A 61,343-nucleotide genomic window follows, 5' to 3' on the forward strand; every position below is an offset into this window, starting at 1 on the left:
TCTCACTTAGATTATTTGAATGGCTTCCTCTTTGGTCACTCTGCCTCAAGTCTCTACCCACTTTAGTTTGCCTTCTACAATGCTGCCAAAGTGATTTTTTTTAAAGCACAGATACCATCACATCACCATCCAACTCCAGCTGCTTCCTATCATGTATCAAATAGAAATTCCTATGTTTAGCTTTGCAAGCACTTTACAATTTGGCTCCAACCCTTATTGTATTGTTCCCCCTCCCAAACTGGCCTTTTCTTCATTCCCATAGAGGACAAACCAAATTCTGTCTCTGAGTCTTTGTACTCAAACCTGGGATGCACACCTACTCATATCCATCTTACAGAATCCCTCTCTTCCACTAAAAAGCAGTACAAGCACAACCTTATTAGAGAAACCTATTATGTTCTTCTCCACTATTAGAGCCTTCCCTCTTCACATAACTGCTTTGTAATTTTTCTCTTTATATTTACATTGTATATATTTCTGTTTCCTTATTTTCTCCTTCAGCAGGTTGGGAGTTGTCCTAGTGAGATGGAATTGTTTTATTTGTATCCTTAACATAAAGCCTAACAACATATAGTGGGTGCTTAATAAATACTTGTTGATTTACTAAAATCACTTTGCTAGAAAAACTGTAGTCATAATCATAGACTTAGAGCTGAAAAGGTCTTTAGAGAATTTCCTTATTTTAAAAGATAAGGCTCTAGAAAGATGACACAGCTGAGATTTGAACCAGCTTCTGATTTTTAAATCAGTACTCATTTTAGGACACCACATTCCATCAATACAAACAAATATAGTATCACTGAACTCTTCCCCAACCCTTAGCCCAGCTGTTCTGGATGAGTAACGATGAGCACAGTTGTGAGATGACTGTCATCAAGATGTGATAAGGGACAAGAAAAGGGCCATCATGTTTGGGGCTCAAACTTAGCTCCCCAGAGGGCACTCAATTTTTAAGGTAATGGTAGAAGTTGAAGCATCATAATAGGCTATCACAATCCACATGAGGTCTAAGAAGGTAATTAGTCCTATAAAAGACCTCCAATCCAGAGTTATGAAAGCACATCTTAATGATTTGCCCACTTGCACCAAGATAAAAATCTGGAGTTGGTGTAAACAGGTTCTACTGGTCCAAGGTGGATGTAAGAAGTACTGCATACTGAGTAAAATTCTGACTTCTTTGGTGATCATTTAATGTCTTCCACATTCTTGTACCAACTTCCCTTTTCAGCTTTTATTTCATGCTATTCCCTTCCACATATTCTGTGCTCCAATATACCTGGACTATTTGTCCATCCCCTGTAAACATCCTATTCTTTCTTAAAAAAAAACAAACAAACAAACAGATCTTTGTTTTTTTTTTTTACATCCCTAAAGTTTTTCCTAGTATTTTTACTTTTCCTTAGAGAGCCATTCCATCTAACAATTAACACTTATTTTATATATAAAATTTTATATTTTGTATAATGTTTTTAAAGGAAAAAATAAAGCAAGCATTCTAACTTTTGAAATTTCACATGGTTCTTCATGCTTTTCCTTATTCTTGAAATGTTGTCCTGTCCCCAAACTCAATTCAAATGCCACTCTCCTCAGGAAGCCTACCCTGATTTTCCCAGTTGAAAATTCCTGCCATGGATTTTGCATACTAATTTGCTTACACATCTCTTCTATACAAATATTATTATATAATTTGTGTATGTATCATACACATACATACTTACCTGATTGTTAGCTCCTTTAGGGAAGCAACCCCCCATCCTTTACCTAAATGAAGTATCTTTCCTAGAATCAGCATTCTTATCATGGTGGATATTCGATAGATATTTGTGGAAATAAAATTGTTCTTAAATTTCTTCAAGGTCCTATTCAAGAACTCCCTTCTTTGATGACAAAAGATCACTGTAGTTTTCTTTTTATGAATTCCTGGATTTGCTGTATGTCTCTCTCACCTTTGCATTGGAGTCGGGCGCTTGGAGAGGAATAGAGGATTGTCTTGTCAGGGTTGAACATCTGGAAATACTTTAAAAATACATTGTGGATTCCTAATTTTTTTAAAGAAGATATATTCAAGTCCTGGGGCACAGAGCCTGTCTGTTTTCTCTTAGGTTTTACCTGTTCCTTCTTTCTCCATCCAAAGTTCATCTTAATTAGGTCTCATTTGGAAGGGCTGCCTAAACTTAAATTTTCTATGGGTATTTATTGTATCACAGGCAAAAAGAGATAACAGGTAGAGATAAACAAAAAGGAAAAGTTACATCAAGTTTCCAACTTTGATCCCATCTTGGAATCTGGGGAGAGGGGATGCCAGAGAGGGGAAGGAAGTATAAATATGTATATTGCATCTTTGTTAGGGTTTTTCAAGGTGGTGGGGGGGTTTTTTTTTGTGGGTCTGTTTTATTTTAATTTTTATTACTGCTAACTCCAAGGGTAAACTAACAACAAAGGAAAGTTACAAAGATTTAAAAATCAGAGTACATACTCCTTATATTCAGTAAGGAGGCAACAGGAGCTAAACAATGATCCAGCTATTTCTTTTGTTTCTGTCCCACTTCTATCCAATCAAGACTGTGAATATGGTATTCATAAGTTTCCCCCTTGACTGACTCATGTTCATAGGGCCAAAAACAAAACAAAACAAAACAAAAAAACAAACCAAACCATAACATTGCATTGATGAACTCTGAACTTAGCTAGCCTGGTCTTTTGTTCCCAGGCCTGAGCAAAACTTCCTAAACTTGCATTCTGCTGACATAGCCTTTGAGATCCCAGTCAGCTTCATCCCCACAGCCTCAAATGGATGGGTCAGAAAGCTTAATGCACTAAGGAACCTTTTTCACATACCTTGTCTGAAATAAATTTTAAGCTCCTATGGGGTAAGAACCTGAATGTACATCAGTTAGTCAACAGGCATTTATTTCCTAGAATTTTAAAATCTCAAAATTATAAGGTTCTATTCCAATCTACACTTGAACAGGAATGTCCTTCATAATATTGGGGTGGGATGCTCATCCAGCCTGCAAAAAACCCCTCCAACAATAAAAAGGGTTGAGTTCAAGCTTCTACTAATTCTTAAGTTTCCCTCCTTCTTCCCCTCTCCTCCCCCACTTTTTCTTCCTGGGCCAAGTATTCAATATACTTTCCTAAACTTAGCAGAATCAAATTAAAATGAATTTGTTTCATGAACTTTTCAGGTCATCGATTTGCAAGGAGGTGATTTTGTGCCGAGCCAAATAAATATTCAATAAACATTTGAACTGAATTATTTGAATACTTTTTAAAAAGTATTCAACAAACATTTCTTGAACCTAATGATATCAAATTAAAATGAACATGTTTCATGCGCCTTTCAGATCATGGATTTGCAACGAAATGATGTTGTGAATCAATAAACACTTGTTGAACTGAATACCTTTTGAAAGTATGCAATGAATTCTTGCTGATCTTAATGGAATAAATTAAAATATGCTTCATGCATCTCTTAGGTCTTGGATATGCAATGAGGTGAAAATTGGAAGCAAAGCAAGGGTGCTAGATTTGGGGTGGAAGGACCTAGATTCGAATTGCAGTCTCAGTTTTTTCATCTGAAAAATGGGAGGGTATGAAGCAGCTGGGCGGGACAGTAAATAGAGAGCTGGCCCTGGAGTCGGCGGGTCCCGAGTTCGAATCCAAACTCGGACCCTCAGGAGCGGTACGATCTTAAGCCCCTCACTATGACTCGTTTGCCTCAGTTTCCTCATTTGTAAAAGCAGTTGGAGAAGGAAATGGCAGCGTCTTTGCCAAGAAGATCCTCAATGGGGTCACGACGAGGGGGCAGCCTTGACTGAAAACGGGACGGGAGAGCGGGCGGCGTCGGAGCGGGGAAGAACTACCAACAGCTACTTGTTGCTGAGGTTTATCACCTCTTAGTGGGAGCGGGGGAGAATGAGGACGTCTCCGCAAAGATCCCTGGCCCCGGCTCGCGGAGGGGCAACGGGAGGCCGGCCTGCGGCGGAGACCGGGTTCCAGAGAAGGCGGTTGGGCGGGAATCCAGTCCACGCCACTCCGCGGGCTCGTGGGGACGTGGCGCTTTTCAGCCAATAGGAGCTACGTGCCCATCGGGCCAATGGCCGCCCGAGGAGGCCGGGCGTCGGAGGCGGGCTCTCCGAGGATTGGTCCTGAGGGAGCCGGCAGCGCGGACGAGGGCGGTGCGTGCGGCCACTTCCGGTTGGGTGGTGCGTGCGCGCGTGAAGCGAACCTGTCCGAGTGAGGCGGCGGCGGCGGCGGCTTTGGCTGTCCCGGTAACGGACAGTCTCCCGGAGACGCTTCCCTTCCCGCAGCCTTGCTCGCCCCTGTCGGCGTGGTAAGTGTGCCCCGTCCCCCTGCAGCCCTGGGGCGCTCGCCGGGGCCCGGGGCCCAGGAGTTCCGACGCCGCCTCGGCTGCCTGGGACCCCCTCAGCTCGGTGGGCCGCCTCCCTGCCGAGAGGTGCCCGGAAGCAGCGGCGCGGGTCATTGTGGCGGAGGTGGAGGCAAGGAAGGGGCCGGGGCACTTTGCTGGTTGGCAAAGCCGCCCGGCACCCGGTTAGCCGGAGACCCGGCTCCCCGCCGCCGTCCGAGGGAGGACGGGAGGCGCAAGTCAGTGACCCTAGAGCCGACTCCTTCCAAACACGTACGGCCCCGGAACGGGGCACTCCTCGGTGGTTGGGGATGCCCGGGTCTGGCTCGGCTCTCGGGCTCGGCACGCACCGCGAGCACCCGGCGAGCCTTGCAAGGAGCGGCCGCCGCTGATGCCGGCCTGTAGCTCTGCCGGCCTTCCCTGGATCCCGATCGTCTGTCCGCAGCGGGGAGAGACCTTGGAGAGCAGGCCAGGCCGTCCCGGCTCCTTCGTAAAACTAAAAGTTCAGCGGCGGAACTGGAAAAGTGTTTAAAAACGTAAAGATTTAAAGTTTAAGGCGTGCGGGGTATTGTAGAAAACCCTCTGGAGGTGGGAGTCGGGAAAGAGCTGACCTTGAAACTAGCTTCTGACGGTAATTGCAAACTGAGTTAGGATCCCAAGATCATAGAGCTTTAGGGCTGAAAGGAACCGAAGGGATTCCCTCCCCCGCCCCCCCCCCTTTCCCTTTCTCAGAAAAGCGAACGGAATTCCCTTAAGGAAGGACAACTTGTCCAAGGTAACTACGTAATCCTAAGTCCTTTGTAAAATTGGGATGTATAAGTATACATAAGTGTGTATATGTATCTGTGTAAGTATATAAATCCCAATAAACTGGGATGTGTCAATATGTAACGTAATAAATTGGCATGTATAAATATATGCTACAATAAATTGATTTGTTTACCTAAGTATATAAAACATAAGCAAAATACATTGGCATGTATAAATATATGTGCTACAATGAATTGATTTGTTTACCTAAGTATATAAAACATAAGCAAAATACATTGGCATGTATAAATATATGTGCTAACAATGAATTGATTTGTTTACCTAAGTATATAAAACATAAGCAAAATACATTGGCATGTATAAATATATGTGCTACAATGAATTGATTTGTTTACCTAAGTATATAAAACATAAGCAAAATACATTGGCATGTATAAATATATGTGCTACAATGAATTGATTTGTTTACCTAAGTATATAAAACATAAGCAAAATACATTGGCATGTATAAATATATGTGCTACAATGAATTGATTTGTTTACCCAAGTATGAAAGTGACATGTAAGTATATAAAACATAAGCAAAATAAATTGAGATATATAAGTAGTAATACAGGTATTACTATCTGTATAACCTACTCCACTGGGTTGGTTTGAGACTCAAATAAGATGACATTGTAAAAGGATTCCTTCCCCCCCCCCCTCCAGTTTTATTGACTTAAGAAAACTTTGCCCCACCCAAGGAATCTCTCCCTCTAATGTATTGTAACTGCTTTTCAGTCTATATCCATAGAGAATTGCCTAGGATTGAGTAATTTGCTGAGTTAGGAAATAAGTATCTAAAGCTGGACCTGAACCCATTTTTTATAGTTTGTTTCTTTCTCTGGAGTCCCCAACTCCCGCCCCCCCCCCCAAAAAAAAAAAAAAAAGTTAAAACAGTGAAATCAACATTCTGCCCAAAATCTTTTGCTGAATACCAGTGACCTTCATTAGGATTTTTCTAAGGTTCTTAAATAGTGATAATGATACAGTAAAGAAACTAAAAACACATTTGCATCAAATTTTTCAAAGAAGTGTTTTTTTTTTGCATGTTTTTTGAGAATGCGTACATAGTCTACTAAAACAGATTTCTTAAGCAATTTTGAATAATAACCCTGATGCTTTTTTATTCATCCATTAATAATTGCTTATTGAGAGCATAATATACAGAATGTTATAAATGATAACTTGCTGCTGGCCAGTTTGCAGTGAGTTTTCCGTACAACAATCCAATGAAGTAGGTAGTCCAAATATTTCTCCTATTTGGTGGGGAAACTCCATGAATGGAGGTATACACCTTTTATTTATTTTTTTAGCCTGAGAAAGTTGCCTGTGGTCACAGAAAGTCTAGTCCCTAAACATAATCCTTTTACTATTTCACCACTTCTTGTGGTAAGAATTGGTAGAGATAGAGCCAGGAGAAAGGAAGGGGAAGAGGAGTCAATGAAAATGTTTTCCAGGCTTTAAACTTTGGAGAGTATTCTTGCACCTAGCTTAGTGCTGTATGTTCATGTGAACACATAAAAATAAATAGTAGTGATGGTTGGGAAACATATGTTCTTCACTGCACAGCTGAAACAACATATTGACCTGTTTGTTGTTGGATCCTAGCCAAGTCAAAGGAAGGTGCTGTAAGGATATGCAGCAGTAAATGACATGTAGTTCTTGGTCTTTGTATGCAATCTATTATAGGAGATAAGATATGTACATATAAACATAACCACACTCCACGGTAGTAGGTAATCTTAAAAAGTGGTATCGACAGTTATAGGTTCTATAAGAGTTTAGAGACTAGGGGGATTTTGAATTAAAATGATCACAGCGAGCTTCATGATCAGCTTAGTATTTAAAAGATACCAGTCAGGTTCTTAAAATTCTGTTGACAAATATTTGTCATTTGGAATTATAGTATGGAGAATTAAATGTCAGTTTCCAGAGTCACAAGAATTTTTTGAACCCAAGTTATTGTTTCTACCTCTTGCTAATTAATATTTTATTTAGCTGATGCAGAAAAAAATTTCTAGAATTTTTTTTTATGTGATTTTTATATTGCTTATTTCAAAGCATCATACTAATGATTTCAGAGTCATAGATTCAGTCACTGTCCGGCCTATTTTATTAACTTTTTACTGTTTTGTTAATATGTTTTATACTTTTAGATCCAATTTGCTATTTATGTATGTCCTTGATCAGAAAGAGTGAAAGTGGCTAATGGGTTATTAACTTTTTTGTGTTAAATGGAACCTTTTGACAGTGATAAAACCTATGATTCACTTCTTAGAATGTTTTAAAATGCATATGTAGACTATAAAGGAAGCTAATTATATTGAAATAGTCAACAAAATATTTTTAAAAACTTAAGGACCCTAGATTTTAGAATCCCTGAAATAGATGAGTAACACTGCTGTTGGATCAGAGGCATCTTTTTTTTTTGTCCCCGAAAAAGCATTTATTAAGCACTTAGTTTGTGTAGAACACAGTGTTAAACACTGGGAATGCAAATAGAAAAACAATCTCTACTCTCAAGGGATTAATTCTAATAGAAGATAACACAGGGGAAGTTTCAGCTGTAGGGCAGATGAAAAGTCATAGTATTCCTTAGAATACAATGGCAAGGCAGACGGCAATGTGTCTTCTTTAGTGTCATTTCTATTAATTATATCAAATCTGTATCTGCTCTATTCAGGACCCTTGGGTTTACAGATGGTGACAGAAATAGGAGATTTCTTCACCTGGATAAGGGCTGCTTGGTAAGGCTGGGAGTATGGCCACTATTTGTTCTTAACATCAACACTGAGGTGATAAGATGAAATGAGACCCTTGGAAGTCATTAAATGTTGAACACAAATTTGTTTTGACACACACACAGCAAAGATATGCAACAAAAGTATTCTTGTACTTCCCCACTCCATGTTGACTGGAGGAAGGTTAGGAAGAAAATAAATTTTAAGTATCAATTAAGTATCTACCTTGTTTCTGACTCTATGATAAGCACGATACAAATATCACATCATTTCATCCTCAACACCCTTGCAAAGTAAGTGCTATTTATCCCTGCTTCTGAAAGGAAGCTGTAGTTACAGAAGGGATAAATCATATGGGCCAATTGAGATCTGTAGTCACTTATATTCTTTAGGTAAAATATCCTCATGTTTTGGGTGAAAAGAAAAAAATCTGTCAGGGAAATACTGAACGTTACAAAGTGCTGCCACACTGCCTAGATATGAGAAGTAGTTGTTATTGAGTTGGTTAGCAATGGTTTGACTTAAAATTAGCATCTTGTTGCTTTGGCTAAGATAATTTACCTGCTCTGGCAGAAAGTATTTGATTGTTGGTTGGTGTTGATAATGGTAGTTGCTCCCCTAGATGATGACTGAAAGGGCCAACCTTGTTAAGGGGGGGGGGGGGGGGGGGATGATGGATTATCATAAAAGTGCCTTTTAAATGAAAATCTTGTATTTTAGATAAGGGGATGAATTTGACATATCATTTATCTTGGGCTTAGTTTAGAAAAGTTACTGGAATCCACTTATTCATTTATTTGGCTTGAAGTGACTACTTTTATTCAATAAGACCCTTTTACTAAATATGGAAATCTTTTCCCTTCCCAATCTAGCTCAGGAAGGAGGTGTTTTGTCACTACATCACTTCCATGAGTTATCACTGAACATTAGAATCAGAATAATTGTTCATCAAAGTTCCTTAGAAAATTCTTGTATCAAAAAGCTATTAAATTGTATATACCTTTTCACCTAACAATATACTAGATCTCTACCTTCAAAGAAATTAAAGAAAAAGAAAGGACTCATATATACATAAAAATATTGTAACTCTTTTTTGAGGTGAAAAAGAATTGAAAACACAGGAGGTATCCATCAATTAGGGGAGTAGCCAAACAAGCTATGTGGTATGTGAGTGTGAGAGAATCCCATTATGCTAAAAGAAATGATGGGTTTCCAAGAATCAAGGAAGACTTTTATGAATTGTTGCAAAGTAAAGTGAGCAGAACATTTAATACAGTAACAATGATATTGTAAAAAATAAACATCCTTGAAAGACACAATTATTAATCGTAATTCTAGAAGATGCATGATGAAACATATTGCCCACTTCAGATAGAGAAGTATCAGTCTCAGGGTGCAGAAGGCTTTTTTTGGAAGGGGGAAGAGGGAGAGAAATTGGATGTTGAAAATAAAATTGAATTTAAAAATAAAATTTTAGTAGTAGTTAGACTGTATTATTGAGGTTTGGGAGTTTTTTTGGGGTAGGTTGATTGTGTTTGACTTGTTACCCCATGAACCATAGCACTCCAAGTCCTACAGTTCTCCACTATCTCTTGAAGTTTGTCCAAGTTCATGTTGTTTCCATGACACTATATCTTTACAGCATTATACTCCTTTTGTCACCACAGCTGAACTTCCTTTAGCCTTTGGCTCAGATGCTTCATTAGTACTGGAGCTACTTGTAGTTGTCCTTCGTTCTTCCTCTGTTGAGTATTGGACATCTGATGAGGAGGGAGGGGTTTCTGCTTTAGTTCATCCTCCTGTGTCATCTCTTTTTTCATATTAATATTGTTCATGGGGTTTTCTTGGCAAATAACTAGAGTGGTTTACTATTTCTTCAGTTACTGGGGTTTGGTCAAATTATCTTCTGACTGACTATACTTCTAAACAGTTGGTCTCATTCTGTCAACAAATAACCTTTTTACCAAAATGACCAGATTAAGTGGGAGTGAAGAGGATAATTTAGATTTTTTTTTTTAAAGGAAAGTGAATTCCTAGAATTTTGTTATCAATAGAACTTCATGTCACAATTCATTAACCTTCTCCACTTAAAAGCTTTGAAACAGTTTGTGGAAATCAAAAAATTAGGCTATTACTAATGTATACTAAAGGAGGCACCTAAATGCCTATGCCGAAGTAGTATATAGCCTGGGATTGGGAAGAGTTATTTTCCCGAGTTCAAAATCTGGTCTCAGACATGTCAATGGTATGACCCAGGGCAAATCATTTAAGCCTGTTAGTCTCAGTTTCCTCATCTGTAAAATGATCTTGAAAAGGAAATGACAAAGCACTCCCAGTGTCTTTGCCAAGGAAAACCTAGATGGTGCCATGAAGAATTGTACAGGACTGAAAAACTACTGAATAACAACTGAATATCATAGAGAAGTATGGCTTTTAGAGAGAGCGGTATAATGAAAATGACTACATTTATCAGCAGAAATCTTGTGTTTACAATCTAGCTTTAAAACTTTATTAGCTTGGACAAGAATGAAGATAATGCCCTATTTATCTTATATGTGGTATTGTGAGGTAAGTGTTTGATAAATATCGCTTACTATATAAATGTGAATTATTATTGTTTGAATTTTCCCACATTTTCTATGTCCTCTTTTATATTTAACATGTTCCTCAGAGTAGAGATACTTTAAATATAGTCTAAGAATTACTGATTCATGGGGTTTTCCTAGTTTCTGGTTCGTGGATTGATATTATTTTTCAAGTGTGACAAATTGCCATACTTTTTTAGTATTCGTCTTAGCATACTTTAAGAAAAGAATTACTTTTTGATATTGTTTTCATTGATAGATTTTCAGGCTGATGAGACATTGTGGGTTAGGGTATGATTCTCTATTTGCTCTGGTGAAGTGATCCATGAATAGGGAGTTTAAAAGAATTTAGATGGGAGTAAAATACTCACATCAGTAAATTTGTAGGAAAATGTCATCATGTGCTAGATATATAAAGGAGATAAGGTCAACTCCTTATAGATTAGACCTTTCATGTGTCTGAGCAAGCAAGCCAAACCTGGGTAACACTTCTTAGTGTTTCTCCCCACTCTCTTAAAGGCAAACTAACTCAGCCTGCATAAAACTGTGAGACCACTTCCAGTTCTTAATCTTATATCCTAAGGATCAGGTTCCCAAAGGTTCTGTGGATAGAATGAGGGTTGGGGTCTAAAATTGGATTGGGGCAGGGGGAGAGGGGGATTACATCTTTATTTTTACTAACCTCTAAATGAAAATTAGTATTTTGTTTACTTTAAAACATTCCAAGAAGGGATCCATAGGCTTCAGACTATCACAAAGGGAGTCCATAATATAAAAAAGTTTTAAAAACTCTTAATCTTAAATTCAGCTCTCTGATTTTACAGATGAGTAAACCTCAAAAGTTAAGTATTTTGCTCTTGATTACATGGGTGATTGTAGAGTAAGGATTTTTTTTTTCTTCAAATTATGGAGAGCTCCAGCTATAGGAGTAAAGAAAAGGTTTTGCAACCTGGCAGTATGTGACACTTTTTTTTTTTTTTTTTTAAAGAAAAGGATGTCTTCTACATAAACGTCCAGAACCAGTCACAGCAATTACTCAATCAAGAAGCATTTATTAAAGAAACTGCAATCTGTAATACTTCTAGGAGTAGATACAAAGTAATATCCTTCTAATTAGACTTCACGAAGAAAGCTGTGGGAAGTCAAGAGGAGCAATGTGACCATCTAAGAGGATCATGAGTATTGTGGAATGAAGGGCAGGGTCTCAGTCAGGCACTTTTTATTATTATGTCATAAGCAGGAAGCTTAGGTATTGGCCAGGGAGGCAATACTTTCTCTCTTCCAGGTTTAGAGCATAAAGGTTTCCATTCTAACAAAGAAAATTAGGGAAGAGAGCAAGATTTCAGGAAGAGGTGTTCTTAGAACAGAGACATTCTGTCACTAGTAAATCCCATTTGAGCTGTTAGTATCTAACAATTTCATATTGTTGCCTAGTCTGTGGATGGTAATTTTTTTTTCCCCTGAGGCAGTGGGGATTAAATGATTTGCCCAGGATCACACAGCTAGGAGTTAAGTGTCTGAGATCAAATTTGAACTAGGGTCCTCCTCACTTCAGGGCTAGTGTTCTATCCACTGCGCCACCTAGCTGCCCGGATAGCAATCTTAATTAAAACTACAAAAGAGCATTTCTTTTTTCCTGTTCCTATGACTTTGTGTTTAACTATTATCGTAACTTCAAAAGAAATCTTTAATACTAGATCTCCTTAGTGTCTGTGTCTGCTTTAGCATGCTTCCTGCATCCAATGCAGGGGTGGTGATGATGATGTAAAGGTGATAAAGAAGGTGTAAAGGTGACGCCTACAAAGGCTTCATATTCCCTACCAAGTTTTGGCCAAGAACTATCCTAGCCTAATATATTTAGCTCCTTTTCCTTTTGGCCTTAAAGAATTCTTTAGATTCTCATTGAGTCACCCCTTTACTGCTTCCTATTTAACACTTCAAGGTTGGGGGGGACAAGCCACTTAACCTCTCTTTGTTTCAGTTTCCTCAATTGTAAAATGGTTACAGTTTATAAAGTGTTTGGCAGGGGTGCCTGGCATATATACATATATTCTTATCTCCCCTTCCTAACTCTTCCAGTATAATAATCTACAAGTGGAATTCTTGCTGGCCAATTGATGCTCTTCCTACTTTAATTTCAGTATTCTGTGAAAATTGGGTTTGAGTCATGATTTCCTTTAAAAATTGCCTTGATTAGTTGGGTTGCTTTGGAAATGATTCTGTTGCCGTATTAGAACAGAGGCCTGAATGTTCTTGTCTTTATTCTCTGTCTCTCTATCTCTGTCTCTCTCTCCGCTTTCCCCTCTCCTTTTCTCTCCTCTTTCCTCTCTCTTTCACACACATATATCCATCCTTGTAGTTCAGAGAATGTTTTATGCATCATCTTACTTGATTCCTATTTTCACCTCATTTATAAATGAAGAACCTGGCAGCAAGTGACACTTGCTAATATAAACAGTCTAAAGTCAAAGTCACTGACAAAACATTCTTGAACATTCTTCTGACTCAATACCCATACCATCAAACTCTTTCCATTCTTTCAGCATTCCCAGTCTCCAGCCTGTGGAACCCTGGGGTGGATTGAGGGAGAAGGTTCCATGTTAATTCCAAGACGTCCTTGATTCCGTGTCATGTATACATATGTATTAATGTTTTTCAAATGTATAAATTGTTTTGATTATGAAAATATGGATTTTTAAATTGCTCAATTCATAATAGCTTTCTGTCATTCTGAATTTTCTTTATGTATGCTAATAGTATAGAGATCAATGAATTTAGGAAGAGATTCTCACTATTTGTGCCCCCTCCTGCCACATTTAAAAGCAGTTCTAGTCATATGCAAAGTTTGCGAACTCTTTGTTTTTATATACATTATAGCTGCCCAAGGTAAGTCATAATTGTTATATTTTGTATTTCACTTTAAAGTTTAGAAAGTGTTTTTTCCTTATAATCCTGGGGACTTGAAGTTGTTATTATTCCCTATTTTATCCATTAGGAAACTGGGACATAGGGATTAATAAACTTGCCAGAAATCAAGTGAAAATCAAGACTGGGATTTGAACTTCTATCCTTTGGTTTAAAGCCTATTCTCTTCTACTGTACTTCACCTCTTGGGCCAGTTTTATTTGATGGTTTCAGTACATTAGTTTACTAGATAAGATACTGATGTACAGAAATGTAGAAAACTGGCTTTATCCATATTTCTGTCTTAGCGAAGAAACATTTTGACAGAGGAACTGCTGGTTACCTAAACAAAATTACAGTAACTTTCTTAGCCACTTGTTTACTTATGAACTCAAAGCAGTTAGGAGCCAGTTTTGTAAATACATTTTATGTGTCTTGAATAATCAAGTATAAACTTCTTATTTGGGGGAGCTTTAGATTATTTTCATTCCACAGTTCCCAAAATGTAATATCTTTAGAACTCATAGCATCAGTTTATATCTTCCTTGTCAGTTTCTCATTTTTAAAAATAGAATAGTAATATTCAGATACCACAACTTATCCACAGTCTATGGACACCTACTTTGTTTCCAATTCTTTGTACCACAAAAAGCATTTCTGACTCAATACTATTTTAAGAGCTAGAAGAGGTCTTTTATATAATGGAGGGAGGAATCATCTAATCCAAACCTCCTTCACCTTATCACTAAAGAAATAGGCCTTAAGAGATTGTGACTTGTTTAGGATCATATAATTAGTGACAGAGTTGAAAGGAAACTAGGCTTCTGCTTTCCTGTTTGGTATGCTTTCCTGTAAATTTGCGCCTTTCCTCTTTGCATTTAGTTTCCATAGAACTTAAAGACATTTTATAATGTGCCATGTGAACTTTCTGACTCCCAGATATTGTAAATTTACTAAAAGCTCACATTTTACAGCAATTTTAAGGTTGACAGCTTTATATAACCATATTCTTAAGTATATAATGGAAATTAGTATCCTCAGTTTATAGATGAAACAGGTACAGAAAAAATTAATTATTTTCAATTTAATTATACTGCTAGTAATTGTCAGAACTAGGACTTGAACTCTCAAGTCTTTTGATTCCTAGTACAGGATTTTACCACATCAGGCTGATATTCTAGAAAGGAAGATAATAATTTATAAATGAGAAAATTGAAGCAAAAATTTGATCTTATAACAACATAGTCATTGGCAGAGTTAGAGCACTGAAACCTTAAATTATCTGACTCTTAAATTCGTTTCTTATTCTGATACATTATGCTATCTCTGAGTCAAAATGACAAACCTCAGATACTGTGAAATGTATTTTGACTAAATGTTAATTCTTAAAAGCTTCCTGCTAGGCCATGTCTAATTATTAAACGTGCCTTAAACATTTATTCCTTGTATAATGCTTGTTGTTTGTAAGAGCTACTAGTATACAATGTTCAATTTCTCATGGACATGTAGTTTAAACATTTAAAAGCTTTGCTGAAATTGAAATCCTTTGCATAAGTAGAATGAGCCCCAACTCTGATCCTAACCCTTAAACCTGCACTTCTGTTGACTTCTGGTTTTCTTTCCTTGTATTATCCACCTTAGGATAGAAGCTTGTTTTCTGGCTATCAGTGAATTTTTGTTTTATTTTTGTATGATCTTGACACTTTCCCTGGGAATTTTCTTTAGTGCTTAATGTAACATAATCTTTCATTCTCAATCTATTCTAAACATATGATTTGGACAAAAGATAAAAGCATAGATGTGTTGATTCTCAAGGGACTTTAATTTTCTCTTAATTATTTGCATCTTCATGTGATTTCTTGTGTAACTAGTTCTGTTATTTTAAAAGTGCCAGTTAATAGAAATGGTATGTTATACTTTAAAGAAATAATTTTCATACCTTTAAAATAAACTACAAATCAGTCTGGGAAAAGACAGTAGGAAGAGTTTTTCTTTACTCCCTCGGTAAAGAATTTTGATCTACCTTGTCCTGTTATTCCTTTAGACACCCCTCTTTGCTTAATGGTGTCCTGTCAGCTCACTCAGAGTGAATCTCTTCCATCTTTGTCTTGAGCATCCATTCTCCAAAGTTTTTTCACGTTGTATTCTCTTTTGATAGTCTAGAAATCTTTAATGAATTAGAGTTGGTTATACCTTATTTCATTCAACTTGGGTTATCTTAACCTGTAAGTTTTACTTCTAGCTTTTCTTCTCCCTTCCTATGATTTTAAATAACATATTTGTCATTTATCCTTTGTTTTTTTTTTTTTTTTTTTTTTGTTTTTTTTTTTTAATTTAATAGCCTTTAATTTACAGGATATATACATGGGTAACTTTACAGCATTAACAATTGCCAAACCTCTTGTTCCAATTTTTCACCTCTTACCCCTCCCTAAGTGGCAGGATGACCAGTAGATGTTAAATATATTAAAATATAACTTAGATACACAATAAGTATACATGACCAAAACATTATTTTGCTGTACAAAAAGAATTAGACTCTGAATTATTGTACAATTAGCTTGTGAAGGAAATCAAAGATGCAGGTGTGCATAAATATAGGGACTGGGAATTCAATGTAATGGTTTTTAGTCATCTCCCAGAGTTCTTTTTCTGGGTATAGTTAGTTCAGTTCATTACTGCTCCATTAGAAATGATTTGGTTGATCTTGTTGCTGAGGATGGCCTGATCCATCAGGACTAGTCATCATCTAGTATTGTTGTTGAAGTATATAATGATCTCCTGGTCCTGCTCATTTCACTTAGCATCAGTTCGTGTAAGTCTCTCCAGACCTTTCTGAAATCATCCTGTTGGTCATTTCTTACAGAACAGTAATATTCCATAATTTTCATATACCACAATTTATTCAGCCATTCTCCAACTGATGGACATCCATTCAGTTTCCAGTTTCTAGCCACTACAAAAAGGGCTGCCACAAACATTCGTGCACATACAGGACCCTTTCCCTTCTTTATAATCTCTTTGGGATATAATCCCAGTAGTAACACTGCTGGATCAAAGGGTATGCACAGTTTGATAACTTTTTGAGCATAGTTCCAAACTACTCTCCAAAATGGTTGGATTCGTTCACAACTCCACCAACAATGAATCAATGTCCCAGTTTTCCCACATCCCTCCAACAATCATCATTATTTTTCCTGTCATCTTAGCCAATCTGACAGGTGTGTAGTGGTATCTTAGAGTTGTCTTAATTTGCATTTCTCTGATTAATAATGACTTGGAGCATCTTTTCATATGTCATTTATCCTTTGAACTACTTTAGGGAAATAGTTTTTTTTTTTTCTGGTTAAAAATAATACTTTGATAAAAGGTAGTGCAGTAGAAGTTTATATATTTAATTTAGAAAACTGGAAGTATTCTCAATGTATTCCCGCAGCAATTCTTAATTTTCTATAAAAGAAGTCAAAGAATAGATGCTTTATTTTGCTGAGGTAATAATGAACAATATTTAAGGGGTAGAAGATGATACAGTAATTACTGGAGTATAAACTTTTTGAGTAAATGAACTGTCCTCTTTAAAATCTTTAAGGTTTATATCTAGCAAGTATTGTATAGGTATAGTAGGTACTTAAATTTTAGTTGAATGGCTAATTCTAGTAGTTGCAATAGAAGTTGATCTGTCCCTTCAAATGAAGCTGTACTTTGGCCCATATACTTTGATGGTTCTTTCTTGTTTGTTTTTTGCAGTTCCAAATTCTCTCCCTTCCACCATCCCTTTCCACAAAGCCATGTGCCTGGAAGAGAAGATGAACAGAACGAAACAAATTATTTTCAACCTGCAGACAGGGTTAGGGTTAACAGATAAAGGAAGCTGTGACAACAGATCTCTAATACTGTAGTACATAGCATGTTAAGTGCTCCTATCCTAATTTTTGAAAATTTAGGATGTAAAATGGCAAGACTAAAGCAATTTACTCAAGTTCATATGATAAAAACAAATAAGCATTCTAGCTAGGAAACCATACTGCTATATGAATTCTCTTTCCTTTCTTTAAGATCTGATCAAATCATGGACCTGCGACAGTTTCTCATGTGCCTATCCCTATGTACAGTCTGTGCCTTGAGCAAGCCCACAGAGAAGAAGGAAAGAGTACACCATGAACCTCAGCTCAGTGACAAACCTCATGATGATGCCCAGAATTTTGACTATGACCATGATGCATTCCTGGGTGCAGAAGAGGCAAAGACCTTTGATCAGCTGACGCCAGAGGAGAGCAAGGAGCGACTTGGGTAAGGGGTTAGCCTTGAGAGGGATATATAAATCATTCTTTTTTTCTTTTTTCCTTTAGCTTTCTTTTCCTTTGGATCTGTCTTAACTATAACTTTTGAAACCTGACCATAGAATCAGCGCTATTATAGGTTAAGAGCTACTTCCTTAAATTTTCTTATGAAATGGTTCACATCAGAACATATTGGTAAAACTAAGTCATCTTTACATAAAAACGAAGAACAGCTAAAGGCTTCTTTTACTATACTATTTTGGTACAATGCTCTTTTTCTTTAGATTAGTTTTAATCTCAGCATGCCATCACGCAACCTGTGGCAGAGGTCACATTTTTGTGAGTTGTAAACTACCCTTTGGATTCTTTGCCTTCTGTTAACTCCTGACCTCTAGATATTCCAGTTGTTGCCAAACAGCTCTCAACGGTTACAGATTTGTGCCAATTATAGAATTTAGTACCAGAACATAAGGATTAACACAATAAGAGCAAGACCAGGATAATTTTGGAAGCCTTTCCATTTGTCATTGTGGCTTTTTAGGACTTGAACTTTTTCAGTTCCTTATCCCTTTAGTTTAGGAGCTATTGAAAGTTCAGATTCCATAACCCTTGGGAGCATATCCTCTCCTGTGAAACATCAAGTTTCAAACTTTTGAATGATCCATGCTTTCACTAGCAAATGGGTACTTCTTACTGATAAATTTCATGTGTTTTCCAGAGTTGCAAAATTTATCACCTCTTACTTTTGAGTAAAAAAACTTTTCATCTTAGTTGAACTGGTCTTAGATAAGAGTTTATTGCTGATTTTTTCTGCCAGGTAATACTTTAGTATAGAGGAAATTACTTTAAAAATCTTGCCTCCTATTTGTTTCTGTCTGAAAAAAGAAATTTGTTTCTATCCTGACTAAATGTGTCAGTGTACAAAACCATCCTGTTTCTATTTAAGGGTGATAATTGTTTTTCATTTTAATTAAATCACATTTGTTTCAAGTATCTTTTCTCCTCTTCTAAGATTTTTTTTTTGGGGGGGGGGAGCGAAAGGGGGAAGGAGGTTGTCCCTGAAGGAAGGAACAATTATTTTCTTCATCTCAAAATATATATCCTCTAGGTGTAGGTCAGTGAGGTAGGAAAAATTTTCTCTGCATTGAATATAAAGGATACATATTTTAAACTGAACCATGACTTCTCATATAAATAAATTGCTTTTTCTAAGATTTAAACTTCTGGGCCAGCTAGGTGGTGCAGTGGGTAAAGCACCAGCCCTGAAGTCAGGGGGACCTGAGTTCAAATTTGGTCTCAGACACTTAACACTTCCTGGGTAAGTCACTTAACCCCAATTGCCTTAGCAAAAAAAAAAAATACAAACAAAAAGATTTGAACTCCTGTTTTCCTGGTAACCTTCAAAACAATACCTGATTCCAGTGGTTTGTTGTAGGATTTCTTAAGAGAACTATATCAAGATTAACTTCTATTAGGTATTAAGCCTTCCTCATAAACTTGTTCACAAAAAGAGAGGAATATATTTCTACATGATGAGAAAAACAATCAAATGTTTTTATTTTATAATGCAGAGGTTCTTGGTTCTATGAACTTGGATAAGAGGAAAAAAAACAACATATTTTTACTGACCTTATATATCTTTTCAAAATTTAGCATTTCAATTATTATAAAACCTTATTCCAAGAAGGGGTCCATAAACTTCACCAGACTGCCAGCAGAGTCCATGGCACAAAATAAGCATTAGTTTGAATAAGTGCTACACACAAAAAAGCTGTTAAACAGAATGCTTATTACTCAAAGAAAAAGTTTCATGTTCAATTGCATGCTTACTTTGTATCATTAACTTGGAAAGATGGTGAGTATTCTTTTGGTACTTGAAGCATCTGTCTACCTGCCTGTCCATAGTTTTCCATTTTCTTTTTGTACCCTGTTCAGTTCACTTTTTCTTAAAAAAACTCACTTCTTAGAATTACTCTTTGAAAACTGTTGAATGCCATGAGATCGGGGTTCTGTTCCCTTGAGAATGACTCTGCCTGCAGCTTTGATTACAAAACTCATCTGTTGATTTGAAGATCACCAAATTGGGAGAACCCTGTTGAGAATATAGTAGCCTAGAATTTTGGATCAGAAGCTAGAAGGAACTGAAGAGGCCGTGTAGTCCAGCCTCCTCACTTTTTAGGTGTAGAAACTGAAGTCCAAAGACGACATGTGATAATAATGGAAAACAAAGTACTGTGAAGATAGTGCTTAAATGTAGTCAGTTTAAGCATAAATGTAATACCTCAAGTAGCCACTAGATGATGATGTTACTCTATAGAAAGTCCCCTCTTTTTTGGGGGGGGGGGGTGTGTTCCTCTAACAATAGCTATTAAAGAGGGTTTTGGGTTTTTGTTTTTTTTTTTGTTATTGTTGTTGTTGTTTTTTGTTTTTTGCAAACCACTTTCCTGATTTCAACCTTGTAAGTATTGTTTTCTTTCCCTGATCTTTCCCCTTTCTCCATTTTCTCCTCTCCTGTTTCCATTTTCCAGTTTTTTCTTAAGTGATCCATAATGGAAAATCTAAGTATATATAGTCTTAAATGTGAATACAGTAATTTTTTTTTTCTCTTGTTCTCGTTAAGTTTTTTAAATTTTTGGCAGGGAGAGAATTTACTTTTTTTGTTTCTTTGTGGGTCACTATTTTTTTTAATGGAAAAAGGTCTCTACCCTCATAGAACTTATAAAGAGTAACATTTTGGATTTGCTTGTTCCAATTGCAATGCAAAGCTACCAGTCACTTAAGAAGAATAGTGTAATCTTAATTGTATCTAAATATTTGTATGATAGCTTATAACTACATAAGTAATTTTTCTGTGTCTTGAAGGTACTCTGTTATCTTAACATTATTATTAACTTTATGAATTTGTAAAAAAAAAAAAAAAAAGTTAAAATCAGAGTTAAAAGCTTTTTCTTTAAATAGAACTTCCCCATCTTCTATTCCAAATTTTAAAAAATTTTAATCTTTGTCTTTTTTCTACATATGTTACAGGAGCAACCTGCCAGTGGTTGCTGGGGATCTAATTCTGACCAGCAGAATAGATTCCTTCATGTGAAAGGATGATAATAATACAAGGAGACTGAGAGGCAGTTGCATTCTCTGTCCTCTCCCTCTTCCCTCTCGCCTCCAATTTATTTCATTTCCCAATTCACAAGCAACATCTGTGTTAGTAAAGGCTGCTTTTCAATTCCTTCAAGTGTGTTATAATTCACAGCTGTGGGGACTTTTGGAGAATTGACCTGCCTTTTCACACTTAGGCATGGTCCTTAACATGCATATATCACACATCCACTCTTGTAACAAAGAAAACTAATCCTCTTTAATGAAGAAGCCAGTTAGTATGCTCCCGTTAGTAATATAAATAAAATTAAGTCACAAGAAACAAATACCAGCTTTGAAGTTCTGGTTCCCTTACTTCAAGGGAAACTGCCAGGTCACTAAGCTGTGCTACATGGCATAACCTGCTGATGGCCATGCATAATTATTAAAGTAATGGAGATTGCAAACGGAGATAAATTGATATACACAGATATCTCCACATTGAAAATGAGGAAAAGTTGTTTCACAGGCCACTTTAGTTTCCATACCTTGTTTAGCATCTTGGTCACTCAGCACGCTCACAGGGTGGGTGTCCTTCCTAAGTAGACTACATACCTTTAGGGCACGTTTTTATTGGAGATTATCTTTAACTATAGCTACACATAAAGGTCAAATTTAACTTTTTATTCTGAGTCAGCCTCACTTTATATAATAAGTACCTTTTCCACTGGTACTTAAACTATAGCAATAATGATTTTTTCTTAGTTGTGTGTGTGTGTCTGTGTCTGTGTGTGTACACTTGAACTTTGTGGGTGTATGCATTATCCCAGAACAGTCTTTTTGGGGGTGGGGATGTATGAGTTTTTTGTCCATTTCTCCAATATTTTTTCTCCTACCCCCCCCCCCCCAAATATGAAATTTGCTTTAAATCTTAAAGTATTGTGGAGTATAAAAAAAATATGCCAATGGTTGTGCTTTATCAAGGACTGGGAATTTTTTTCTTGAATAAGTAAATAAGTACTGTATAATAATATATACAAAGTCTGTAGAACTTGGAAGAAACTATATTTTTATTCTTGTAAGAAGCTATTTTTATTCATAGTCTGATCATAGCCTACAGTCTATCACTTAACTAGACCTTCCATGTGGATGCTGCTGCTAGAAGAAGCAGACCATAACTTTTCTTGGGGAATCCCTATAAAAGCAATAAAGGACTATTTAACTTCCCACAGCACAGGGCTGTTTTGCCCATCTTGTTCTGCTTTGGAGACAGTTCGTTTACTTCTCTTGCTTGTAGTGTAGCACAGCACATGTTGTCACATCATGCAGCACTGCCAAATCTAGAACTTTGTAACCTTTTAACCTCTTGCTGGATTTTTCTACATTTTCTACAGAAAGATTGTAAGTAAAATAGATGGCGACAAGGACGGGTTTGTCACTGTGGATGAGCTCAAAGACTGGATTAAATTTGCACAAAAGCGCTGGATTTACGAGGATGTAGAGCGGCAGTGGAAGGGGCATGACCTCAATGAGGACGGCCTCGTTTCTTGGGAGGAATATAAAAATGCCACCTACGGCTACATATTAGGTAGGTTTTGTCTGGGTGAAAGTCTTGTGGAGCCGGCACCTTGAAATGTAACTGTTTTGTCTTGTAGAGTGATTGTAGATAAAATAGACGTGGATAAAGATGGGTTTGTGACCGAGGGGGAGCTGAAATCCTGGCTTAAGCACACCCAGAAGAAATACATGTCTGACAATGTTGAACGCCAATGGCAGGAGTTTGACATGAACCAAGACGGCTTAATCTCCTGGGATGAGTACAGAAACGTGACCTATGGCACTTACCTGGGTAAGGGGCAAGATGTCAGCCTAACAGACGCTGACATGGGCTTGAATCAAAGAAATAAAAGGGCCACAAAATAAGGGAAAGGGTACAAAATTGTGCTGTGCCTTTAACAACTTCAGTTAAAAAATTGAGCTGGTTTTTACCTGCCTCTTAATCATTTGAAGCATGTGTGATTTTTGTTTTGTTATTGCTCCAGGTTCAACATTTCTTTTACAAGTAATATTTTTCCCTGCATTTTTTCTTTTATATCTTTCATGTAGGTTTGTTTGTAGTAGACCTTACATAAACAGCTGTGCAAAATAAAAAGCTACAACTCTTAATGCAGTTTAATTGATGATATTGCACTCCAAATTTGCATCACTTTATCTTTCTGCTAATTAGTGAGAATAAAAGAAAAAAGTATTTTCATAATTGCCTTTTTATATACAAGGTACGGTGCTAGGACCAAAGAAAATAATGGTTGATAAATTCAGAATGAGTGGGATAGGGTCATTTTATTTCCCTGACAAAATTTATTTACTGTAGAATGTTTTTTCCCCAAATCATTCTGAAAGTTGATTCTTCCTCCTGCATTTTCAAGCTCATGAATTTACTTAATTGGTTTGCGAGTGAACTCACAAAGCTATGGTACTTTTGATTTTTTTTTTTTTTTTTTAGCTTGAGGAGATAGCCTTAACATTGTTATATGATTAACCACCTATTAGCAATTTACAATTTTTGGATTGCTTACTGATAAACACTAGGTGGCTGTCTTAAGAATTTTATTCATAAAGGATTATGAGTGATGAGAAAGGTCCCCTTGCTTTAGTCACATCAACTGCAGATGTGATACAAATAGTCATTCCTTCCTATACCTTTAACCTATAAATTAGGCAGGCTTCTTTTTTTAAAGTGGTCTGATATATAAACACATACATATAACAGCTGATGTGTAATGATCTTTTGCTGCTAGAGAACCAACTGTTTGTGTTAATTGTAGGATTGGATGCATTTCTTATAAGGAGGCTTTCATGTCTGTGACTAGCTTGTTCTCATTCCTAAGTCTAAAGTGGAAATCTTTCAAATGCTTGGCATATAGCCAAGAACTGCAGAGTTTCCCTTCACCTAATTTAAGAACATGTGTATTCAAAAGTCAGGGCAGATGGTGAGACATCAAGTATGGCTTGCCTGGCTAGATAACTAGCATGCAGACGTCATCCTGATTTATCTGGTATTATGAACAAATATTAAGCAGTGACTAGGCTTTTGGTGATCTAAGCAAAATGGCATGATAATAAATTATGGTTCAGTCTACGGGGCGCATTCACCTTTTTCACGGAATATATGTGTTATGTACCCTTTGAGAGCTCTGTTACTTCACAGAGATGATGATTCAACATAAAGGGTATTTGTATTTCTATGGACAGACTACACAGTTCTGAAGCACTGGCTGGGAATAGCAATGTCTTTATAAGGCATCCCTCCATGGAATGTGGAAGGTATGGCTCTCAAGGGATGAGGATTTTTTTTTTGGCCTTGTATAAATTTAATTGTCATTCTTGAAGTTATTAGTTTTGGTTCAGAAATACACAAGAATGTCTTTTAATTGAAGTTTGTCATGATGAAACAAACTTCATCAAGGAAAAGAAAGATAGCTTTGTCTCTTTTTACAAGCAACATAAATCATCAGCTTTGAAATCTACCCTAAGTGGAGCAAGAGATTTAGATCCTGCCTGAGGTGTTATATAGATCAGCTAGGCAAATCTCACCTAGGTAAGATAAGGAGTAATAATGGACATCTAAATTTATGTTTCCTCCTTTCTATCTTTTTGCAAATCAAAGTTCAGCAATCATTTAGATTTTGTTTCAGTCTTTTTACTTCATAGAAAAAATAGAAGATTATTTACTAAGAATCCGATACTCTGTATCTTCCATATATTTTTCATAGTTACTACTATATTTTTGTTTAGGAGTGAGTGACTCACTATTTGAACAAGTAGTTACTAAAATGGTCTTCATTGAAAGTGTAGATTATTGTGACAATATGGTATAGAGTTTTAAAGTGCTGTACTTGGGAAGAATTTGGTTCATATACCATTTGATACCTATTAACTTTGTCACTATAAACAAATCATTTAATTTTTCTGTGCCTCATATACCAGATAAGATTCCTTCCAGCTCTAAATCAGAAATCTTATGATCTTAATGGAATTTTTTTTTTTTTATCAGTTTACATTATTTCTTTTTTTTTTTTTTTTTTTTTTTTTTAATAGCCTTTAATTTACAGGATATATACATGGGTAACTTTACAGCATTAACAATTGCCAAACCTCTTGTTCCAATTTTTCACCTCTTACCCCCCCCCCCCCCCCCCCTAAATGGCAGGATGACCAGTAGATGTTAAATATATTAAAATATAACTTAGATACACAATAAGTATACATGACCAAAACATTATTTTGCTGTACAAAAAGAATCAGACTCTGAATTATTGTACAATTAGCTTGTGAAGGAAATCAAAGATGCAGGTGTGCATAAATATAGGGACTGGGAATTCAATGTAATGGTTTTAGTCATCTCCCAGAGTTCTTTTCTGGGTATAGCTAGTTCAGTTCATTACTGCTCCATTAGAAATGATTTGGTTGATCTCGTTGCTGAGGATGGCCTGATCCATCAGGACTGGTCATCATCTAGTATTGTTGTTGAAGTATATAATGATCTCCTGGTCCTGCTCATTTCACTTAGCATCAGTTCGTGTAAGTCTCTCCAGGCCTTTCTGAAATCATCCTGTTGGTCATTTCTTACAGAACAGTAATATTCCATAATTTTCATATACCACAATTTATTCAGCCATTCTCCAACTGATGGACATCCATTCAGTTTCCAGTTTTAGCCACTACAAAAGGGCTGCCACAAACATTCGTGCACATACAGGTCCCTTTCCCTTCTTTATAATCTCTTTGGGATATAATCCCAGTAGTAACACTGCTGGATCAAAGGGTATGCACAGTTTGATAACTTTTTGAGCATAGTTCCAAACTACTCTCCAAAATGGTTGGATTCGTTCACAACTCCACCAACAATGAATCAATGTCCCAGTTTTCCCACATCCCTCCAACAATCATCATTATTTTTCCTGTCATCTTAGCCAATCTGACAGGTGTGTAGTGTATCTTAGAGTTGTCTTAATTTGCATTTCTCTGATTAATAATGACTTGGAGCATCTTTTCATATGACTAGAAATAGTTTCAATTTCTTCATCTGAGAATTGTCTGTTCATATCCTTTGACCATTTTTCAATTGGAGAATGGCTTGATTTTTATAAATTAGAGTTAATTCTCTATATATTTTGGAAATGAGGCCTTTATCAGAACCTTTGACTGTAAAAATATTTTCCCAGTTTATTGCTTCCTTCTAATCTTGTCTGCATTAGTTTTGTTTGTACAAAACTTTTCAGTTTGGTATAATCGAAATTTTCTATTTTGTGATCAGTAATGATCTCTAGTTCTGCTTTGGTCATAAAAACCTTCCCCTTCCACAGGTCTGAGAGGTAAACTATCCTATGTTCCTCTAATTTACTTAATGGAATTTTTTGACACAACCAAGAGTGAAGCTTTAAGTTCTATTCTTAAAATAGAGCAGTAATATTTTTATAACTGTATTCCAAGTGTATAGAAAAACTTCTCAGAATTTCTTTAGTAGGTCGCCAGTGCATTGTTACCACTGAAGAAACCCTACAGTTCTTTTTATAAAGCTTATGTGTCATCTGATTGAATTTGTTTGTTTTAATATCTTGGACTTTTGTTGTGTCTTACTTTTAAAGAATTTTCTGATAATACAGGATTATTGAAAAGACATTAAAACCCATCTGTGTAACCCCCTTCATTTTATAGACCTTATTAGCTAGTGGAGAGGTAATATTTGAATCTGTTTTCCTCTTCCTGACTTCAATTCCAGTGTTCTACCTGCCATCTTATTTTATCCTCACAATAATCCTGTGAGGTAGATGCATAATAAACTTTTATTCTTTTTAAAATTGGTTCCTTATCTACTGGTCATCCTGCCATCTAGGGGGGGGGGGTAAGAGGTGAAAAATTGGAACAAGAGGTTTGGCAATTGTTAATGCTGTAAAGTTACCCATGTATAAATCCTGTAAATAAAAGGCTATTAAATTAAAAAATAATAATAATAAAATAAAATTGGTTCCTTGATAGTTTCTCAGTTTAGAGAGATCCACTATTATCTATAGAGAATAAATTGTTGTTTAATTCAGCTGTGTTTTTTTTTTTAAGTTGAGTTTATCAGGGTTCAAATATCAGGGTAGGTTAAAGTCGTCATGAATTTATTTCAAAGGCAGCCATATATCCATGTTAGATTCCAGTAGTTCCATAAGTACTTAAACTTTCTGTGTTTGGGGAAAAAGACCAAAGATACCAAGTATAGTATTTTCAAATGTAGAGGAGCCAATCTTAAATCTCTTTACCTTTTCAACACATGGGATTCTATTACATGGACTCATGAAAGAGTTAAAGACTTAAGTGGGTTAGGATTAAAGCCAAAGGACCTTTGGAATCTAGCCTTTTAACTCGGACAGAATATAGAGCTGGAAGGAATTGGAACCTTAGAAGCCATCCATTCTGAGCTCCATGTTTTACAGATGAGAAAGCTGAGGTCCAGATCATTTAAATGATTTGCTCTAAGTCATGCAAATAATAATAAGCAATGATCTAAGTTCCCTGACTCCAAAGTCAAAAATGTTTTTGCTCCTTCTGCTTCACACACATACATACATTTACATATGGCCTCTATAAAGCCAGTTCTTCGATGGTCAGAATGTTTATGTTAGGTTGAAGCCTTTAGTGTTAGACTAGAAACTAGGCCTCCAGTTGGCCAGCTGTTATTAACCCAAAGCTAGGGCTGGTATCCTTTTTATCCTCTCTTGCTTCATTCTAAAATATGTCTTGGTGTTTCTATTTAGACTGGTGAGGTTTGTACTTATATTGATGTGTTCCCAGTTTCAGCACTTTTTGTTCTGGGATTCTAATGGATATGACATTGTTATTGTCTAGATGATCCAGACCCTGATGATGGATTTAACTATAAACAGATGATGATGAGAGATGAGCGAAGGTTCAAAATGGCTGACAAAGATGGAGATCTTATTGCCACAAAGGAAGAGTTCACAGCTTTTCTTCACCCTGAGGAGTACGACTACATGAAAGATATAGTTGTTCAGGTGTGTGTCAGGCCAGATGATACCAAGATTACAAACTACGCTTCTTTCCATGTGCTGGTGCTATGAGTTTCTTTTCTCTGTTCTTTTTCTGTTGGATTTGGCTGAATGGTTTTCTGTGTAGAATAGCTATTGGTCTTTCTGTTCAGTGCTTTGATACTTCCCTCTGACCCCAAGGAAGCAATAGTGTGTGTCAATTTCACCATAGATAATACTTTTTACCAGGTTATTTGAAGTCTTAATAGTGACCTATGTAAAAGGACAAGGTCTAATTTTTCATCAACCTTTAATCAATGTGTGAATCTATGACTATCAGACAGACACCGTAAAAATAAGAGATTCTCACTAATGGTTGGATAGGCTTCTAATTACCAAGTAATTAGGAGCTGCATGTTTTTTGTTTAAAACTAAAAGGGAATTGACTTTACCTATATTGAGATAAGGAGTAAGCACATCGAATAAAGTCAATAAGACTTCCTCTGGTCTTAGACACTTATCAGGTATGTGACCTTGGACAAGTCACTTAACCCTGTTGGCCTCAGTTTCCTCATCTGTAAAATAAACTGGAGAAAGAGATGACAAACCACTACCCCATCTTTGCCAAGAAAATCCCAAAAGGGTCACAGAGTCAGACATGACTGAAAAAACAACTCAGTTGAACATACTGAGCTATAAACATGTTTGATGGTCTTAGAAGCCACTCAACACTAACTGATGTGAGAAGCACAGATAAAGAGAAAGGGGATGAAGATGACTTTGAAGATGTAGAATCCTTTCAAGTGTCATTCTTTTTTTTTAATTTTAATAATATGTCTATAGTGAAAGAGGAACTCTGTCCTTGAAATCTAGAGACCTGAATTCATATCCCAGCTTCCACACTTATTGGATGTGTGACCATAGGCAAAATGTTTAACTCTGTGCTCAATTTTCATCCATAAAATGGGGTAATAATACTTGTACTATATAACTCAAAAGGGTTGTTATAAAGAAAGTACTGTGTGTATGTGTGTGGGGGGGGTAGTTTGCTGTGTTATAAGTCAAAATTAGATTATACTTCCTGTCTCACAAGGACAAGTGTCTTCACAAGTACAAGCTAATATCCTTTTTTTTCCCATTAGGAAACAATGGAAGACATCGATAAGAATGCTGATGGTTTCATTGATCTAGAAGAATACATTGGTGAGTTTGTCTTTTGAGAGTTTTTTCCTTAAAGAAACTGAGAAACTTTGAAAGTTCTATATACCTAGAAAAATAGTTTTATTCTTTAGGCTAGTCATAGGTATGGTCTTTTTTTTTTTCCTGAGACAATTGGGGTCAAGTGACTTGCCCAGGGTCACACAGCTAGGAAGTGTTATGTATCTGAGGTTAGATTTGAACTCGGGTCCTCCTGACTTCAGGGCTAGTCCTCTATCCACTGCCCCACCTAGCTGCCCAGTCACGGTCAATTTTTTTAAAAAGATTGGTAAAGAGGAAGATATTGTAGACTGGTGTGAGCAGTAACAGATGTGCATTGATATTTAATAATTATTATCCCATTATCTTAAAGGACAGGGGGAAAAATACAAAAACCCCAGTTTGGATCTTTGGAGACCCAAGAATGAGACAAAGAATAGAGGAGAGCAACGAGAATCATGTGTCAGTGGCATCAGTTAAACAGTTTTAACCACAGAACTGACTCAGGTTCTTTGTATAGACAGCATTTACTTGTTCCACACTTTGTAGAATTTTGTTTTCTTTTGTTAACAACAATTAGCAGTCCCTTATTCTCTTGCTTGTTAGGTTATGTCAGCCTCATATATTAATGAAGCAGTTTCACAGGCCACTTTTGGATTCCTGATGCTTTGCCTGGAATTCTTCCCTTTAAACTAAAATTCATTTCTGAAAGGGAGACTTTAACTTGGCTAAACATACCAATAGTTTTCTCAAATTGCACTGGGCAAACTTATCTTGAACTTTAGTGTTTCCAGAAATAATTTCTTTAGATTTTCCAGTGGAATGGGTGATCAAATCCCATTAGGTGAGTAATTCTGACATTTTATCATTTTCTTCCTCCTCCATAAAGGACTTTGAACCACTTAGGAATAGGAAAGAGAGAAGGCAGCTTTTTAGGGTAGTTACATGGGACACAATGAAAGTAAGTGCCATATTTATGAAAAGTGAAAGGTGGAAATTTTGGATTTTCTTTTTATATATTAGTGCCTTGTTCTTTTAGGTACTGAGCTTTTACTGTTTGCTAAAACCTGATAGAGACTGATCTTCCTTGTTGTAGGACTTGACCCTATAGGGGATCACATAATTGAATGCAGGGGTCAGGAAATTATTTTATTAGTAGTAAGTATTTGATTCTACATATCTGTATACTTGGGGGTCATGTAAAAAATTTTCAGATGGAAGGAGTTTGTGAGTGAGAAAAGTTTTAAGCAGCCTATCAATACAGGTTGGCAACTTTTCTGCAACTTAGAGTCTCAGAGAGTTGTTCCAGAGTCCTGAGAGGTTAGATAATTAGTCTGTGTTCACGTAGTCAATATGTGTGTGGCTAGCAGGATTTGAACCCAGATTGCCCTGATTCCAAGGCCAGTTCTTTACTACCTGTCCCTTAAACCTGAATAACAATGGTTTTCTGCTTTTTTTTTGAGAGGGGAGAAAGGGAGGGTCTTCTAAATCACAAAATTTCAGGATTTTATGCCCTTGATTCAGAGTATTCCTAGTTTCCAGAAGAAAAACTTAAGGTTTAGGATTTCAGCTGATTAGTAGGCAGATGGGTTGTTTTTGAAACTGATGGAGGGGATCTGATGAAGTTATTTCCACTTGGGGTAAATAGATTAGCAATTTATGCATCAAGATCATCCATCAGTTTAAACACTGTTAAAGAGACTTGGACTACATTTTGGCACATGGAAAGTCTTCAACAAAGCAGCTATTAGTTTCTGTCCTACTTAAAAGAGATCTTGGAAGAGGGTTTTTGCCACTTGTATTGAAGTTAAGGAAAGTTGATCAACCCCTTGAATTGAAAAAACACAAAAGTGATATTGAATATTTTGCTTCCGTTAAAATTATTTTTTTTCCGAATTAGGTCCTTCAAGTACTACTAATTGCTGTTTAACTGTTCTTCAGAGAAGCAAGAGTTCTGTTGGAAAATTACCATTGCTTGACCTCCTACTTACTAGGTCCTGGGAAGTTATCTGATGCAGTGGATGGAGGGCTAGGTCTAGAGTCAGGAAAACACCTTTTAATTAGTTTAATGGCCTCAGACATGTACTGGCTGTGTGACCCTGGGCAAGTCACTTAGCCTTATTTGTCTCTATTTCCTGATCTGTAAAATAAGCTGGAGAAGGAAATGAACAACCACTCTAGTATCTTTGCCAAGCTGAACAGTAGCAACATTTTGTATTTGTTAGAGTTTGGAGAAGTTATTATCCCTATTTAGTACCACAAGCCTTATACCTTCATAGTGAAATTGCAAATACAAATTCTCCCTACACATATTTGTGGTTTTTACCAAAGAGCATTTGATTAAGTAGAAGAAAATGTACACTTTAAAAACGAGGAGTCTTTGTTGCATGTGTTAAAATTACATGATTATTTCTTGAAAAATTCACCACAGAGTGTATCATTTATTCCAGTAATCGCTATTAAGATCAAGACATAAAACAGATGTATGTACTTTAGTGTTCACCATTGTTGAGGCAGTGTTTTGTACAATGTTTCAAATGGAAGAGGGATTCCACAGAACCTTCTAGGCCTTTCTTTTGATAGATGATAATTATTTTTAACCATAATAGAAAATAGTATTAAAATAATGTTTAAAAACCTTTTAATGAAAATCATGAATAGTTAAGAGAAATTGGTTTAATGTATTGGTCTACCTGCCATCTGGGAGAGAGGGTGAGGGGAAGGAGAGGAAAAATTGGAACAAAAGGTTTTGCAACTATCAATACTGAAAAATTACCCATGCATATATCTTGTAAATAAAAAGCTATAATAAAAAAAAAGAAATTTGTTTAGCAAACTATACAGGAAAAACTAAATGGATGAAGAAATACTGTTCTACAGACCATGGCATGCTGTTGTTGGATGTCTGGCTCATTGAGTTACTGAGCCATACATAGCTTTTTGTGGGGTGTGTGCATGCGTGCATATGTGTGTACACATATATATGTGAATGTTAGATACTGTAAAAGTGAGGTAGGCCCAAATTTAAATTAAGAGTAAGAGAATTGATTAGTCTGCATTTGGAAGGTTGTGCAGAGGTTTTTAAAAATCTCCAACTAATTTCCCTTTTTAAGATATTTTTCTGATGGTGCTTTGAAATTATAAATCTTAAAATATTAAAGGTTCCAAGGAATCAAAATTGTATGTGACTCAAGCAATAGAAAGACTCCTATTGGGCTTAATTAGGCATAATTTATTTATGGAACAACATGCAGATGATAAAAGGGAATTTTGGTTGTTCTGACTTGAAATTTCATTGTCATTAACGTGGTTGACTAATGCAGATGAGCAGTTGTTTCTAACTTAATTTATCTGGGCCACTAGAATGTTAAGGGTCTTGTATCCATTAGACAGCTTTGCTCATTTCAAGCCTGGCCCATCATTTATTTTAAGCACATGTATGCTGAAGTGAGTTGTATGGTGAAAGATAGCAAAAGGACTTATGGTTCCCACAAAAAAGTAACAAACCAAAAATAAAAGCCTCCCAGGAAAAAATATGACTTGAGTTGCAGCCTGTACTAATGGAAGGTGTACCCACATTGATGAGATCACACATGTGTATTATCCTTATATTGTCACAACTGGAATTGGAAGTTTCATGGTGCTTAAGAGCTGTCCATAATAATTAATTGGATATGATAGAATGCTTACATAGACAGTGTTATCAGAAAAGGTGTGTAAAAGACCCGTAATTTGCCTGATCAAATGCAGATTTTACAAATCTTTTAGATTTAAAAGAAATGTTCCACAGTGGTGTCTTGACACTCTGGTATTTTGGGAATCCTTTATAAGCCCCTTTTTAGTTTTTTTGAGCATGGGTCTTTTCCCATTATTTTTAAGCTATAAGGTTATTCTACTTATCCCTCACAAATTCTTATTATTTTTTTAATAATAATTTTTCTTTTCAAAATACACGTAAAGGTAGTTTTCAACATTCGCCTTTGTAAAACCTTGTGTTCCATATTTTTCTTCCTCCCTTCCTTAGAGAGGAAGTAATCTAATATAGATTAAACAAGTGCAATTCTTCTATACAAATTTCCACAATAAATTCTTCTTTATTAGCAAAATCAATATTGAAATTTGAAGGCTGTCTGCGGCTTACCTGGCCAGGAAAGCTAGTTTTTGTTGCTTATGTGCCAGGATATAGCTTAGTGGGAAGGAGAAGGAGCTGGATCTGATTGGTACTGAGACAGCTTTTATTGTATGTACAGTTTAATATGTATCTGTGGGGCACACAGGTGACATGTATAGCCATGATGGAAATGCTGATGAGCCAGAATGGGTGAAGACTGAGCGTGAGCAATTTGTGGAATTCCGAGATAAAAACCGTGATGGGAAGATGGATAAAGAGGAAACCAAAGACTGGATCCTGCCTTCTGACTACGATCATGCAGAAGCTGAGGCCAGGCATCTGGTTTATGAGTCAGACCAGAACAAGGTAAGTATAACTAGGCAACTTGGAGGTTATCCAAGTCTATTTCTGATTCATTTCCTGAATAATTTCCATAAATTCACAAAGAATAACTGAGACCGTAGCTGAGTTTGTTAAAAATTTAATTTAAAAACACTTGAGGGCAGTACCTACCTTCTTGCTCATACCTGATAAGACTCCACTTAACCCAGTGCTAGTGAACATTTGCTTTGTTGGTATAGACTACTCATTCTTAAAAATGACTTTCTAGGCATATTCAGAATATAAGTGATTACTATCTTATCTGTGGTCATCCATATTTTTAGGGAAAAGGGTAGAATATTTTTGTTAATATTTTATGTATTGGTCAATGAAATTTTGTCCTTTTTCCTTCCTAGTTGGATATGCTTTTTATTGACTCTGAAAAAGAGTCAAGATCCTGTATGTGTTGGAGTGTTAATTGGAATTTCTCCACTATCTTTTATTGTCTCTGGACACTTAGGATATCTTAGGTTAGCATATAGAACAGTGAAGAAATTTCCCAACATGATAAAAATCAGACTTTTCAGTATATTCCATTTAGACGAGGCTGACTTGAGATCTTCACAGAAATCCAAAAATTTGTATCCTGTTATCTAGGCCAAACCAGAGCCTCATGGACAGAATTTCCTATGTTGGAGTCTTTCTTAGAGAAGGCAGGCCTTTAGTCCTTGACTCTGCCACTTGGAGTTTCTGGTGTTTGAAATCTGTCATCTGGCTCTTGTTTACTTCTGAGATAAGAAATAGTAATTCTTTGCAGAGATTTTAATAAGTAAATTTCCTTTTGACAGTAGTCAAACAGTACAATGAGTTGAATCACTTTTGAAGTATTTGCCTCTAATCTCTTGGAGAGATCTCTCCTAGGAGCAGCAAATTATCACTAAGTTAAATACATCATCTCTAACTGATCTATGTGCTTCCTTCTGTCACAGTTTTATTTTCCATATGTATAGTATATGTGTATTACTGATTATTTCCTTTCTGGTGATGGTGATGACGAGTTATAGTGAGAAGAAAATTGGAATCTGAGATCTGACATGGGCTTTGTACTATGTTAATGCTTCTGAAATTGGGATGGGAAAAAAAGTCTACCTTACTCACATGTGATCTTTTATTTCAGGATGGCAAACTTACTAAGGAGGAGATCGTTGACAAGTATGATTTGTTTGTGGGCAGTCAAGCCACAGATTTCGGCGAGGCCTTAGTGCGACATGATGAATTCTAAATTGTTGACAGACAAAATCCATTTTTCTTCAAAAGTAATTTATTTTTTACAGCTTCTGGTTTCACATGAAAATCGTTTTCGCTACTGAGACTGTTATTACAAACTTTAAAGCGGTGAAAAAAACACAACAGCAAAACATATCCCGTCCACTTTCCTCCTCCCAAAGGGACTGGAGGGACATTCTGTGCTTCTGATGAAAAACTGTAATTATGACACTTGTGTTTTTTAGATTTACACTTTGTTTAATGTATAACAAGTTGTGTTTATTTTTGTATTTGTTTTCTGGTTGGGAGTATGACATGAAGGATAACCCATCCTCACCTCACACTAGTTCATTACCATCCCCAACCCTTTCTATAATTTTTTTTGTACTTTTTACTTAGTTAACTAATTTTGTAAAGCCTAAGATCAACAAGGAAAAGTCCAGGGGAGGAAAAATGTAAAACATGCCCTGCATTTCATATCAAAGAGATAACATCCTGGCACTGTCTGCCTAAAAGTATGACATTTCCCAATTGTTTATTGTGACCAGTTAGCTCTCCAGCTCCTGATCCTACTCATCATGTCCCAGGCAAGGAAGGATTCTTATTTGTAAACCTGGGCCAAGCTTTCCCTGATGTAGTTTTTCTGCTAAGGAAGGGAAAAAAACAAAACAAAACATTTACTCAATCTGACAAACACAGCTGGCCGAAAAAGGGTTAGGACTAGTGACTTGAAAATCAATCATGTAGTGGGTGTGAGCTATCCTTTCACAAAGCTATCTCCAGGGACAGCTGGAGAAATAAAGGAAAAGTAGACTAGTTTCTCTACTCTGTCTCAGGTCTATGTGAATTTGCTCGTTGAAACATCCAGGGCAGGCTTGTATGTGACAGCTGTTGAAATCATCTTTTCTATTGCTGAGTTGCTTGCCAGCAGGCAGGCTGATGGCCCCCTTGCCCTGTGCTCTCAAGGCCAGCCTGATGACACTGGGCAAATGGCTCCCACTTCAAAAAGTTACGATTTACTCCTTTTCGATCATGTCGGTGAAGTGCCTTTACTAGCCAAGAGAAATGATCAGTGAAGGCATTTCCTTTTATGGAACCCCAAGGTGGAAAATGTGCTGAAATGGAAACTGGTTTGGAGCAGAGAAACTCCAGTAAACATGCCATATGAAAGCTGCTGAGCTTGGAAACGCCCCAAGGGTAGGATAGGTTATTCTTATTTCCCTCTTACAGTATTAGTAAAAATCTCAAATGCAGTGTTCTTTATATCCTTGTGGGCTGGTTTCCTAAAACTACATGCTGCCGAATTTACCAGGGATCCTCATACCTCAAAACGCAAACCACTTATTCCCATTTGTTCCTAGATGAAAATTGCCTAGGCCTCAGTCAGTGTCAACTAGGGAACTCCATGATTTGGGTCTAGAGAAGATGGGAATACCCCAATAGATGACTTTACTGGCAGGGACCCTATGGTTTGAGTGCCATTGCCCATACCCACCCACCCCCACCCCAAAATAAAACTACATGGCTAAGCAGGCTGCCAACCTTTCTTAAAGAAAAGGAGGAATTTGGAAAAGGCTTTGTTTTCCAGTTAAATATAGTCAAGGAAATGGCTTTTTCCAATTCCACAGACTCCTTCCCTGCTTCAATACAACACTAACTATATTTTTTGAGGGACCTCAATTGTAAGTAGACCTCTCCTGAAAAAACATTTTGTGTTCCAAGTGAGCAATTTTCAGGTCATTAAGATGTGTATATATCCTTTATTACTTCATGTATCTCTTTATAAATAACATGTCTTTGATATAACTTGATAGCGTCGGGTGGAACTGGGTGAATACACTAAACAAGATCTTCTAATGGCCATGTTGAGAAAGACCTGATTATTGTGGGTGACTCTTATCCATTAGGTTCAGCCCCTGATTTGAGGTCCTATGCTCTACTAGACCCCCAGTTTCTGTACCAAGTTGGCTGAAGATGCTAGTGGTCCATATCCTGGCCTCCACTTATTTAATGCAGTTCAGTCATGAGTTACATGGGGAGGGTTCATACAGCAGAAAGCTGCACAGAGCCCAGCTCTAGTTTTTAAATCACCCACCCAAAGAGTGAATCTTATATATTACAGCAGCAGCAATTTCTGCATGCTGGGTGCTCAGCAGCGTGCATTTTACTTCAATCCCTCATGGAGCCCCTGGGTTACTTTTGGTTTCTAGAAAGCATGAAGCTGATGAGCAAACAGGCCACACATCCCCAGTGTGTGACCTGCGAATGCCGATTCTCTTCTTGATTTGGGTGTTTTGGTTTTTATGGAGTGTAAACCAAGTTTTATATTCTGTAATGCAAACAGGTTACTATCTGTTTCTCAATAAAACTGTTTACATTCATTGTATCTGTGTGTGTGTACATATTCTCTTAAGGCTATGGGTCTTGGTACCAAGATCACCCAAAAGAAGGGGTGAAGGAGATGGGGGTTGATAAGAAATAATCCAAATTGATGTCTGTTCAGATGCTGCCATCTACCAGTTTGACAGTATCCTTCCTAAAATCTCTTAAGCAGTTTTCTCTCCCACTGCAGCTGTAACTAATCTTGCTGATTTTTCTGTTTCCCTAGCACTACCCTAATAGAATGAGGTTCAGCTGCATGCTGTTGTAATGAGAATTTTTTAAAATTATTTACTGTTTACCGATGCTAAAAACCAAGCCAGTCCTGGAGGCACATAGTACGTTTATACACTTGGATAATTTCATAATGGTGCCTAGATTTTTTGGAGCTATAGGGACATTACTGTTGGTCAGATTTAGTAAGATCTATAACTAGACTGCCATTCTTAAAGGAGTGGTGGTTTCTTGAATAAAATGCAAAATGTATATATGAAACATTGAAGTCTCAGCAAAAGAACAAAGGTGATAACTTGAAGCAGCTCTTGTTGGCTCAAGGGCTTATGGTAATCAAAAGTTAAGTCAAGTACAGGCCAGCCTGGAGGCCGTATGGAAGAGCAAATGATTGCAGGGTACTGACGTGTTTGGTGTGTTATTTCTGACCTAATTTATTTAATATTGCTTTTTATTTTCAAAATATATACAAAGATAGTTTTCAACATCCATCCCTGCAAAAACCTTGTGTTCCAAATTTCTCCACAAACTTTTCTCTTCCAAAGTTTCTTTCCAAAATTTTCTTCCAAACTTCCCCCTTAGACAGCAAGCAATCCAATATATGTTAAATATGTGCAATTCTCTATATAGTAACACATTTAACATGCTGAAAGGAAAAAGATAAAAAGAAAAAACGCAAGCAAACAACAAAGAAGGTGAAAATACTGTATTGTGATTCACACAATCCCCCTTTTAGATGCAGATCATTTTCTTCATCACAAGTCTTGGAATTGGCCTGAAATCACCTCATTGTTGAAAAGAGCCTTGTCCATCAGTATTAATCATTGTATAGTCTTGTTGCTGTGAACAATGTTCTCCTTGTTCTACTCACTTCACTGGGCATCAATTCATGTCAGTCTCTCTAGGCTTTAATGAAATTATCCTGCTGATCATTTCTTATAGGAAACAATATTCCATAACATTCATAAAACTGTAACTTATTCAGCCATTCCCCAACTGATGGATATTCAGTTTCTTGTCGCAATAAAAAGGGCTGCCACAAACATTTTTGCATATATGGATCTGACCTAATTTTTCAAGGCCTTGTAAAGGTAGAGGAGGAAAAATTATTTCAGGATACAGTGATCAAACTACATGAAAATAATTCCTTCAGAGTCCATGTGAAAATTGTTTCAGAACAGAAGCTACATCGATACAGTCTGAGATAACCACTAGTTTAGGGAGGCAACAAATCAAGAAGAGCTATTAACATTTCATTAAGATGAGGGCAGAAAGGATTTGGAGAAAAATGATACTGAATACCTACTGCAGACTTGCCCACATATGGCCATCATCTTCTAAGAATTGAACAGAAGACAAACCCAGGCAAGTTGATCTGGTTGGTGAAGGGTCTCTATGAGGTCCCTTAACTAGGCCCAACTTGGCTTGAGGAAACAGTGGAGACTTCAGTTTTCTGAGAGCTGGTTGTTTCAGAATCATCTGTCATTGGCTTTTTACATATCATCTCCATGATGCAGGCATGGAACTACAAGGATAAGACAGTGGGAAATCATTCTACTGAGTAGGAAATGAGAATTCCAAATTCCAGTTGGTGCCCTAATGTGGAAAAAAGAAACTTGCATCTCTCCAAGTTACTGGCTTCATTTCATTTGGGGTTAATTTAGACTTTAAAGGTCCTTAACCTTTTGTATGTATCATGGATCCCTTCTCAGAATGTTTTTTTTTTTTTTTTTTTTTTTTTTATCTTTTTCCCAGCTGCATATTAAGACAATTGAACGTGAAAATTTTTCTCTCCCTGAAACACTAAACAATTTGTTATAGGTTGATACGTAAATATTCAATCATGCAAAAACATTACCCTATTAATCATGTAAAAGAAGAGAGACCCAACTAACTCCTACCAAAAAAAATGTAGAAATTAAAATTATGCTTCAAATAGAACAAGTATAAAATACCTGGGGTTATAAAGGAAACTGATGTATTAAAATGTTATCAAAATATTAAATTAGACCCCACGGTAAGAAACTTTGGCTTAGTCTCATTCTAGAGTGAGATTCTAGAAGCCAAACTAGAAGTCCAAAAGAATAGGCAAACTAGTCCTAACTGGTAGCGACTCCCAGGGGATGCTCTGGAAATGGCTTTTGGTTGGGTAAAACTTCTACCTCTTAGTACAGCGTAGGTCTCCATCCAACCTTCCCTAGTGTTCAAATTAAATCATCTTTTGGAAGAAAGAGCAAAATGGTATCCAGCAAAGCGTTTGGCCTGGCGAGAGTTTTCCTCCCACCACTCTAGCACAGGGCTGTTCAGACTCTAGTCTAAGCTAATTAATTTGGGGCCAAGCAGGACTGAAGGCTCAGAGATTCTTAGATACCCTCAGAGAGAACTGTCATTACACACTGTGGGGTGGCCGGTTGGGAGGATCGGAAGGATTGGGGAAGAGACAGTATGGAGCACAGTTTGGCAGAACACCCAGTTTTTTAGAGCCTTTTAAACACTTCGCTGGCAAAAAACTTGGATCTTTCCTTTTAAGGTCTTGGAGAATGTGTCCATTCTCTCGTGAGTAATCTTGTATTATCCCTTGGACATCCTCTCCAAGTTCAGCCGTACTGATCTCTACCCTTTAGCTAGTAATTGTTTTCTAAACCACCAGGAGTGTCTGTGGCTGAGTTTTTCAAGCACACAGTGTATCAGAGCTCCATTGTTGCTAAGGAAGCCTCACCTGCTTGTTCATGAAGCAGTAGATGATGGGGTTGTAGACGCAAGCACTCTTAGAGAAGAAGGCAGGGATGGTGACAAGCCGTAGGTCCAGCCCGTGGTTCCTATTGTTGACCATGTACATGGCCAGGGCGGCATAGGGCACATAGCAGAGGCAGAAGGAGCCCACCATCACCACCACCATGCGACTCACCTCCCGCTCTGCTTTCTGTGTGGTGGCTGACTCTTGTTGCTGGGCTGCAACCTGGGGGAAGAGGGCAGAGCTGAACCCTGGCCTTAAGAACTTGGGACCTGGTCACGCAGACTTGCACCCCAAGTTCCAGCTTGACTTCCCTGTGCCCATGCCCTTTGGCCCTGGTTCCAAGAAGGAGTCTCGTCTCTGCTGGTGATCTCTGCCATCTTCCCCATCAGGGTATCAACTGGGAACTTCAGGTGGTCCTCATCTGCCCTATAATCTTCCCCTGGATCAATAGCTCCTGCCTTGATACACATACTTCATGTGAAGCACTTTGGGACTCCTCTCTGCTGCAAGATGCCCTGCACAGTTGTGTCCCCCTGGCCAACCCCTCCTCCCCGCATCCAAGACACCTCCGCCCTCCTTGATCTTCAAGTAAGGAGTACTCACGGCTCGGAGGGCTCCCAGCAGCTGCGAGTAGGAGAAGCAGATGAGGGAGAGAGGCACAATGAAACAGAAAATGAAGAGGAACCACGTGTAGTATTCGCTGCGGTATTTTGTGCCTACTGTGTACCAGTCAGGGCCACAGGAGCACTGCAGGCCTTCGGGAATATACCTGCAGTGGGCAAGGAGAAGCCGTCATTGGGATGGGGAAGACAGGAAGAAAGGCTCATCGTGGCTAATGCCAGGATTTGTTTCATATACTTGCTATACATACTTGTAATGGCTTTTATTTTTCTTGGCTGTCTCAATGGGTGGGAAAGGGGAAGGAGGAAGAGAATTTGGAACCAAAAATAAAATAGAATTTTAAAAAAGTTAAACCCAAAGTTTTGGGGTTTTTTGGTGGGGAGTCAAGATATCTAGATCTTGTTGGATTTATGACCTGACTGCAGAAACTTGAGGCAAAGAATTTTTATTATCTGATAGCAGTATCAGTCATAATATAGACTAGTTTTATAAAGAGAAATAATCGGTATTCATTTCTCTTATCCAGACCATCCATTCATTCTCTCCTCATTCCCTCATTCTAGGGCCTTCGCTCTGTGTGAAGATCGTGTATTTTTAAATCAACAGGAGTCAGGAATTCAGGTTAGGGGAAAATCGTCAGTCTTTATTCTCAGTGAAGAAGGATCGGAGGTGGAAGAGAATCGGCAATAGCAATGTGTGCAGCTTAGTCAAGAAGCTAGCTCGACCAGCAGCCACACAACCAGCAGCTCGGAGTCTCGAACCCAGCCCAATCTCTCCCAGCTTGTCTTCTCCCCTCTCTCTGCCTCCACCCACCAAAATCGTCATTTCCTATACAACACATCAGGACTTGCACGGAGAGTGGGCAGGGATCATTCTTTATCCAATCATGTATATTAATAGAGTATAGCCCAATTACTATCTAGCCTCATGTACTTGGGACCTCAGTGCATCAGCTCAAACCTCAGCCCATTACAGCTCTGGAACTTTTCGCTGAATACAGCTTTAAGTTTTTAGGGATGAAAATCCTAGTTGGTAACAGATCATATTTTAGTTCTTTTCCCAGCATTAGGCTCCCAGGCTTAATTCTACCCCCGCTTTACTCTCACCGGCTCCAGCCAAAGAAGGGTGGGATGGAAACCCCAATGCCGATGACCCAAGTAGCCAGGACCACCATCGTTGCATGCTTGGAATGGAAGCGGAAGTTGCCAAAAGGTTTACAGATGACAATGAAGCGCTCAAAGGCAAGGAAGGCCAGTGACCAGCCCGTCACCAAACCTGAAGTCGGACAGGAGGACAAGCTGAGTAAAGGGAGGAGCTTTCCTGGGAGAGCAGCTAAGCCTTTCCTTGGTGTATTGCAGGTTCCTTTAGCAGTCTGATGAAGCCTATGGGGACCTCAGAACAATGTTTTTAAATGCACAAAATAAAAAATGTGATTACAAAAGAAACCCATTGTATTGAAATAAAAATGTGACTCCCATACAGGCTCGTGGATCCCCTTGAAGAGTACATGGGCTTCAGGTAAAGAAGCCTTGGTCTAGGGAAAGCCAAACAAAGGGACATTTAAGTTCAGAACATAGAGGAGCATATTCCGGGGAAAGCACAGGTGGAATGAGAAAAGAATAGGTCTAAGGGGTAGGACTGACTTTCCACCGGGTGAGAATCAGCCTAGACTCCTGCCCTCCTTCCCTACCCTGCAATTCATTAGCTCCCAAACTTAAAACTACCCCCAGCACTCTCCTTCCCGAGAAGCTGCTTTGGTGATGCGCCCCAGGTCCGACAGCCTGGTCTGGGAGGGCCCAACACTGGGGCCCCGCTCTCTGCCTTCCTTTGTACCTGCCACAGAGCCCAGGAAGCCCTCCATCGCACAGACATGGCGGCCAAAGACGAAGTAGCCTTGGGAGCTAGACACAAAGACCGTGAAGACAGAGAAGACACAGAAGATGAAACCGGCCAAAGAGATGTTGACCAGGATGTAGTTGAGTGGCTGGCGCAGCTTCTTGTAGCGAAGTGTGGCAATGAGCACCACGCCATTGAGGGGCGTCCCTGCGAAGAAGACAAAGCCCATGAAAGCCGTCTGCAAGTGGAAGGCCCAGGCCGGAGCAATGTGGTACTGGGGGCCATCCCATGGGCCCACCGGCGAGATGTTCTTAAACAGGTAGAACTCCTCATCCCCTGACATCTTGCTCTTGGATTGTCTATCAGTATGCCCACTTGCTTCCTCTTATAGATTATGTCTCCCCACCCCTACCACAAACCACCTTGAAAAGTCCCTCAAAGCCACTTATGGGTCCCCTGGAAGATCAGGGAGGAAATTAAATCCTAAATACAAAGTTTGGGATTAGGGATTCTTGAGCTCCCTAATCCCCCTGTTATTTTGTTCCGTGACCCCGGAGCTATTGGTATACTGTCAGGGAGTTTGAGGCTGGGTTTAGGGCATGAGGAGAGAGGCCTGGGAAGACCAGGACACGGGAAATGGGCACACAAACTGGGCTCTTTTCATCACCTCCTTTGTCAGCCTGTAAGAGCTCCAGAGGCCGCTTCCTGTTACTCCACACCGGTGCCCTGGGGGGGGGGGGGTCCTGCTCCACAACAAGGCTCCCTGCTCTCAGCCCTTCCTCACCTTAGCTGAGGGAGGGAATCTACCATCCTGCCGCTGCCCTCTCCCCAGACCTCCCTCCCCTCAGCCCCCAAATTATCTCCTCCTTTCAGGATGAGAAGCCGGAACGGACAGGGGACCCAGGACCATGGCATCAGTGCCGACAGGCTGTGAGCCAGCTCGGGAGGGGATGCCCAGAGTCAGTGAGGTCACCCCCAAGAACACCATGGCAGTGACATAGAGCCCAGGGCTCTAAAGCAAATTTTCCCCCATAACTTGAACAGGGCCAGAGGCAAGAGGGTTCATGTCCCCATTTTATATGGACAGAGCAGGCAGCAAGGAGCCAGGACAGAGTCAGAATCGATATTTGGGAGAAACAGAAGTAGGACAGGTCACAGGGAGGCTCCACTATCATAAGAGCTGATAGAAAGGGACATACAGATCTTTCTTGGCCCCGACTCCTGAGCAAAGCAAGGGCAGGAGGAGGTCTCTGATTCACCCCTGCATTTTTATGTTTAGTAAATGATGCTGACCACCAGCTGAGGGCAGGAACCAGCTTCAAGGATAAATGTAAATCCTCAATTGCAACCCCTCAATCCCAGCTTCCACAACTTCTCCCTGCTCCCCAGAGAGCAATCAGAGTGCTGCCTTTCTTTTCTCCATCTCTCAGTATTTTTCATGGCTCTCATTAGCACTATAAATCACAGTTTCTTAGGAAAGGCAAGAAATGCCCTCCCCTTTCAAAAACAAAACCTTCCAAGTATTCTTCCTTTCTCTAAGGACCAATGTTCCCTTCTTGGACTTTTTTTTTTGGTTCCTTTTCAATATTTTGATTATTCTGCACTCTTTCTTCCTGAGTGGGACCGGTTACATCTGCCCCTTACAGTTCCAGGGTACCTTTTGGGGGTTGGGGGTGTATCTAACACCGCTAGCTCCATCTCCCATTGCAGTGTTTTTCCACTGTTTACTGCCAGCAATTAGTGCCCTGGTTCTATTTAACTAAGCAACATCAATAAGCTTTTTCAAAAGGATATTTACTGGGAAGACATAACAAGAAAAAAATTATAAATGCTTTTCCCTCCAACACCTGAGGGACATCCCATTCTTTGTATTGCATTAGTCCCTGTGGAGAGTAGGCTCAGGCTTAACAAGATTTTGACATAGTATTCACACCACCAGATTGACTTCCCAAATGAGATGTGGCTGATGAGTAGATGAATCCTTGTCTGTTACTGCCGGGCTGGCTCAAGACAATCACTGGACGTTCTTCACCATCTAGTCCAGCTGGACTCCTAGTGGTTCCCTCTTCTGATCTCGTGAAGCTCTCAGCTTTGTTGCCCTCTCCAACATCTTTCACTTAAAACAGGAAAGAATAGATACGGCGGGACCACACAGCCCTGGTAAGGAGATGGAAGCCTGAAGCCATCTTCACTGTGCCTTCCTTTCCTCACATTAGGTAGGAATAAGCACTTCCTTGCCATTGATGTTTTTTGAATGCACCTTAGGCCATCCAGTCGACAGTCTGTCTCTCTCACGTGGTTAGCAGTACAGAATTAATTAAGGAACATCTGCATATGCTCCAAATTAGGAATGGGAGAAAGGCATATTGTATTAAACTCTGTAAATATGTCATTGGAGCTTCACAGCAACCCTGGAAGGATGATTTTATTATAATTATATTATTAATCAGTTGAGGAAACTGAGGCAAATATTTAGGTGACTTTCTCAGGCTCACAGATTGTGAGTATCCAAGGCTGGATTTGAACCCCAGTCCAGCCTCTATCCACTGCACCACCTAGCTGCTTCAAAGGAACTTCTTTTATACATCAGGTTCGTCCAGAACAGACCTTCCCAAAGCAAAGACTCGTATATACAGAAATACATATAACAGATGTTTTTGTAGTGGCAAAGAACCACAAACTGCAGATCTATTGGGGAATTACTGAATGATTATGGTATGTGAATAAATACAAGGAAAGAGATGAGTTCAGACTTAAAGGAATTGATTTAGAATATGAAGAACCAGCATAAAATATTTTACAATAACAACAGTGTAAAGACAAATATCTTTGAAAGACTTAATGATTCTGAGCATTGTAATGATCAAGACTCCAGAGGATCAGCGATAATGTGTATCACCCACCTCCTGACAGAAAGATGGACTCAAGCTGCAAAATGAGGTGCACATTATAGGAAATTGTTTTGCTTGAGTATACATATTTGTTATAAAAGGCTTTTTTCCCCCTTTCTTTTCAATGGGGAACTGGAGTAGATAGGGAGATAAGAAGAGAGGTAGGTAGAAGTAGAGTTCCCCTCCTTCTAAAATTAAGAAAGAACAAAAAGGAAGCCAGAAGAGATTCCAGACAAACAGAATAGTCTTGAAAGTTACATGTTGAATTTATTACATGCTTAAAAAAGCAAGTTGTATGTTAGAAATTTGCAATTCAATGTATAATTTCCTTTTCTATGTTATATATGGAAATGCTCATTTTGTTTGTTTTGTTATGTTCAGAATAAAAAAAATGAGTAAAATTTAAAAATAAAAGACCTCCAGTGAAGATCCATCCATGACTTCCCCAGTAAGGGGCATCAAGGAAAGTTAGTGGAATCTTAGGGATGGCCAGTTGGTCATTTTGGAATTAAGAAGATCTGAGTTCAAATCTACCCTCAGATATTTACTAGTCATGTGGCTCTAGACAAGCCACCCAACCACTCTGTGCCTCAGTTTCTTCATCTGTAAAATGAGGATAATAATAGCACTCACCTCCTAGGATAGTAATGAAGATCAACTGAGATCATATTTATAAAGCTCTTTGCAAACCTTAAAGCACCATACAAATGTTAGCTCTTATCAGAGAATATTAAAAAGTGTCCAGGGCTAGGAGATAAGGGGTCTCATTGTATTTATCTCCAGGCACTCCATTTTAAAAAAGAATTTGATAATCCATGATTTCCACAGGGGGCAAGCAGGATGGTGAAAAGGTTAGAGTCATTGTCGTGGGACGATGACTGAAGGCACTGAGAATGTTTTGTCTGGAGGAGGGATGCCTTGGAAGGTGGGAAAGGGTATTACAGCTGTACCATGGAGGAGTAATGAGATCTGTTCTGCTTGAGAATTAGAAGCAATTGTTCGAATTGAACATAGAGATGAATTTACCCTTGAAGGAAGGAAGGCCTTCCTAACAATCAGAACTAACCCGAAGTGAGATGCTGCAGAGCTGAGTGAATTTACTGTCTGCCTGTCAGCATTAATTTGCATCTACTTCCTATATGCTTATGTAAGGGGACCGATGAGGGAGGGGGGGTGAGACGTGTCCAGATCTCCCAACATGGACCCCCTCCCCCGCATCCTGGCTCTCTTACCACATGGGTAGGAGTGGCCTCCTTTGATTGGCTGTGTGGCCAAACCAGGCCAGACTGAGCTAGTCCCTCGGCTCTCTTGCTGCATCCAGAGGACGAAGATCGCAGCTCAGCCACAGTGTAGATGCCACGAGCTGGCCCGGGAGAAGTGGGCCTGATGGTGTCCGTTTCTGTTCTGTTACTTGTCCCCAGCTTTAGCATTCTCCCTGGATCGGGGAATTCCAGCCATGCCGACCTTGGAGTCAGGCCTGGCAGGGTGCTGGCACTTGAGACCAAAGGCACTGTGGACTTGGAACTTGGGACTGTGCTATATAGGAACTGAATCCCCTCTCCCAAAACTGAGGTGGTGGAAGGGGAAAGGGAGATTAAGTATCACATGTTGGGCAGCAAGTTTGTATATTTATCATTATACCTTTTGATGTAAATATTCTTTTATAAATGCTATCCCAATGGCTCCTGGTACAAGGGATAATCCCCTGTGCTGGAGGAAACTGGAGGGTGGGACTGGAGCCCTTTGTGAAGAGCTAACCTCCAGACCCCCTTAAGAGCAATGGAGAAGCCTGGGCAGGGGTGAAATGTAACATATGTGGCCTTCCTGGCAGGCGGGCCCAGGGAAGCCAGTGTTACCTTGACACATATACATGTTGTTTCCCCAGACAGAATGAAATCACCTCACAGGGGACGTTGCTACCCAGTCACTTGGGAGGTGCTGAATGATGCTTGTTGATTGACAGATTCTTGTTCAGGTTTGGGTTGGGCTTCTGAGGCCCCATCCAGCTCTCAGATTCTATAGTCCTGCGGGTCCTTCACTCTAATGGCAGAGGGAGGGAAAAGGAGAAGGGAAGAGTCTAGTTCTACTCCACCATGGGATCAGCAGGGTCACAAAGAGAAGTCCAAAGAATTTTTTTTTGTTCCAAGTTCTCTCTCACCCTCCCTCTAGCTTCTTCCTTACCCAATGAGAAGGCAAGCAAGATATCAATTATACATGTGAAGTTATGCAAAACCTATTTCCATATTGCCAAAAAAGCAAGAAAAACAAAATGAAAAAAACATGCTTCAATCTGCAATCAGTTCTCTTTCTTTCTCTGGAAGGGAACAGCAGTTTTCATCATGAATCCTTTGGAACTGTCTTGGACTATTGTATTTATCAGAGTAGATGTCTTTCCCAGTTGTTCATTATTACAATATTACTATTACTATTACTGTGTCTTCTCACTTCGCTTTGTATCATTTCATATAAGTCTTCTCAGGTTTTCGTGAACCTCGCTCCCTTCTCATTTCTCATAGCACAATAATACTCCATTATACAACTTGTTCAGTGATTCCCTAATGGATGAGCATCTCACCAATTACCAGTTCTTGCCACCACACAGAGAGCTGTTATAAATACAGATCCTTTCCCTTTTACTTTGATCTTTCTGAAATATAGACCTGGTAATGATATTCCTGGGTCAGAGGGAATACATAGATTTATAGCCCTTTGGACATAGTTCCCAATAGTTCTCCAACATGATTGGACCAGTTCAAATGCTAGTTTTAATAGAGAAAAGAAATTAGATTTCAACTAAGAGAAGAACCAAAGTTGGTTATTCAATCTGCCTCACCTATTGGTCTAGGCATAAAGGTAAATTAAAGCAGAGAATAGAACTATGCAAACCAGAAAACCAGTAGAATCAGATAGAGCCCAGGGAGAATATGAGATAGGATTTCAGATTGGAGAAGGTTGTGCTTCCTTCAGACACTGCCAGTCAATATAATTCTAAATATAACCCATGGCATATCGCTTGAAGTTCTGGGCTCCGAGGACCAGGTTTAACCTTGAAGGGCTCTTGATAATAACTCTAAAAGTTTATTTTCCTTTCCACCCAGCAGTCTCCTTGGGAGTATCAGAATTTGTGTCTATTAAGGACCTAGAGTCTGACTATTGAAAGCTACTAAGGACGGCAAACCATTAACATAGTATATAGGTTTATTCAAAGGCACATAAAGAACAAACAAGGGGAAGGGGTATTTATACAGTGTCTACTAAATACCATGCACTTTACAAACATGATCTCCTTTACTTCTAACAACAACCCTACAAGGTAGTTACTGTTAATAGTCCCATTTTATAGCTGAGCAAACAGGCAAAAAGATGACTTGTCCAGTGTCACACAGCTGGTACATGTCAGAGGCCAGATTTGAACTCAGATCTTCCTGACTCCAGATGCAGTGCCGTATTCATTGCCCCATCAGCTGCCCCTAAGCAGTGACCTGTTTCCAGGTTAAGTAGTGTTCCTTTTCCCCTACTTCCAGAGTCAATCACAGTTCTTAAAAATAAATTCACAAAACCAGTAGATGAAGTCCCAACTGTGTGACTGGAGGGGATAATTTCCCTGGGAACCTTCCCATTACCTCTTTTCCTCTAGAGTCTCAGCTTACCTCCCAATTTAGACATCCTTACATAGAGTCTGCATTGTGTTTCTCAGCTCTTGGCTCTGCCCAGGTCAATGAAACTACCATTGGTCCCCCTGTGGCTCACCATTCCATGCTTACCTAGGAAGGAGTTACTCCCTTTGTAATGGCACCATATTTTCCTCTTGCCCATAATGCAGAAATTCTATTTTTCTTCATAGAACATTCTCTCAGGTTTTAAAAAATTAGATGTTTCATTAAAATAATATTAAACATCAAGAACGTTTGCTTAGAAACTTTATACTTAAATTTCAACACATAAAGTATCACAATATGTTTTCACTTTTTCTCTTCAAATTTTCATTATGATTCTTGGTCCATTCATTTCCATGTACTTTTTCTCATATTCACAAGCATGAGTCTGGCATTTTTCATCCATTCTGCACATGGGAGGTACAAACCTGCTCATGTTCTATCAAATAAAATCCTTTCTGTAGTCTGTTACATATATTTTTGTGTTATCACATTTAAAAAGTATATACTTTCTACTTAGTTGCTTTTTGAAAAGTCTCAACTTTGTCACAGTTGGACAAAGGGGAAGAAGGGTTTTGTTCATGCTAAAACTAAGAGATTATAAGGAAACTGAGTATTTCAGAGGCCAAACAAAGAATTATGGCAGTAGGAGAGCATGGGGCTCCCCTTCCTCAATCCAAACCTGGGGGATGAATTGATTAAAGAAAAAAAAAGTTTTAGAGCTCAGAGAACCACAGGAGGTCAAAGAGGGATGGAATGCCAGACATTGTGTTGTCCAGCTTGAGCCTGATCAAAGATTCCCCAGCACAGCTTTTCCAGTTATTAAGCATACATCTAGTCTTGGACTGAAAATTTCTACTAAGAGAGGAGCTGACAAGGCCATCCATTTCATTTTGGGATAATTCTCACTGTTTAGGATATTTTTCCTTACATCAAATTAAATTCTGTTCTTTTGTCCCCACAGTGTCATTCCACATTCTCCCTGGGTTATTTTCCCACAGATGCCTCTAGTTTCAAGCCATTAAGAAGCTATTCGGGGTGATTAATATCACCCAGTGTTCTTTATGGGGCTGAATTAGGACAGATCCAAGGAACAGGCTAAAGAAGCATGAAAGAGATTGGATGGAGTGACACTCTCTGAAACAAAAGCAAGGGCTTTCTAGAATTTCAGTCAGGATCCTTTTTCTTGAACCTAAACAAAATCTAAAACTCTTGAACTTACCTCCTCAGGAGATGGATGCATGGAATAAATCAGCTCCTTATAAGATCATATTTTCATTTTTGTCCTTGTATCCCCAGCACTCAGCACAGTATCTTGCATGTAGTAGGTACTTACAAAATGTTTGTTGATTGATTTCTTGTCCACTGGTCCTTTTAATCCTGTCAGATTCTTCATGATGCCATGTAGAGTTTTTGTGGCAAAGATACTGAAGTGGTTTGCCATTTCCTCTTCCAACTCATTTTTTTCTCAGTATTATCTTATTTTTCCAAATACATGTAAAGATAGTTTTTAATATTCATTTTTGTAAGATTTTAAGTTCCAAATTTTTTCTCCCTTCCTCCCTTACCTTCCCCCTTCCCCAAAATAGCAAGCAATCTGAAATAGTTTGTACATGTACAATCATTTTAAACATACTTTTATATTTTTCATGTTGTGTAAGTAAAATCAGACCAAAAGGGAATAAGAAAGAAAAAGCAAACAGAAAAAAAGAGGTGAAAATACTATGCTTTGATCTATATCCAGTCTCCATAGTTTTCTCTCTGGACGCAGATAGTATTTTCCATCCTAAATCTATTCTCTAGCTCATATTACAGATGAGGAAACTGAGGCAAAGTGAGTTAAGTGACTTGCCCAAGGTCACACAGCCTGTAAAATGTGAGAAGCTAGATTTGAATTCAAGACCAAGGAATCTTCTTAACTCTAGTACATGTACTAGAGTACATGTACTAGCCACTGTACTACATGGCTACCCCAATGATCAATAGATGCAAACCTTTGTATTTCTCCTTCAAATTGAGCAGAGTCTGAGCTAGTCTACGCTCCCTGTGGCTGTTACTGCTCTGTGGAAGACCTTCTCAGAGATTGCCTTGGTCTGCAGAAGTGGGCCTCTGGCCAGGCTCCAGGCCCCAGGCCCCATGCTGCTTCCTCATACACTAGGGAGGTCCATGAATTGGGCCACAGCCACACTCATGGCTTGGGAAATCCAGCCTCCAGGACCCTCAGATTCCCTAGAACTTAGGCACTCTTCCAGGCCTGCCTTCTCTCACCTTATCAGCACTGGCCTCCCCTCACTCTGGCTCTGGCTCTTGCTCTCCTTATTCAGACAGCAAGGGTTGATAAAGACAATAGTCCCCAAACTGATTCAGTGGTAGCACAGTGTTTGGGTAACAGGGACGTCAGGAAGATAAGAGTGGGCTGTAAGGGGATGTGAAAGTACAGTGTGGTCACGGGCGCTGTGGATTCCAAAACCAAATAAATGTTTTTGGAGGTGTAGGCCTGTGGCAATACTTCATGGCGAACTTTAACCTCAGAAGAAGATTGTGGGAAGGACTCATGTTGATAATGGATCCATGCTCCAGATGTGTAAATAGTCCCTGCACGTGGAGCAGCAATCTGGAATGTCTACAAGATGCAGCTGATTAAAATTCTCCATGATGGCTCGAGCCTACCTGTGCAGGATCGTTAGCCATCACTGCCCTGCACACATGCCATGATTCTGCCAAACTGTTTTTCTTCCTGTTCCGTACACCAAAAAATTGTAGCATATCTCCCATCTTTGTGTTCTTGCAGAGGCTGTTCTCCACTCCTAGAGCACCCTCCTTGCTACCTTTGCCTTGAAGAATCCCTAGTTGCCTTCAAAGCTCAGCAGAAGCATCATCTTCAACTTGAGGCCTGTTTAACCTCTCCAGATGCTATCCCCTCCAAACTATACTATTTTAAATGTTTTATTCTAAATGTAACAAACACCAAATAAAATGGGCAGCCTTGGAAAGGAGAGAGAGAAAAGAGACAGAAGAGAGAAAGAGACAGAGAGACAGCCAGAGACAGAGATGGAGAGAGACAGCCAGAGAAGAGAGAGAGAGAGAGAGAGAGAGAGAGAGAGAGAGAGAGAGAGAGAGAGAGAGAGAGAGAGGATAGCAGGTCAGAAAACTTCAGACTGGGTATACTCTGTGAACCTGGCTAAAATATGGTGTGACCCAGAAACCCCGGATTTGTTTCTTGGTCTCCAGATGACTTGAAGATGACTGTCCACTAAGTCATGAGGAAGTCCCCACTCAGCCAACTGTAAGAAAAGACAAAAGACAAGGGGCTATGCCCTCTTTTGTGCACTGCACATTGGAGCCCTTCCTGCTTGTGCCCTGAGTAATCGCAGCAAGGAGAGGAGGGGGCTCCCTGTTCCCTCACCATCCTTAGTGGCAATGGCTGCTGGAGCACAGGACAAAGAGGCAGGAGACATCCAGGGGCCTCTTCCCTGAGCACAGACCTACAGGATCTGGAGGGATGTTCTCAGCTTGGTGGCCACTTCATGCATCCCCAGCCAGTGCTGGCTGCCAGCAGGAGCTGCTTCCTGTGACTACTCTTCTGAAAGGAAAAGGACAACCATAGGATCATTCTGAACCTGAAAGAAATCAGAAACCGTCCTTGCTGTTCCCAGAGTCACTGGGTGCAAGCCTAAGATGAAATCAAGATGTTTGTTCAGCAGCCCCACAAAATGGAGAGCCTGATGGAGGACCATGGGGGAAGCCGTTATTTTTAATAATTGGCTCTTAGGAAGCTTCAGTATTTCTTTTGTGATGGAGGAAATGCATAGCTAATCTATAGTTTCTATCCATTTTGTGCACTGAACATTTTCAAGAGTTTGGGAATTTGTGTGTGTGTGTGTGTGTGTGTGTGTATTTAAGGTATAAATCTGTTCTAAGCTTTTTTTTTTCCCCCTGAGGCAATTAGGGTTAAGTGACTTGCCCAGGGTCACACAGCTGGAAGTGTTACATGTCTGAGATCAGATTTGAACTCCCATCCTTCTGACTTCAGAGCTGGTGTTCTATCCACTGCGCTTTCTTTATCTTATCTTATATGCGCTTTATCCCTAGGTTTTATCTTAAAGGGATTCCCTGCCTCACCCCAAGATTGGAAGCATAAAGAGCCACAGAGGTTATTTTCCCTCCAAGGATCACACTCTGTTTGGCTTCTGAAGCTCCTTCTACTCTGAGCCCTCCTTCCCTCACTCCTCCCCATCCCCATGCCCTCTGCAATATAATGCCATGGACCTCCTTCCTATTCCTCACATACAAAACTTTATCTCCAGACTTTAAGCATTTTCCTCTGGCTATGCCCAATTCTGGAGTGCCCTTCCATGTCATTTCCATCTCTTGGCTTCCTTTTAAGTTTGCTAAAATGCCACAATCTGAAAGTCTTTCCCAGCCCTTCATCAAAGTGTCCTCCCTCAGAAGGAATCTTGTGTGAATCTTATTTGCAAATTTGCGTGCAGTCCCACTCCATCCAATAGACTGTGAGGGCTTAAGAACAGGGACAACTTTGCCTTTCTTACTACTATACCTGGCACATAACATGTACTTAATAAATGCTATGTGACTGGACACAAAGAAGCCAGCCTCTAACAGACGCTCCTATTTGGGATCAGGTTCACCTTTGAGATCAATGTGGACTCCATAGGAATCCAGAGCAGGAGTCTTGACTTCTGCTTTTTGAAGTTTTCCCTGATCTTAGTGATTTCCCTCTGAGACCACTCCCAAATTATCCTACATGCTTTGTTTCCACATATTTTTTTTTGCCCGTTCTCTCTCCCATGAGACGGTAAGCTCTTTGGGCCTGGGGACTATTTTTTACCCTTTTTGGTATCCCCAGTTCTGAGCACAGTGCCCAGCACATATCAGATGCTTAATAAACTGTAGTAAATGGATTGCTTGTTGATTGACGTTGGTTAGCTGATGTTTCAGGGTTAGGGAAAGTTAAAAATAGCAGGAAGCAAACTACAGATCTAAGTAGAAATCTTCCAGGATTGCCTTACAGTTTACAAGAACATTTTCATACACATTATCTTATTTTGATCCTCACCACAATCCACTGTAATGCAGAAAGAATAGGTATTGCCAATGAAACATGGGAAGCTTAAGGCAGATGAAATGATCTAGAACCGAGGGCATCTACCCAGTCCTGAAGCCAGCATTCATTCCAATAGACTGAATTCTTCGTTCTCCTCTCACTTATAAACACTACTGCCTACTTCCCCTTTTCATGTCTTGGGTTAAAGGAAGCCTTCCCTTGCTCATAGTAACACTTAGTGGGCTTGGGATTTGTTTGTTTTATGGACATAGTGGGAGGTGGAGACTTAAATATAGAAGACTGCGATGAAGCTCATTTCCTAGAGTTTTGAAGAAAAAGGAATAGTAGGAATAGTTGCTGGATGTTACGAATTCATTCTGTTCCCATCCATGTTTTAGAAGTGAATGCATTTGCTGTCTGGTCCTTCCCCCTTCCCCCCAAGCCCCACCCCCACCCCAAAGCCACAACTCAGTATATACATAAAGACCAGCATCCAGAGCAAAGACTCTCCAGGCTGTAGCACTGAAGCTGGGAAGGGGAGGAGAGAAAGTTCAAAGAGTGAGGCGGAGTGCAGCCAAGGCCTGGGCTGAGAGCCAGGTAGGCTGGAAGGGGAGAGAGCAACCGCCAGTAACCAGAAGACTTGGATGCTGACGATGTGGCAAAATCACATCTGGACAGCTGCTTCTATCACGGGCTCGTTGGTCTAGGGGTATGATTCTCGCTTAGGGTGCGAGAGGTCCCGGGTTCAAATCCCGGACGAGCCCCATTTTACTTAATTTTTTTTTTTTTTAAATTTCACATTTTGGGTGAACAGGCAGGTTAGTTCCTCCATCTTTAAAATGAGAGGGTTGGTCTACGTGGCCCCTGAGGTCCTTTCCAGCACTTGTTCTAGGTTAATGACCATTTTAGAGCCAAAAACTGCCACTGAATTTCCCCAAACGCATCTTGTGCTTTCATCATACTAAATGTCTCTGGCTTTCACAAAAGCCAGACAGGCACAGGATAGTTAAGATGCAATTGGGGAATTTTGGGCAAAACAGTTTTCTTTATGAGTCAGTGTCCTTAATTGTAAAAGGGCTTTAGCCTAGATGGTCCTTGAGGTCCCTTCTAGGTCTGACATTCTCTGAGGATGAGAATGCTCAGGGTTGATGGTCTGACCAGCTTTCCTGGCTTAGTCTCCCTTCTAGTGATTCACAATAATCTTTTTTTTCTAAGAGACTCTGGACAGAAGTTCAGTGAACTGAAAGATGATTCCAAGAGGACAAACCATAGGCAGAAGCTGAAGGACTGGAGTAAAAAAGTCTCCAGTTGCTAATATGGCAGAAACCAGACATTGATCCACACTTAACACCGTACACCAAGATAAGGTCAAAATGGGTTCATGACCTAGGCATAAAGAATGAAATAAATAATAAATTAGAGGAACATAGAATAGTTTACCTCTCAGACCTGTGGAAGGGGAAGGACTTTATGACCAAAGAAGAACTAGAGATCATTACTGATCACAAAATAGAAAATTTCGACTATACCAAACTGAAAAGTTTTTGTACAAACAAAACTAATGCAGACAAGATTAGAAGGGAAGAATAAATAAATATTTTTACAGTCAAAGGTTCTGATAAAGGCCTCATTTCCAAAATATATAGAGAATTAACCTAATTTATAAAAATCGCCATTCTCCAATTGAAAATGGTCAAAGGAATGAAAGACAATTCTATGAAGAAATTGAAAACTATTTCTAGTCATAGAAAAGATGCCCAAGTCATTATTAATCGAAAAACCAAAAAAGAAACCTGATACTTTCACAGTCAGATTGGCTAAGATGACAGGAAAAATAATGATGATTGTTGAGGGGATGCAAAACGGGACATGATGAGTTGGTGGAGTTGTGAACGAACTATGATGACATTCTGATGGACCTGGCCATCCTCAGCAATGAGATCAACCAAATCATTCCAATGGAGGAATGAATTGAACTACCCCAGAGAAAGAACTTGGAGATGACTAAAACCATTAATTAATTCTAACTTTAATTTATGCACACCTGCATTTTTGATTTCCTTCACAAGCTAATTGTACAATATTTCAGAGTCTGATTCTTTTTGTACAGCAAAATAACGTTTTGGTCATGTATACTTATTGTGTATCTAATTTATATTTTAATATATTTAACATCTACTGGTCATCCTGCCACCTGGGGGAGGGGGTGGGGGGTAAGAGGTGAAAAATTGGAACAAGAAGTTTGGCAATTGTTAATGCTGTAAAGTTACCCATACATATAACCTGTAAATAAAAGGCTATTAAATAAAAAATAAAAATAAATAAAATAAATAAATATTTACTGACTATAACACTGAAAAAAAAAAAAAAGTCCAGTTGCTGGAGTAAAACCCAGAAGGCTGCAGAAAGCAAATGAGGGGCAGGAGTGAGAAACCAAGACAGTCAAGGGAATGATTTTCATAAATCTATAGGAAGGATGAGCTGCTCAGATGGGATTAGGGAGGATGAGCCCTTGAATACAAGGAAGGGGTTTATTAGAACCAACTCTTCTCTGAGCTGATTACTAAGATGACAGGTTTAGGTCATCCACTGCAGGCATCCCACAGGGAAGCAGTGTGTTTTGGTGGTTAGGGCATTACACTAGGTATCAGAAGAGTTGGGTTCTAATACCAGCTTTGCCTCCAAAATAGCTGTGGGATTGAACAATTTGCCCAAACATCCCTGCCTTAGTTTTCTGCCTTGTAAAAGAAGGGGATAGAGGAAGACTAGACTAGATGACCCAGATCTAAAAGTGTCTGTCTTTAATAGAACTGAATTTGAGTTCCAGCCTTAGTAATGAACTCAGTCCCTCAAAGATGGATCAAATGCAGCAAACTACAAAGGAATTATTCCTGAATCTTGCCTCATTCCTGAATCAGAGCCCCTTGAGGCTAATCTGATTGGCCTTGACATTCTGTAACAGACCAAGCTGAAACCCCATCACTAAGAATGGTTCTGGGGGTCCTGAGGAATTCAAAAAGCTCAAGGGGAAAGAGGTAGCCTTAACCCTAGGCAGAGGATGCAGAATAAATTCAAGATAAAATTTGAATCAAACTAGTTTGGAACCTGGGTTATGGGTACTCCAGTCTCTGGACTGGAAAAGAGAATATAGACAAGTTAGAAAACTGGGAGTTAGGATTATTGGGTATAATATATGCCTCTCTCTATAGGAAAGATTTCTGAGAAATGTGGTATTTATATGTTTGAAATTAACCCAGTAGAGGTATAGGGTTTGGAATTAGGTTTGTGGGGGGGTGGGAAGCGAGGAGGGAGGGAGGGACTGAACTTGCCCAAATGTCCTGCCTTAGTTTTCTGACTTGTAAAAGAAGAGGACAGATGAAGGCTAGACTGGATGACCCAGATCTAAGTGTCTGTCTTTAATAGAACTGGAGAAACTTATTTTTTAAGATAGGCCTAGTTTTTCCTAGTCCAATAAGCTGTGTAGATCCTAGCCATAGAAGCAGTTAGGTTTTAGTGATTAGAATCCTGGGCCCAATGTCAGGAAGATCTGATCAAATATGGCCTCAGACACATACTAGTTGTGTGACTCTGGGCAAACCATTTAATTTCTGCCTTAGTTTTCTAAATTGTAAAAGGGAGATAATTGCATTTGCCTCCTAGGGTTGTTATAAGGATATTTGTAAAGTGCTTAGCACAGTGCTTTTTTCCCCTTTTCTTTTCTTTCTCCCATACCATCTCCCTGTATCTTCCTCCTTCCAGTTCTTTTTCTGTAGTCCCAGTTGATTGGTACCTTCCTGCTTATGACCTCAGGGTGGAAAACTAATTAGACTCAGCTTAAATAGGACCTCCTCCTATAAAATACCTGCACTATCCTGACCAGGGAGTTCCCTGAGCAACATGAAGATGGAATGCTGGGTCAGATTCTAAGAACAGCTTCTTACAAACCACCCTAGATTCCCTTCTGTGGCCATAGCTAAGATTCCCTTGCAATACTTTGGTTGATCATTTTTTTCCCTCCCCAGTCCCACTTTTGGGGGACTGGATCTTCCCCAGCTGATGTTAGAGTTACTGGGCTTCCCTAGTTTGGAAGTGTCAATCCTGGCACTGGTGAGGGGGAGAGGCTGTAAACTGCTCCAGCATCCTTGCTTTGTTGCCTGTGGCCTCCCCACCTTGGGCTTCCTTGAGCATCAAAAATTGAGTTCCACAACCTTCTCTTAAGCAGGTCAAATAAAAAGGCCTGTGCCATTCAAGCACTGACCGGGCCATTTAATTTTTTCATAAAGTCTCTCTAACCCTAGCAACAACTGATAACCATGTCTACTTGGCAGACTGTGTCAAAGTGTATGGCATACAACCTGAAGGATTAGGCAAAGAGCACATCAGAATCATAACGAAGTATTTCTGAACCTTGACAGAAGTGGGCTGGGGCTGGCTAGCAGTAGAAATAGAGAGGAGAGAAAGTCTTGTAGCCCCAGAGGGTCCCCCCAGGTTTCTAAGCTTCTGAAAAGGACCAAGAGATCCTTACACCCAAGCAATCTGGAAGAGCCCAGGAGAAATCACTTAGCTTATGGGCCTCTGTGAGTAGATACAAAAGACTTTGTGTATATCAATGTGCTTGTGAGTCCATTTCTGTATTGCTATCACTTTCTGATTGTGTTATCAATTCCTTCCTATAGGAAGGTACCCCTGGCAATGGAGTCCTGAAGTCAGCCAGCACCCAGAACATCACTGAAACTTAGTACACTGGAAGGTCTGGCTTTCAAATGGAGCCTGACATTTAATCAGCTGGGTGAGCAGTCTCATTACCTGTCAAATGAGTAACAGAGCACCTGCCTTACCTACTTAACAGGGCTGTTGGAGAATGAAATAGGATATGTGAAAACATCCTGTAGCAGCACAAGCATGGCACACGTGTGCATGTGTGTGGCTGGTGCAGTGAAAAAGCAGTATTGGAGGGAGAGAGGACCGGCCCCAAAGCCAGGACCACATGCACCCACGTCCAGCCTTGGACACATCCTGATTGGGGTATCCTGAGCAAATCATGTAACCTCTGGGTCCCAAGTGCCTCTCTAAGTCTACCAGGAAGACAGGTTGGCATTGAGGGACAGGGATCCCAACTAATAAAACCACAGATCCAAGCCAAAACAAAAGACAACCCAATGCTGTGTGTGTACAATTCTCTCGACGTATAATGGCAATTATATATCTACAGTATCTACAGAGTTGACCTGGCTGAAGGCCAAGTACCTCAAACGTGCTTCCCCTGGTTCTATAATCAACTTGGACTCCACCAATCTCTGCCTTGGCCATCAGAAAAGATTAAGACTTGGCCATCTGCCCAGCTGCTGATTGCGTCGTCACCAACTCTCCCAGTTTGCAACCACTTCCTCTGGAATTGATAATCAGATCAACTCTATCTTTATTACACTGGCACACCAATTTACTTCTATACCTGTGACTCCAACTTGCAGCCTGTGGGATAGGGAACCCCACCTCTACAAATGAGGTCCGGCTGTCCCTTGGCCCTGCCCTCCTCTTCCACCATCTCCTGAAACCGTTTACTGCTCGAAGTGGGACCTTTGGGCCTTATCTCCAGAAGCTACTTTGAATATATTTCCTATTTGTTGTTCAGCATGTCCAATTCCCCGTGAGCCCATTTGGGGTTTTCTTTAAAAATTGAGAATTTATTTCACCCTAATTTTAGTTAAGATGAGAAAAAGGGTTAGGGTTGTAAGGATCCCATATTAAACTGAGGACCATCCATCATGTCCTCTAGTTGCCCATTTTATATTTCTAAGTAAAGTTTCTTCTCATAGACCATAGATCCTTGGGGACAGGGACTGCTTGCTTTGGTCTATATTCCCAGCACTTAATAAAGTTGCTGTTATGAGGAAAGACACTTAATTGGCTTGTGGAATTCGAATTTAGGAAAGAAGATGAAGTTCAGATTTATAAAAAAACCTTTTAAAAAAGGGGGGGGGTGGATATATAATAAAGTTTAAGGGACGCTTCAAAGGGAGGGAGGGATTCAACAAGAAAGGTTTTAAAACGGGTTTTCCGGGCCCCATGTTCTTTGGGAGATTTTTGGATTTGTGGAAATATTTCCCTTCTGCGGGGATGTTTTGGAAAAAGAAAAGCAGGGTTGGGTTAGGGCGGGTTCTTGGATTAAGTGGTTTGTTTGGGATGATATTTTTTCATCAGGGAAAAAATGAGGGGTTTTGCTTTTCGGGAAGTTTAGATGGTTGGAGTTTTTTTTCCCTTTGTTTTGGGGGATTTTCCCACTTTTTTATTGACTTCCCTGGTGTGGGGGTAGAGGTGTTGGGTTGGGGGGAGAAGTGTGAATTCTTTAGGATTGGAAGAAGGATTGTTGAAGTTTCCCCAGTTTCCCGATTAAAGTGAACCGTACTGGTTTTTCCTTCTAGGGGGGTGTGCAAGGACCCCAATTTGTGATCATGTTGGAGGAGGCGGCAGACGGGAAAATTGGGGTGGGGAGGGGTTAGTTTTTTGACCCTTTGGGAAAGAGGATTTTTTCCCCATCTTTAGTGGTTGGTTGGTGGGGGGGGAGGGGAAATGGGGAAGAGGGAGTTGGTGGGTTGGTTCCCCTTTTGCATTTTTGCAGCTTCCTTTTCTCTGTTTTTGTTTTGGGTTTTGGGAGTTATCTTTAGAGGGGGGTTTTGGGGCATGGGACAAATTGGGATGGAGGACATATTGAAAATTAGGGGGATTCCCTTTTTTCCATCCTTTGGGTTTCCCTTCTTTATTTTTTCCCTGTCTCTCATTTTTTCCCTTTCTGCTTGTCCCTCCCTTTTCAGGCTTTCGGTCTTTTTCGTTTTTCTTTCCCTCGAGGGAGATTTATTTTCTCCTTCTATGGCAGATTTCGGTGCATTTCTCAGAGGTTTTTGGTTCGGTCCCATGGCTCTGAAACCCTTCCTCTTTACTTCCCCGGGGCTTTTGGGGTCAACAATTTCAACCCCTTCCCTTTAAGAAGTAAGAATTGAGGGGATGGAGGGGGGGAGAATTATAAAAGGGTGAGGGATTTACTTCCTTAAAAAAGAACTTTTCCTTTTTTCTTCCCATTTTTTCTTCACTCTTTCCTTCCATTTTTCTACTTTTTCCCTCTCTCATTTTTCTTCTGTAAATAAGCCTCTGGGCTTATGGAAGGGAACAGAAGGATAAACAGAGACAGAAGGACAGAGAGAGTTGTTTTGATAATGACTTTTTCAATTCCAAT

General features: G+C 39.2%; 2 protein-coding genes and 1 non-coding gene across 4 annotated transcripts; 2 read left to right on the forward strand and 1 right to left on the reverse strand.

Annotated features, from left to right (window-relative positions):
* The first annotated feature begins 4,207 nt into the window (after nucleotides 1-4,207).
* Nucleotides 4,208-37,082, forward strand: CALU (calumenin). 2 transcript variants are annotated; one of them, XM_031939024.1, is made up of 7 exons: nucleotides 4,208-4,336; nucleotides 17,469-17,702; nucleotides 22,162-22,355; nucleotides 27,662-27,828; nucleotides 28,944-29,004; nucleotides 33,276-33,475; nucleotides 34,608-37,082. In XM_031939024.1, exons 2-7 carry the CDS (start codon nucleotides 17,482-17,484, stop codon nucleotides 34,710-34,712), a joined length of 948 nt encoding a protein of 315 aa, XP_031794884.1. In that variant the 5' UTR covers nucleotides 4,208-4,336; nucleotides 17,469-17,481; the 3' UTR covers nucleotides 34,713-37,082. The 2 variants fall into 2 exon arrangements, with proteins under 2 accessions (XP_031794884.1, XP_031794885.1); XM_031939025.1 differs by lacking the exon at nucleotides 22,162-22,355 and adding an exon at nucleotides 22,423-22,616 and having other exon boundaries at nucleotides 34,608-34,799.
* A 1,229-nt stretch (nucleotides 37,083-38,311) lies between these two features.
* Nucleotides 38,312-43,641, reverse strand: OPN1SW (opsin 1, short wave sensitive). The gene is made up of 5 exons (XM_003771592.4): nucleotides 42,498-43,641; nucleotides 41,771-41,939; nucleotides 40,647-40,812; nucleotides 40,026-40,265; nucleotides 38,312-38,831 (listed from the first exon to the last, which is right to left on the reverse strand). The coding sequence occupies exons 1-5, from the start codon at nucleotides 42,841-42,843 to the stop codon at nucleotides 38,712-38,714; spliced, it is 1,041 nt and encodes a 346-aa protein (XP_003771640.1). The 5' UTR covers nucleotides 42,844-43,641; the 3' UTR covers nucleotides 38,312-38,711.
* Nucleotides 43,642-54,804: 11,163 nt separating this feature from the next.
* TRNAP-AGG lies at nucleotides 54,805-54,876 on the forward strand. Its single transcript has one exon. It is a non-coding gene; the product is annotated as a tRNA-Pro (tRNA).
* Nucleotides 54,877-61,343: the final 6,467 nt, after the last annotated feature.

The sequence above is a fragment of the Sarcophilus harrisii genome, chromosome 5, assembly GCF_902635505.1.
Source record: "Sarcophilus harrisii chromosome 5, mSarHar1.11, whole genome shotgun sequence".
Lineage (NCBI taxonomy): Eukaryota > Metazoa > Chordata > Mammalia > Dasyuromorphia > Dasyuridae > Sarcophilus > Sarcophilus harrisii.

Coding starts and splice junctions, on each gene's coding strand:
- OPN1SW (XM_003771592.4), bottom strand. CDS start 42,843: ATGTCAGGGGATGAGGAGTTCTACCTGTTTAAGAACATCTCGCCGGTG. Junction 40,266..40,646: donor TGCTGGGAGCCCTCCGAGCC/GTGAGTACTCCT, acceptor CTCTTCCCCCAG/GTTGCAGCCCAGCAACAAGA. Junction 38,832..40,025: donor ACTGCTTCATGAACAAGCAG/GTGAGGCTTCCT, acceptor TTATCCTTGTAG/TTCCATGCCTGCATCATGGA.
- CALU (XM_031939024.1), top strand. CDS start 17,482: ATGGACCTGCGACAGTTTCTCATGTGCCTATCCCTATGTACAGTCTGT. Junction 27,829..28,943: donor TGAAAGATATAGTTGTTCAG/GTGTGTGTCAGG, acceptor TTTTCCCATTAG/GAAACAATGGAAGACATCGA. Junction 29,005..33,275: donor TGATCTAGAAGAATACATTG/GTGAGTTTGTCT, acceptor TGGGGCACACAG/GTGACATGTATAGCCATGAT.